The 72,089-nt window shown below is 33.8% G+C and overlaps 1 protein-coding gene across 2 annotated transcripts; it reads left to right on the top strand.

Moving 5' to 3' along the window:
• The first annotated feature begins 43,594 nt into the window (after positions 1-43,594).
• Positions 43,595-46,548, top strand: LOC149538552 (RNA-binding protein csdA-like). 2 transcript variants are annotated; one of them, XM_089799859.1, is made up of 4 exons: positions 43,595-44,163; positions 45,348-45,850; positions 45,964-46,034; positions 46,322-46,548. In XM_089799859.1, the coding sequence occupies exons 2-4, from the start codon at positions 45,390-45,392 to the stop codon at positions 46,333-46,335; spliced, it is 546 nt and encodes a 181-aa protein (XP_089655985.1). In that variant the 5' UTR covers positions 43,595-44,163; positions 45,348-45,389; the 3' UTR covers positions 46,336-46,548. The 2 variants fall into 2 exon arrangements, with proteins under 2 accessions (XP_089655985.1, XP_089655984.1); XM_089799858.1 differs by having other exon boundaries at positions 43,790-44,163; positions 46,299-46,548.
• The last annotated feature ends 25,541 nt before the right edge of the window (positions 46,549-72,089 follow it).

The following is a 72,089-nucleotide window of genomic DNA, read 5'->3' as shown; positions in this document are numbered from 1 at the left end:
ACAAGCTAGGTAGCATGCTTATATAGGCTAGGAAGAGGGAGGAGGTGGCAACACCAACCAATGAGGAGCAACCATCTATCGGACTAAAGATAGAAAAGTATCTTCCCAAGATAGCTATGGATGCTCACATGTAGGAAGGTGACACCTCACAACCATTCACCTAATAAGACATACTTTATTAACCTAAGCGAGATTATTAAAAGTGTAAGAAAAACCTAGCAAAATAGAAAAATGAAAAACTACACTAACACCCCCCCATAAGCGAAGCTTAGGTGCATGTAGAAATGGGTCCCGGCAAGTCAAGCCTGGTGAGGTACCCATGTACATAAAATTCCCCCAAAAGAGAGAGAAAAGAGACTCCCCAAAGAAAATAATTACTCGAACACCCCCCTTAAGTGAAGCTTGGGAGGAAGCTAACCTAGCAAAGCTATGAAAGCAGGAAAATGGGTCCTGGCAACAAGGCCTGATTAGGTACCCAATACAAGAAAAAGAACTAGATGAAGGAAACAAAGCCTCCAATCTAGGAAATGTCCCAAAGAAAGGAACAAGAAAGAGCATGAAGCATCTTTGAAGCATGAAGCTACAAACACTGTCAGAAGAAACTGTTGGAACCCCCACTAAAATAGTGCATGACCAAGTAGAGAAGACAAAGTCTAAAGAGCTGATCAATCAAAGAGGTGACCTCCAAAAGTAGGAATGAATGAGTGTCTATATAGTAGATGAACCATCTCACCGAAATGCATAGGTGTCTAGCCACTACATCCACCTAGTACATAGGAACAAGCACAAAATACATAGATCACTCAACCGAACCAAGGAAGCAATAGAGCCAACAGGTGAACCCCCCCATAATGCTGAATAGGAAGAGGGGTAACAGAAAAACTGAAATGCAATGCCAAAAACATCTGCAAGAAGAAGAATCAGGGACACCAACAGTGCAATAGAAGTACAAGCACAGGATAAAGGGTGGTGTCATCGACACACTGCATGGGCTAATGTCGTGGAAGAAAAATTCAATTGACAAAGGTGGATGAGCACAAAATGGAAAAACATCATGACCCCCCATGGAACTTTATAACTGAGTGTGAGTACAAACAAACACAAGGTGTACAAGATCCCAGATATGCAAAAGCAGGCACTTTATCTCAGTGCATTTATAGAAAAAGGAATGCAACAAAATAGAAGCATACAATGCTCAGAAGTCAGAAAGAAGAGTGAGCCAAAAGAATAGAAGAAGAGATTCCAGGACCTGTAGAATCCAAGTAATCTACTAGAGTGTGAAAGTGCAAAACTCAAAGGAGAAAGAACCTGGAGCAAAATTTGGATAAAATACCTCTGCAACTGAATAACTCATAGAACCAGCTTTCCAACGATATCTGGAAAGCCTAGAAAAGAGTCCAAATGAGCGAGATATGGCTCCCGGAAGGCAAAATAGAACATCTGGCTTTGACTACCAAAATAGGCAACTAGACTGTAGCAAAAATCAAAAAAACTTGTACCATCATCTCCATCTCAAAACCATCTTTCCAATGCATTTTTCAGATTGAAAAAATACATCTATATGCTCAAGTTACGAAACAAAAATTGACAGGGCCTCCTCATGAAGAGCATATGCTAAAAGTGTAACTTGGGCACAATAATCAAGGAAAAAAATAGCACCACTACGATCTACTCAAAAAATCATGCACTTTCAAAAAAAGAATCGCCTCGATACGAGGTTGTATGAGAAAGTTATGATCCTCTGAAGTTTCCAAAATGAGAACTGTGCACAGTCACAGCTGAGAATCTGCAATTTCTGAAGAATTCATGCATGAAAATCAAAAGACAACTCCACTAGTGGATAGAGCACAAAAAAATAGCCAAGTTCATAATAAGAATCATCAAAATTGGAGTCCGTATGAGCAAGAACGAGACATTTGAAAACTGCGTTCAAATCTACGACTGCCAATGGAGAGGGGTATGGCTGTAGCTTTGCATGCTTGATTCTGAAAAATATACAGCTTGCATGCAAAATCTAAAAGATACCTAGATGGTTTTTCGGGGCTGCGAACAAAACCCAGAAAGCATTTTTCTTTTTGATGTACAAAACATGCTGCTATAGTGTAAATTGGATGCTTTAAACAGTAAAAAATGGCTCCAAAAATTTAAAAACGACCCCAGCAACCAAAATATGACATGAAAATGTTGGATCAGCTTCCTAAGTCCATCAATGGTATGCTGGAACCTGCAATACTGATTGAAAACTCCAAGTATGCAATTTGGTTGTCAGATTTGAGATTGAAACTCTAGATAAAAATCATTTTTGTCAAAACTTTTTTGATTCTCAGGATCATCCAAAGATGCAAGAGAAGAGCATACTTTTTTTTTCAAAAAATTACAATAAATTTTATTAGCCCCACTCGAATCTCTCAAATAAGGAAACTAAAATCTACTCTTACACATAGAAAAGCTCTGATACCATGTTAGAATCTGATAAGATTAATAACCCAGAAAACTAGTGCAAAGAATAAATATCTAAATTATGCATTCAAATGATACAAAATCAAAATAGCATCATAGAGTTAGTCTCCAAGAGAGTAATGCAAATGCTGGAAGCAAAATAGCATTAAGAGGGTGCAAAAACAAGAGATGCAAATATAAGCCAGGTAGCATGCTTATATAGGCTAAGAAGAGGGAGGAGGTGGCAACACCAACCAATGAGGAGCAACCATCTATCAGACTAAAGATAGAAAAGTATCTTCCCAAGATAGCTATGGATGCTCACATGTAGGAAGGTGACACCTCACAACCATTCACCTAATAAGACATACTTTATTAACCTAAGCGAGATTATTAAAAGTGTAAATTTCTATACACACAATATTATGATGAGTAAGCTTAGCCATGACATCCTCAACATGTCATCGTCATGTCCTCAATCTCGACCATCAAGATATTAGCTCTGCTAAGAGATATAATAAGTTTACCAAAACATGCCTCTATAAACTCTATCTCAGAACAGTCATCACCAAAACTTACATAGCTTCTTCTAGACTTTTCCTTTCTACTTATGAAGTTAAATACATATAACAGATACTCAAAAGTATCTCTAATAACCTTGGGTGGTTATCATGCTCAACTAGCCATCTGTACCAACTTAATCTTTCAGCTATTCTTCTATTAGATACCATAGAAGACATCAAACATGCTACGTTAACATCAATGAAAAACTCAATCATGAATGTAACATATCATCATCAAACCAATCTCTCCAATCTTTCCAATCTTCCAACAATATCCCCCTTTGGCATTGATGGCAACATAGATGAAAAACATCTAGTTCCAAGAATACCAACAAAAGATAAACATTCTTCAAATCCTCTTCATCAATTATACTCCCCCATTGATATACCTCAATGTACTTTATACCAAATTGTTATTACAAATTCAAGCTAAAATCTTCCATATACTTAGCATAATGTTTTTGATGCCAATCTCTTCCCCATAGTGTTATGTTTTTCATGCCAAATTCTCCCCCATTGACATCAATGTCAAAGGTTTCTACAACCAACATCTATGCATCAAACTCTGCAACAACCAGTACTTGCTCAACTCAAGTGTCAAAAGGCACTATTCAAAACAACATCAACAACATCAATAAGAGTCTTGAGTAGCTATCCATCACAGATACTCCCCCATATAAGAAGCATCAGCATCCAATCCAAACAAAAAATGGTGCTCTATTACCCCAAACTGATGCACTCTTGCATCTTCTTACTCTGATGTAGGAAGGGTCATAACCCCAAGCATATCTCGCAAATACTCAAAAGTCTCTTTGGGAAGAGGGTTAGTGAATATATCTACAACCTACTCTTTAGTGTTCACATACTCCAATCTAATTTCCTTTTCTACAACTTTTTCTCTCAACATATGATACTTAATAGAAATGTGCTTAGTCTTCGAATGCAATAATGGATTCTTAGACATATTTACTATGTGTGTATTGTCACAATGTATAATAATAGGTTCATTGATTTTTATCCTTATATCTTTTAGCATCTACTTCATCTAGATTACTTGATTGCAATTATTTGCTGCTACAACATACTCTACTTCTACTATACTTTAAGATGTACAATCCTGCTTCTTTCTTAACCAAGAAACCAATTTTCTTCCAAGAAAGAAAGCTCCTCCATGGGTGTTCTTTCTGTCAACCATATCGCCTACCCAATTTGCATTAGTATAAGCACTTAGAGTAAAATCATTAGATCTGTCATACCATAATCCAAATTTTGAAGTTCCTTTCAGATATTTGAATATCCTTTTCACTACTGCATAATGCGCTTCTTTGGGATCAGCCTAGAATCTTGCAACAATTCCAACTGCATTTGCTATATCTGGCCTTGTGTGAGTCATATATTGAAAACCTCTAATCATAGATTTGTACTTCTTCTGCTCAATAGTAGGTGTCTCATCCTTTGTAGATAACTTGTGTCCAGTTACCATAGGTGTTCCAATAGGTTTATATGTTTCCAAACCAAAACTTTTTAGTAAATCATTCAAGTACTTAGTCTAAGAAATAAAGATTCCTTCTTTATTCTATACTATCTACAATCCTAAGAAATATTTCATCTCTCCTATCATACTGATTTTAAATTCTTTCTTCATTTCTTTAGAAAATTTCTTACTTTCTTCATCATTTCCTCCAAATATGATATCACTAACAAATATTACCAAAATCATCAAACCATTATCAGTTTCTTTCCAATATAGATTGCTATTTTCCATACCTTTGCTATATATGAGCTTTATCAAATGCTTATCCAACCTTTCATACCAAGTTCTGGATGCTTGCTTCAATCCATACAATACTTTCCTTAGTTTGCATACTATGTCCTTGTCATCTATCAAAGGACATCCTTCAGGTTGCTCAATGTATATCTCTTCTTCAAGTTCTCCATTTAGAAATGCTGACTTGACATTCATCTGATATACTTTGGATTTCTTCTCTACTGCATAGGCTAAGAATAATCTTATGACTTCTATTCTAGCCACTGGAGCATAAATCTCCTCATAATATATTCCTTCTTATAGTGACTAACCTTTACATACCAATCTTTCTTTGTTTCTTACAACTTCTTGCTCATTCATCTTTTTCCTGAATACCCATTTGATTCCTATCACATTCTTATTTTTTGGTCTAGGGACCAATTCCCATGTCTCTTTCTTTACTATCTAATCCAATTCCTCTTTCATGGATTGTTTCCAATAATCATCTTTACATGCTTCATCTACATTCTTCAGTTTAACTTGAGATATCAAGCATAGTTCTTCATTAATTTGCTTTCTTGTCATCACACCTTTGTCTTTACTTTTGATGATCTATTCGAATGGGTGATTCTTTATCATGTTCTTTCCTAAAGTAGGAGTTGTTATCTCAACTCTTAGCTCTACTAAAGGTTCTAAGCTTTGTTCTTGCCTTTTCTATCCTTCATTCTACAAATCATTTTTAGTCTCAAGAAATACCTCATCATTCCTTGGTTTAGTAACAACATCATCATCTGAATTGTAATCAATTATTCTTTCTTGTACTCTAAACTTCTCATAAATTCTTACATTAGCACTTTCCATAATAGTCTTAGCTCTCTGATTATAACATCTATAAGCCTTTCTTTTCAATGAATAACCAAGAAACATATCTTCATCACTTCTAGCATCAAACTTACCAATGTCATCATCTCTCTTAATGTAACATTGACTTCCAAATAACTGAAATAATTAACTATAGGTGAATAACAAAACTATAGTTTGTAAGGTATCTTGTTTGTATCCTTCTTGAATTGGACTCTATTCATAGTTTAGACTGCTATATTTACTGCTTCTCTCCAAATGTCTTGGATACATCATTTTCTACTAACATAGCTCTAGCTACTTTTTTTATAGACTTGTTTCTTCTCTCTACAATGCCATTCTATTCAGGGGTTCTTTGATTTTATAGCTATCTTTTAATTCCATTTTCCTCACAAAACATGTTAAAACTCATTTGAAGTAAATTCTCCTCTCTATCTAATCTTAAACATTTAATCTTTGCACCAAATTCATTCTCAACTTTATTCTTGAATATCTTAAACTTGTCAAATTCCTCAAATTTCTCTTTAAGAAATGCAATCCACATCATTCTAGAAAAATCATCAACAAGAATCATAAAATACCTTTCACCATAGAATCCTCTTGTCTTTGTAGGACCACTAAGATCCATGTGTACAATCTCTAACTTCACTATAGCAGTAAACTTCTTGCTAGGAAAAGAAGTTCTATTATGCTTTGCCAAAACACACTCCTTGTAAATTGTGTTAGGAGGCTTTACAATCTTTGGCAAATCTCTAACAGCAAACATTTTACTAGTCCTCACAATACTATCAAAGTTTATATGACAAAATCTCTTATGCCATAACCAACTGTCATCTACCTTTGCAACCAAACATATCATTTCAGTAGGATTCAACTGAAATACATTACCTCTAGATCTGGTTCCTATTCCAATTACATTTCCATATTTATCTTTGATCATGCATGTTTTTCTATGAACTACAATTGATAACCTTTGTCTACTAATTGTCCAACACTAAAAAGATTGTGTTTTAAACCATCAACAAAGTATACATCCTCAATATTAGTTTTACCATCAAGATTAATAGATCCAATACCTTTTACTTGGCATGCTACATTGTTTCCCACTCTAACAATTCCTCCATTCTGACTTTTGAAATCAACAAAATTGTTCATATCACTAGTCATATGATGTGACTACGATCAATTATCCAATTAAATTTCTTCTCAACCTATGATACCAAACTATCTTCTCTGGAATTTCCTCTTTAACTTTCACAAATCTAATTTTATCATCACTAGCACTTAATGCTTGATCATTAGAATCATTATCTTCATTTGCATACAAACAATCTTTATCTTTTCTAGGCTTATGACTTCCCTTGTACTTTTTCTCCCTTTTAGGACACTCAGATGCATAATGACCATATTCATTGCAATTCCAACACTTAAAGATTTTCTTACCTCCCTTTTTCTCTTCTTACTAGAAGGGCTATTGATTCATCAATCTTTCTTTTTTCTTCAGATCTGCTGCTGCTAGTGAAATCTCCTCTAGCAGTTGTGCTCCTTGATAGGTTAGGTCAAATGTTCAAGGCACTAAATGTTTTCTCTATTCTGGTTAATTCTCTAGACTATCTAAGTTCATTCTCAACTACTTCAAGTCTTCCAAGTAATGTCTCCTTTGTGAAATCTTTGGTACATGATATCAACAACTATATCATTTGAATAGTTGGCTCAAATGGTGGTGTTAGAGTTTTCAATATCTTCCATATAACCTCATCATCTTCTTTGTTTCCTCCTTGAGCTTTAATACCTATAGTAATTTCTAGTATCCTACCTATATATGTTCTTATAGATTCATCTTCCATCATCTTAGCATCTTGAAATGCACAAATCCAACTTTATAGCCAAAACTTCTTAGAATGTGCATCACCTTCAAAACTATTTTCCAAAGATTTCCTAATCAAATGTAAAGTAGTAAGTGATTTTATCTAATTGTACTCAATTTCAGGAAGTGCGGTCAATAGTGCTTCTCTAGCTCTCATGTCACACATGAAAAGATCTCTTTATGTCTTGGTGCAAGTTTCCAAATCTTTTTCTTCAATGATTGTCTTTGTTGATTCTATCAAGATCCAATCTTGGACCCATATAAAACAAATGTATCTTCATATTTTCCTTTTATTTGTCATAGTTTGTTCCATCAAACATCAGATTATCTTTCCTAAACATGTTCTCCATGGGTCTCCCAAATCTGTTAAACTTTTTCTTCAAGGACTTGATGCTCTGATACCAATTGTTAGAAACAATAGTCCACCAAGATAACTGAGAGCAGGGGGGTGAATTAGTTATCTAGTAATTAAATCACTTATCTTCATTAAACAAACTTAACTATTCAATCAAAGTATACAAAAACCATACAAAGATGCACATAAACAATTACATTAATTATGTTGACTAGGGAAACTCTTGATCAAAGGGAAAACCCCAATGGATATGATGCCCACAAGATGATGTACTAATATAAATATTCCTTGTTAGAGGATAGACCCTATTAGGACTCTGTTACAACATTTAGTACTATAAGTCCCTACTAGGAGACTTTGAATCCTTGTTAGGATATTCCAACCCTATTAGGAGTTGTGGTATAATGTATGCAAGAAGAGCCCACTGCCCAAACATGCAATTTCAACTACAAGAAGAGCTCACTACGCAAACAAGTAATTTACTGGTATCTTCTTCTCTCCTCTATAATTTCCTCTATCCTATCAACTAGACCAATCACTATTAGACCTTTTAAACTAGTTCAAAAACCTTGGATCACTCATAAAAGCCCTCAAATTACTCAGAAAAACCTCAGCAATGAAGTTTACTTCACTTCTACACTCCTTTGCTCAACCTCCACTCAACTTTGCATCCTATGTTGCTTTCCAAACATTTAAAATTCACATATCCTCATATCCACACATGTCATGATAAAGGAAAATTTCCTTCCTTTATACTGAGTCCATAAAACAATTCCTAAGTCAACTATTACTCCTTCTCAACTAATTATTATAGGACCTCATTAAGAACACATTACACTTAGCGATAACACAAATCTTCTACCTTGCAACTTGAATAACTTACCATACATGCAGTATTATGACTAGTGAGCTTAGCCACAACATCCTCAACATGTCATCTTCATGTCCTCAACCTTGATCATCAAGATATCAACTCTACTAAGAGATATAACAAGTTTACCAAAACATGCCTCTGTAAACTCTATCTTAGAACAAACATCACCAAAACTTACATAGCTTCTTCTAGACTTGTCCTTTCTACTTCTGACATTAATTTCATAGACTAGATACTCAGAAGCATCTCTTATAACCTTGGGTGGTTATCGTGCTCAACTAGCCATCCATACCAACTTAATCTTTCTATTGTTCTTCTGTCAGATACCATAGAAGATATCAAACATGCTATGTTGACATCAATGAAAAACTTAGTCATGAATGTAAATATCATCATCAAACCAATCTTTCCAATCTTCCAACACTTAAATCCATTGTTAGAAATAGGGATTACTAAGAGGGGAAGTGAATCAGTAATCTACAAACTTTAGTCGCCAAATGGATATTATTTTTTACTTTAAACCATGCATAATAAAGGAATAAAGTAATTCTAAATAGTAAGAGTAACAATGCACAAAAATAGCTCATAATACCATATTTTGTTAGCTAGGGAAATACTATCCAAGGGAAAGCCCTAGTGGGGATGATACCCAATAGATAATATACTAATATGTAAGTTCCCTATTAGAGGATGGACCCTATTAGGAGTCAATGACCAAATTCAATATAAGGAGTCCCTATTAGGAGACTTTGAATCCCTATTAGGAGATTCCAACCCTATTAGGAGTTGTAGTATATTAGATGCATGATGAGCCCGCTACCCAAACATGTACTTCCAATTACAAGAAGAGCTCACTACCCAAACAAGTAATCAAACTTTTGGAATATAGGTACTGTAACTTCTTTCTTGATTGATCTCTGATCTTGAGCTCAATCTTAGATCACAAAATAGCTTTCACAAAGTTTTGCATATATCTCTTTCATAGTAAGTTTGCATTTTACAATACTCGCACAACTTGCATATTTCATCGCAAAATATCCTTTGCATAAATACCATGCTTTTATACAAATTGTTGCTAGGTCGACTAAGACTAATATCATACATTTTTCCAACTTACAGTAAACATCTTGGATGTCAGCCCTAACTAGACAAGTAATTATTTTGTAAACAAAATAATCCTTTCCTTCAATTTTGTTGTCCTATTTCATTAAAACATGAATATCTTTGTTCTGTATAGTTTGTACTAACTTATGAGGTTATACACATCATCACCAACATGTATACTATCTCCATCTAACTTTGATAGTCATAATATGACAGCAGTGACAAGTTATAAACAAAATAATATGTCGTTGTATACCAAATTCTATACTTAGACAATTTTTTGATTACCAAAAGCTAAGTATCTTTATTTCTTAGGTTTTCGGTAAGCATGTACATCATGTGTTGCCATAACTAACAAAAATTACATATCTCCTTTAGCCAATTGTCAAAAAATTTCCCCCTTTGATATTGATGGCAACAAAATAGGGAAAATTGGCTAAGTAACAAAAAAAATTTAAAATACATCTATTGCAAATTGTCCATCTTTACATATGCTCCCCCTTGCAATATACTTTACAATCCTTTTTACCTATTGTATCTCTCCCTTAAAAAAACTTCTCCCCTTAACAATATTGTATCTCTTCCTTACATGTACTTCTCCTCTTAACAATTTTCATGTGTACTTCTCCCCCTTTGACATCAATGACAAAGGTCAAAATGTCAAAATCTATCCAAAAACTGTCAAAAATGTTGTCATTTTGCCTTAAGCTGGTAGAATCTTCATGCAATGATCAAAATTTTCCTTAAGACTATCCATACCTTTAGTCCATGTCTCCTTGGTTGATTCAATAGAGGTGAAAATTGTACATAAAGCATATGATACAATCTCAACTACATTTGAATACAAAAAGTTAGAATATACAAAAAATTAGAATAAGTGTCCTTGGCCTTGACACATTTCTACAACTATTTCTCAACAAAAGAATTTTTTAGAGCAATAGACTCTCTAAAATTTGATATCCTCTTCAAAATTAGTTCCATTTGAAGTTCTAGTTTTCTGATATCATCGTGAATACTGACCACTTATACTTCAAAATCATCAACTTTACAAGATGGATGTTGAATTTGGCTAGATAGAGCCTCTAGCTCACTCATATTTTCTTCTATCTAACTTTCAATTTCCTTAGTCATTTTATAAGATAGGCTACACTTAATGTACAATATCTTACCATCATGTTGACACTTTTGAAGTTCTTTGATACAAGTATCAAGACTTATTAAATCATTCTTAATATTTTGACAAATGGTTCTAAACAAGTTAGTATCATGTGATTTTTGTGTCTTTTCTTTTGCAACATTCAACAAGTTAGTAAATTCTTCATCAAATGACTTTAGCACTGCATGTGACCTCTATTATGGATCTACTTCTATGTGACATACTACCAGAGTACTATGTAGTCTATTAGTAACCTCCATCAAGGTCTTCTGAAGGCTTTTCACTATTCTATTCTTCTAAAAAAGCTTTTATATGGATGAGATAAAATCATTTTGATCATCATCATCACTTGATAAGTTGGCAAGTGAAAGCAGATTATATGAACTAGAAGGTTTAGTGTCATCCTCCCTTTTCTTCTTGGCTGCCTCTTTTACTCTTCTCTCTTCTTCTTCTTTCTTTTCTTTTTCTTTTCTTTCATTTTCTCTCTTTTCTTCCTCTATTTTCTTTATTATTTCTTCTTCTTCTATTCATTTTGTTTCCTCCTCTTCCTTCCTTTTCTTCTTGTCCTCAAGCAATTTCTTCTTGGCCTCTTCTACTTTCTTCTTTTATTCTTCAAGTAACCTCTTTTCTTCTTCAATTAGTCTCAGTTCGTCTTTAATATCCTCGGTATTAGTTTCATTAAGTTCAAAACCTTCAAATGGATTAGTATCATCAATGTTAATGGTAACATTGGTCTGATCCATTTGTATAGTGTCACCACTCACTAACACTTTCGAGGTTCTGGGTGTTGGAGGAGATGCTTCCTTAGATTCTATCAACATCTGACTTATAGCTACTGTAGTCTCACTTCTTAATTTATCTTTCTCACCTACCATAAACAAAAATTGTCTTACTTTATTTCTCAAGTAAGGTACAAGATTATTCAACAATTTTTTAATCTCATCTTTGTCATCAGTCTTACAAATAGTTCTTAGCATAGACTTTCGAAGTTCTAAGTCTTCTTCTCTTGAAAGTGCCTTCTTTTCAATAAGTCTATCATAGACTTTCTAGTTTACTATTCCCTCAATATCCTTCAAATTAGATTGTTTTCTATAATGTATCTCATAGTAGAGATATCAATCTAATATTTTTCAAAATTGTTATACAAATCATTAAAAAAATTCATATGAACAAAGTTACCTTCATTAGCAATAGTTGTGTTAATATTTTCTATCTTTGGCTTCTAGGGTTGTTGAGCTTTTCCTATTGATTGATTTGTTACTTTCTCTACTTGTTTGACTTCTTTTTCTTCTTCATCATCATCACTAGATTCAACAAATTTCAACAATGCCTTTTGCTTCTTGCCTAGCTCAAGGGCTTGTTCCTTGACCCTTTTTGTCTTTGTGGTCATTGCTTCCACTAATCTCTCAAATTTTCTCTTTGGCTCACTAAGTTGCACATCTAACACTACTACATATGAAATGCTCTGTTCCAAAGATGTCTCTATAATAGATACTGACAAAGGTTGCACATTTAGTATTCCTTATTTCATGGTTTTTCTAACTAGAGGTACAATTTTGAATCTGTATCTCATCTCATTCTAAGATGTCTTCATTATCAAGTTCCCACTATCTAATATATTGTCTACAAGATGTCTTTTGCATACTTTGTGATCTTCTTCATTGTACATCTATCACTACTCATTATCTATATGACTGATAAATGTTGAAATCTTTTAAGTACATGAAAGAATATGTGATTAATTAGTGACTAAAAACTAAACACACTAGTCTTAGTCCTCTTCATCTTTTCTAGGTTCTCAAGTAATTGCATTCTCAAAATTTCACTAAGTTTAACTTGTTCCTACTCTACACATGTCTTATATGCTACATAGATGAATACGACTAATAATTCATCAATCTTTGAGCTTGCACATACAGAGTAGGCAATGATTCTGCTTAGAAATCTTACATCATATTTCTTAATGGTGTTGATCACCATGGCCTTTCCATTATACACTACTTTGGTATAACTTTAAACTTTCTTCTTGATCATTTTCTTTCCTATAGGTACACTACATTGTTTACTAAGACTAGTTACCTTATGAATAAGGTCTGCAGAACTATCAATTACACTATCGTGTATCCATATTTTTCCATCATGTATCCTAATTAATATGATTTGTGTTCATTCATCTATGTCTAATTCACAACATAAATGATATTTAAATAGGTCTAGTTCCTTCAAATGTTCAAATTTGGGCTTCACATTCATGTCGTGATTGAAAACCAAGTCCATATCCTTGTTCATGTATTCACTCCCAATAGATTCAAATTTACTATTAAGATAACTTCCGACATCTTCCAAATATACTACATTGTTCAAAGTAATGGATAATGTTGAGTTAAGGTTTCCTTTAGTATGTTTCATGGAAACAACCTTCAACTTAGGTCTGTCCTTGTTCTCAATATTGTGCACTATTGACATATCCATGATTCTATCAAATATGAACTTTTACTGAATAAATTTGCAAAAAAATGATAAAATAACTCTTTCCAAAAATAGGCTTTTCTTTGAAATCACCTTGAGAGGTCACTTTTGAGTGCTCTTCACTTCAGATGTATTCATAATGAATTGAAAATCAATTATGTACTCCATTTATTCCATCAACTTGAACTTGTGTTAATTTCATACTTTGTAAACATGAAAAAGTTTTCAATTACATTTTGTAATGAAAAACCTGCTCAAGATCATCTATTTGATCAATAATATTCCACTTGATGTTTACTATAGCCTCCTTTCATCATGATAATGCTCCTCAAGACTTTTCTTCATAAAATTCTCTATAAAAACATAGTTTTCATCTTCTACTACAGAATTAACCTTTTTTGTAATACCAGTAACTCTTAATTCCTTCATAACTTGTTTAGATAAGCTCCAAATTACAAGTAAGCTTAGCTACCATCTGAACTTAATTGAATACACCATTTCCCAACTTTTCTACCTCTAATTCAATCTCTAAATGAAATTTTTCAATTTTGGTGTTGTAGACAGGCTTAATTCAACTTGGTTGAGTCAAACTCGATAACTGACTTTGATTTTCCTATAAAATCATCATCTAGCTTTTCTTTTGAGATATCTAATCCTTTTACAAATTCCTATTGACTTCTTCTCAAAGTTCACTAACTACATTTCGTTGTTCCTTATTGTCTTTGTTAGTTCCAAAGTTCCATTCATGATTCCTTCTATCATTTCTAATGTTATTTCCATCATTACTTTTGTTCCTAAAATTTCTTCCATTGTTCCTTCTATTTCCAAAGTTTATGTCCATTCTACAATACTTTTTTGTATGTTTGAATTTGTTACATAACTAACATACTGGTGATCTACTTCTACGATTCTGTTGATCATCAGGTGCATGACAATTCCAAGCAATGTATCCTAAGTTGTTACACTTATAATACATAATCTTTCCTCTATCTTCATAAGATCTTCCTTCTCTCAATTTCCTTTCATTATATCTTCTTCTATCTATAGGATTAGTATTTCTAGACATTCTACTATTCCTTCTATCATTATCATACTTAGGTTTCCTACAATCAATTGCTTTATGACCCATACCATGACAATTATGATAATAAAAGTCCTTAACATGATTAAATGACTTATTTGTACAATCTCTTTTCATATGACCTATTTCATTACATGAAAAACACTTACCTCTAAATTCATACCTGATTTCCTTAGGAGATTCCACTTGCTTTAGTTCATCCAAAATTTCAACTTCCTTGTCTTGTCTAACTTCTTTGGATTTATCAAAAGATTGATTGGATTCAATATTATCATCAAACTTTCCTTTTTCTTTCAATCCTGATCTAATCTCAGGTTTCTTCATAGACATGTTAATTAGATAACCAAGACCACTCTTATCATAAGTAGGTCTCTATATTGACATTGAATCGTCAAGCTTTTCTCTGCTAGAATAAAGCTTCTCAGGTTGTTGCTTGCACTAGGTTAATTCACCTTTCACAATAGTATTGTACTTATGAAGTTCTTCATGATCTTATTTCAATGTTTCAAACTCAGATGTTTTATTTGCCAAACTTGCTCTAAGATCTACATTCTTAGTCTTCAAATCAGATTGAACTTTGAGAGGATCATTTCTCAAAGTCAACTTTAGATTCATAATCTTCAATTCATGTTTCAAGATCTTATACCCTGTCTTTAGCTTCAAATAGTCATCATCACTAGTTCTAGATTTAGTAGATTCAAGCTTGGATCAGAGGTGTTCAATCTTTTCATCCAATTGTCCAATGTATACTTTGGAGTCTTCATATCTAACCTTCATCTTATCTCTTTCTTCAGTAAGGAGATCAATTTGTTCAGGAGCCTCTTCAAGGTTCTTCATCAATTGTTCCATATCCATAGGGATCTTACTCAAGTTGTTAAGCCTCTTCAAAGTAACTACACTCTGATACCAATTTTTAGAAATAGGGATTACTGAGAGGGGGGTGAATCAATAATCTACAAACTTTAGTCGCCAACTAGATATTATTTCTTACTTTAAACCATGCATAACAAAGTAATAAAGTAATGTTGAACAATAATAGTAACAATGCACAAAGATAACTCATAACACCATAGAGGTACTATAACTTCTTTCTTGATTGGTCTCTGATCTTTAGCTCAATCTCAGATCACAAAATAACTTTCACAAAACTTCACATATATCACTTTCATAGTAAGTTCACATTTTACAATACTCACACAACGTGCAGACTTCATCACAAAATGTCCTTTGCATAAATACCATTCTTTTACACAAATTGTTGCCAGGTCAGCTAAGACCATAATACATTTTTCCAACTTAGAGTAAACATCTAAGATGTCGGTCATAATTGGACAAGTAATTATTTTGTAAACAAAATAATCCTTTCCTTTAATTTCGTTGTCTTGTTTCATTAAAATAGGAATATCTTTGTTGTGTATAGTCCATACTGACTTCTGAGGTTATACACATCATCACCAACATGTATACTATCTCCATCTAACTTTGCTAGTCATAATATGACATCAGCAACAAGTTATAAACAAAACAATACACTAGTGTATACCAAATTCTATACTTAGACAATTTTCTGATTACCTAAAGCTAAGTATCTTTATTTCTGAGGTTTTTGGTAACCATGTACATTATGTGTTGCCATAAATAACAAAAATTGCATATCTCCTTTAGCCAATTTTCAAGATCCATTACTAAAGAAATGCACTCTAAAACATCCAATGAAAACTCTAAATCTATATGGATTCCCAAGTATCTATATTGAAGATACTTCAAGGTTGACATTCAAGCTTCCAAAAGCTTTGACTTCATCTTCTTCTAAACATGTTCATAACAATCTTTTGAAGCCTTCCATTCCATCTTCCTCCAAAATTACTCCACTACCTCATACATCTATACCTCAAGCAATTTCATCCATAATTCGTCCATCATTACATAACCCTTCAAGGTGTGTGTCAATGTTGATCTTGCCTAGTTTTTCACCTATCCTCATGAAATCCTCCAAAAGTTACACTTACTTTTTATCCATACTCCTACAATTCTTTCAAGACATAAATTCTTATCCTCCATATACTTATCCTACTATCATCTCTCTTCTGTCACCCTATCAACATCTTTGAGTATACTTATCTATGGTCTTGCCTTACCATGACTGATATTTCCTACAAGAGCACTATCTAACTTGAAAAGGCTTGACCTATTTCTAAAAATCTAAAAAGCAAAAAATAGAAAAATGAAAAAATAAAAAATGTACCTTGGTGAAAACCACTTCTTGTGGCAGCTTGGTAGAAAAAGTAAAGAGAAATAAAATTCATCCTATGGTGAAAACTGTAGACACCTAAAAATTCTTTAGAAAATAAAGTATTTTTATTTTTTGAAAATGTTCCTGATGACATCATCATTTATTAATTAATTATTTATTTATTTTATTTATTTATTTTTATGCCATTAAATCCCTTTATCTTAATTAAAAATATTTAATTAAGGAATCCCTCCCAAAAATGTTTAAATCTTATTTAAACATTATTTCCTTATTTATTAATTATTTAATTAATAAATTGACCAAAAATCCCAAAATAAATCATTTATTTATTTTTTGCCCAAAACTTGGCCAATTTCCTTAAGACCACTAACCTCTTCCAAAATCTTCTAATCCTTCTTTAATTTCGATTAAAGGCTAATCCCATCATTTCCTACCCCTAATCCCAACTCAAAATATTTAATTAAGATTAAATATTAATCCTCATGTTTATTAAAAATATTTTAATAAATATCTCCTCAACCCAAACCCTTGAAATAAATAAAACTTTATTTATTTCCTAAAAACCTTATTAATCCTCATCCTAGGAAGTTCTAGACTCTTCTAGAAAGTCTTCATCCTCATCCAAAGCCTAGACTCTTCTAGAAGATGTCAATCCTTATCTTTGACCCTAATCCTAATCCCCCCCCCAACCTTGTCACATTCCCTAAACATGGGTTAAGACTTGCTAACCCAAGCCAAAGCCAACAAATATCTCCTCCTTCACCCACCCTCATTAAATGCCATCCACTTGTCCATCTCTAAAAAGACTAATCTAATCTTAACCCAAGCCTAATCCAAGCCTTATTCATTTGCACATTCCTAAGTCAAGCTTAAGACTTTCTTAATCCAACCCAATTCAAAATATCTCAACTCTCTCACAAATATCCCAACCATAAAACTTTATGAATCCTACAAAGCCATAAATGACTCTTACAAGCCATTATGAGGGTCTTTATGAGCTTTGAGCCTCCTTTGTTGACCCCTCTTGCTCTAACCAATGACCTTGTGACATGTGTCACTCCTTGATTGGTTATAAGAAAGCACAATCCATGTGCTCTCTTCTCATTCAATCTAAACCTTCCATAAGCTTTATCCCATCCTTGCATCCTAGCCCTTGATACCTCAAGCCCTTTGCCTATTTAAGGAATCCTCTCCCAAGCCATTTTAACACAATCACCCATAGTAACAAAGTAATGCCATTTTGATCATGAAGTAAAGCCATAATGCCATTTTTGAGAAGCCATTTTACATCAAATCCATTCACCCAAGCCAAAATCCATCAAGAACACCATTGAAGCCTTTGGAGAATTGAGCATACATCCTATCTAATTAGACAAAGCTACTCAACAAGAGAGCTTCTCATTGAGAGAGTCCATTAATGCCTCATATTCTCAATTGAGAGCTCATCTTAGTCTATCTTGAAGTTACGTTTATTTATTTTTTTGAATACTTTTGATTTGATATTTAGTGTTCTTTGCATTACTAATCCTTGTATACAAAAACTACTTCTTGTGGCACCTTGGATAGGTACCATGATGAAAACTTAGCAAATAGGTGTCATGCATAATTCTTTCATAATCTATCCATTCCCTCTTCCTCTTTGATCTTGACATTGTTGAGCTATCAAAGCACATTGGCTATCTTATCCACTAGCTTCCCTATTGTGCTTTCTCATTCATTCATAGCCTTCCTTTCTAGCTTCATTCTTATTACTCTATCCTATTTCTATCCTATCTAGTAGACCCATTGGTCTTGATCACAATAAATAAAAACATGATTTTTAGGCATCTTGATATGGCTACTCTTTTAAACTAATTTCTTTCATGATATCTTGCTTATTATCTTCCACTACTTATTCCGTATGCTATCTCACTTGTTGGCTTCACTACTTATCCTACATGCTATCCTGCTTATTGCATCCATTGCTTATTCAAAACATGCTTCATATGGCTATCTTTCCCTAGCTTGGGTACTCTTGAGGAGTGAGTCCTTGAGGATCACTTTCACTTGCTTCATACTCCTTGCTTATCTATCTCTACTTATCTATCATCTCACTGCTCCATCATGTCCTATACCTTGCTAGACATTGGGAGAAAATGAAGTGATTTTTCTTGAGAACTAGTGATCTCTAAATCATTCTAAAAAATCCTAAAAAATATAAAATGTCCTGAAAAAAATGAACATCTTAGTCAAAGCTTATTCTTAAATACTTTGATGTCTCACCAAAAACAACATAATTAGCTCTATATTTTTTAGGCTTGTTGCATGCTCATTTCCCATCCACTTTACTATTCTATCTTACCTTGCCTAGCTTGGAATTAACTCTTGTCATAGTCTAGGGGGCATAGTTTGTCTACCTTATCAAGGATCTTCTTGCACAAGAAGATTTTTTCTTTGGTAGCATCTTACAAAATAGTGTTTCTCAACACTACCTCCTTTGACATCAAGTGTTTCTCAACACTTTTCAAATAGTTTGCCTACAGTCTTGGATGTCGTGATATTTCTCACTATCAAAATCAAGTCTTGAAGAAATGGCCAAGTGACTTATACACACACACTTAAACATTTAAATGACTGAGCTATGATGAAATTTATCTTCTTTGTGTGTTTTCTATGATGATTTCTTTGCTATGTGTTCCCTCCCTAATAATCTTTCAAGAATGTCATAGACTAGAAGATTAGGGGTATGGGGCATGTTTTACTTGCTTTTTTATTGTGGTTATACTTTGTTCTTCTACAATGTTTAGAGCATTCATGCTTGTCCTATTTGACACTTTGACTTACAAATGTATCATCCTTGATTGATTTTGCAAGACCACACTTGAGGGATATCCTAGCACTTATGCCTTAATACAAGTTTAATCTTGATATATCAAACCTAGGGAATCTAATTGCGTAGTTATTTTGACTTACGTGTCTTTGATGCTTAGGTTGGATTTCCACATTCCTATCTAATATTGATCATATTCATATCCTCATAGTTATACCAATGATGGTTGTATGATCTCATGATGTCGCTAATAAATGCTCAATGATGAAATTAGAGCCTAAATGTTATGCATTTCTTTCTAGTAAACCACTTTGCATATTATTTTGCATTTTAGTTTCATTTTCTAGCTTAGTCTTCTATTCCTGCATATGGGGAGAGCTCTCTTCATCTTTTTTGGATAGGTTAGCTAACTACTTTCGTATCTTCTTCACTTTTTTCTTTATCATGTCTTTCCATCTTCTTGATTTTTTGCTTTGTATCTTTGCTAGCCTATCATCACATCTATATAACCTTTTGACCCCTAGCTAATTGCAATGTCTTGGATCCATTTTCGCAATCAAAATCAAAATCTAAGTTCATCTTGATAGTCAAAATCACATTTTCAAGTTCTACCTTTTTCTATGTGGTTAGCTAACCTTTGGAGGTTTAATCTTCAAATCTTCACTAGGGAATCTCCATGTCTTCACCATTTCCATGCTTCATGTCTACTTCAATTCATAACTTTCATCTCTAAATTTTTTTTCTTGATTTGACCTAATTTTCATACTTTATCATTTGTGGTCAAGTCTGTTCAAACTAGTGTTGGAATTCTTTAGAATAACTAAGAGGGGGGGGGGGGGGGAATTAGTTATCCAAGGCCCAGATGTATAAATAAAACTTTTCACAGCTTAGTGAACCCATAAAACATTTATCATCATGCATGCATCTATAAGATTATGCAATCACTTAAAACTTGTAGGTTATTGTCAAATCAATTTGTAGAAATGTAAAAATGAAACATAACATATTCAGCAACACATTTGAGACAATGATTTACATGAAAATAAAATTTAGGAAAAACCACCAGTAACATGCTATTCTTTTTCACTCTTCTGAAGTGATGCCCTATGAAAGGCCAGCTCTATTAAAGGTTATAGTACACACTATTAAATGTGGCCCTGTTAAAGGATATCAATCACCCTATTAGGAGTGAGCCTTGTTAGAGGACTTTAGACCATTCACTTGGAATGTCACCTAGTTAAAAGATTTACAAATGACTATTAGGTCAACCTTAATCCAAAAGATTTACCCTAGACTGATACAATTATTAGAGAGTAACAATAAGGCTTGATCTGATAACAACTTACAACTCCATTTGTAGATTACAAATCTATGTTTCAGTCCTCCGTTTTGGTTGGATTTCACACATTTTAGCTATGATAACTTGTTCACCCTTCAAGAATTCATACCCTTAAGCCTTCTTTCTAAACATGCCAATGTAGACTCTTCACTTAGGTCACTTAATGAAGCAATACCCTTATCTCCTTGTCTTCCTTAGGTTCTTGCACATGACAACCCTTGCTTCTGACTAGCCATCCCTATAAATAGAGAATTAAGATATTTTATCATTCTTTCTTCATAGTCCAATTTAGGGTTAGGAAAGATTAGGTAGGATTCAATGAATCTACCCCTCATTCCATATCACTTCTAGAAACTTCTCCTTCAATCCTCTTTGAATTTTCCTTGAAATGGTTTACCATGAATTTTGTGCCACTAGCTCATCAATCTTATCTTCCACCTAGTTCACACAATCTAAAAAAAAAATTGGTCAGCTCAGATCCATCAAATTCATGATCTTTCTAATAATGCTAACACTCGGCATTAACTTTCTTCTTATGCTTGACACATACTGCATTGCTTGGCATCCTCTAAAAAATCACTTGGCACAAACTAAAGTTTATTGGTGCTCGACATCAACTAAACTTTACTTGGCATCCACTACTTTTCTTAGCATACACTAAAATGAACTTTTACTTGGCTCCAACTGATTTTCTGCTCGGCTTGCATTGACTTTGCTTAGCACCTACTATCTATTCGGTCAAGATTGGTAGACAAAATTTGTGTAACTTGTTCTTCTAAACTTGCTTAGTGTAACCAACCTTTGCAACCTTAAGTAGATTATCAATGCACTATGATATCATTGTCTTAGCTAATTCTTGTACTCCCTTTTATATCATAAGAAAAACTTTCCTCTAGGTGCTATTGTTACATCTTTTGATCAAATCCCCTTCATCAATCAAATAGGTAATAGTACTTAAATCATATAAGTAGTTGTCTTACTAGAAAAAATTAGGTTTGACATCAATGACAAAATAATGATTGAAACACATTTATCATACTTGTATCAATCTATTTTCAATAATCTCCTTCTTCAACAATCTCCCTCTTTGGAATTGATGGCAAACCAAATCTATCAATGAAACTGACTTGTTAAAAATAGTAAGAACAAAAAAATACCAAAAAGAAAATAATTCCTTGTATTGAAATCTCTCCCTCTATTAGCAACTTTCATCTTCTGAATAGGTTTCAAAATTCCTTTGTGTCATCCTTACAACTCCCTCTAAATTACTGCATATATCTCCCTTCTATAGTAGCTCCCTCTTACTAGGTAGATGTTATGTCATCAGTAGAGTTCTCTCTCATACTGTGTATTAGGATTTCTCCCTCTTTGTTCAATCTTCAATTTCTTGTATTTCCTATGATCAGTAACTATCTCCCTCTTTGACAACAATACCGAAGACTTGTCATCTTAATATGTAGATATGAACTTGTTTAATCTCTCCTATGTCGCCTTGCTTGTGACTAATTTGTAGTTTTAGCTCCTTGATTACTTTAGGTAGTTCCTAAAGTAAGAGCCACTACATCAATTAGTAACATATGTCAATCAGCTTTTTTGATGTAGGGCACTCCTTTTATTTCTTAAGTAGCCTTTGTTAGGGGTATCACCCCTAGTTTACCTCTTAGATACTCACGAGAATCCTTAAGTAATGCTTTTGTGAAGATATTAACAATTTTCTCTTTTGTGTTAACATATTCCATCTTCACCTCTTTATCTTGAACTAATTCTCTCAAGTAATGATACTTGGTTCCAATATGCTTAGTCTTTGTTTTCATCACATGATTCTTTGATATATTTATAGCACTTCTATTATCACAATAAAGTATCATTGGTTCAGTGATCTCTTCCTTCATATGTTTGAGTAGTTTTTTGATCCATACAATGTTTATACAATTTATAGCAATAGCAACATATTCAACTTCAATAGTAGATTGTGAAGTGCAATTTTATTTCTTGCTAGTCTATGTAACTAGTCTCTTGCCTAAGAAAAATGGTTCTCCACTAGTTCTCTTTCTATCATCAATGTTTCCAACCCAATTAACATCAGTATAGGCTCTTAATTTAAATTTTTCATTTTTCTTATATTATAAACCATATTCCTTTGTTCCTTTCAGATATCTCATTATTCTCTTTACAACCATCAAATGATTCTCCCTAGGATTAGCAGAGAATCTTGCAACTATACCTATGAATAATGTAATATCAGGTCTTTTATGTACTACATATTGTAATTTACTAATCATAGACTTATATAATGTTTAATTCACCTCAATTGAATCATCATTTTTTGACAATTTATGTCATGTCACCATAGGTGTACTTACTAGTTTGGAATCCTCTAATCCAAAAGTTTTTAGTATCTCCTTGACATTCTTTGACTGAGTGATGTATGTACCATATTTTATTTGATGTACTTGCAAACCCACAAAGAACTTGATTTCTCCAAATATAGAAATTTCAAATTCTTGCTTTATTTCATTTGCAAAAGCCTTACATAAAGTTTCTTGATCTCCAAATATGATATCATCAACAAAAATTTTAGATAACAAAATACCTTTACCTTTCTCTGTCTTCATGTACAGATTTTTGTTATCATCAGTCCTTTCAAATCCAATCTTCACAAGATAATGATGAAGTCTCTCATACCATGCTCTCGGTGCTTGTTTCAAACCATATAGAGATTTGTGTAGTCTACATACCATGTTCTTATTGTTAACATCAACAAATCCTTCCAGTTGTTCTATGTAAACTTCTTCCTCTAATATGCCATTCAAAAATGAAGATTTAACATCCATTTGATAAACTTTGAAACCTTTGTATGCATAATAAATAAGCAAATTTATCACTCCTTTTCTCCATAGTCAATTACTTCTTCTTGTGCATATCCTTTGTAGGCTAATTTTGCCTTGTTTCTTGTGACTTCACCATTTTTATCTAGCTTATTTTTGAATACCCACTTGGTGCCAACCACATTTTTGTCTTCTAGTCTAGAAACTAGAGTCCACGTCTTGTTTTTCTTAATTTTTTCAATCTCTTCTTCAATGACTTTACTTTAGTTCACATCTTATAAGACATCTTTCACTATTTTAGGTTCTTTCATGCTCAACAAGCATGTATCATTTCTCATTATTTTCCTTGTCATTGGTCTATCATCTTTATCTCCAATGATTTGTGTAGTAGGATGATGTCTCTTGACATATTTGGACAATCTTGGTTCAACTATGGTTTCTTCATTTTATCTATCTTCTTCAGAGTCACTACGTACATCTCTATCAAGTAGTTGAACATCTCTTTCATGTACACTAATCTTAGAATCAGAATGTGCCTTGACTTCATTCTATAACTCAATATCTAAATGTACTTTAGTTCCTTAATGCAACTCAGCATTTATAATATGTGACTCAGTAGTAATTAAAACTTGTTGTTGGTTTGTAGCTTGATTTGTAACATCTTCTTCAACATGCATTCCTTCGTAATAGTATACAAATGATTTGTATTATTCTGGTTCTTTCATAGGTTCAGCCTCATATACTTCTGTATATTCATCAAATTTCATTTTTGCACTTTTCACAACTTTGTTAGTGTTAGCATTTAAATACTTATAAGCTTTACTTCTTGTGGAATAACCTAGGAATATAACTTATTCACTTTTTGAATCTAGTTTACCATTCCTGAAATCTTTGAGAATAAAGCATTTGCTTCCAAATACCTTAAAATATTTTACATTATGTGAGTATCCATACCATAGTTCAAAAGGTGTTGAGTGAGTACCTTTCTTGACTTGTGCATGGTTCAAGGTATAGACAGCTATACTTATAGCTTCCCTCCAATATTTTAAAGCAAAAAAATTCTTCATCATGAGTGTCCTAGCACAGTCCATTACAGACATGTTCCTCCTTTCAGTAATTCAATTTTGTGGAGGGGTTCTAGGAGAAAATGCCTATCTTTTGATACCTCTATCATTACAAAACATCTCAAACTCATTTGATGTAAATTCTCCTCCTCTGTCAGATCTCAAACATTTTAGACTTTTACCTATTTCCTTCTCAACTCTTGCTAAGTACCACTTAAACATTTGGAAAGCATCAAATTTTTGTTTCAGAAGCATAACTATTATCATTCTAGAATTATCATCAACAAGTAGCATAATGTGCTTATCTCCTTTTTAGTTCTGCACTTCAATTGGTCCACACAAGTTAGTATGAACAAACTTTAGTATTCCTTTAGAGGTATATGTTTTACTCTTAAAAACTGACTTTGTCATTTTTCCTCACTAACTTGTTTGCACATTATATTATCAGCCTTCTTCAACTTAGGCAAACCTCTAACTTTTCTCATGTTACTAATACTAACTGAGTTATCATAATTAACATAAGATAACCTTTTGTGTCATAGCCACACATCATCAAATTTTACAATTAGACATGTAGCATCCTCTATATCAAGGTAGAATAGATTACTCATAGTTTGATCACCCTTTCCAATTAGTTTTCCATCAGTATCATATATCTTAGCAATTTTATTTTTAAACTCAATAGATTATAATTAAATCCTTAACAAAATATGTATTGTCACATAAAAAAATTTCTATCAGTTTGATAGAACCTTTTTCGTTTATCAAGCATGGTGCATCATTACCAAATCTTACACTATTTCCATCATAATAATTCAAGGTAATGAACATACTTTTATCTCTAGTCATGTGATGTGAACATCCACTATCAATGATCCACCTATCATTCTTGTTCATACAAGACACAAGTGTTGTTGCCTCATCTTCATTAGATTTTTCTTTCATTGCAAGATACACCACTTCATCATCATGTTCATTAGATTCATCTTTTGTTTCCTCTTCAGAAATGTAGCATGACTTCTTTCCTTTGTCTTTGTAATCCTTGTTGTCTTCATCTCTTCTACTTTTGTACTTGTCACCACTTATGTAGTTCTTCTTCTCTAGACATCTAGTAGCAATATGACCAACTTCATTGCAATTGAAACAAATGATAGGTAATTTACCTTTAAACTTGTCTTTACCTCTATGAAATCTCCTTGCCAATAGTGATTCAAGTTGTTGTACATCTTTCTCATCTGTATCACTGTCACTAGACACATATTTTGTCCTGTTCTTCTTCTTCTCATTAATTTACTTCAATGATAGCTTAGCTTTGAAAGTAAATTCAATATTTTTAGGTTTGTAATTATCAAAGTTAGATAGCTCAAAAGTAGTGAGTCTACCTACCAGACCTTCAAGAGATAGAGTATTCCTTGGTATACATCTCAATTCTTAGATTGCAAAAACTCTAATAGCATATATAGGCAATAGTGTTCTTAAAACTTTACTTAGTACAACATCATCATCTATTGTACTAGTAGATCCTCTTATTTCATTAACAACATCTTTTATTAATGATAAATATTGAGAAATATTTCTACCTTCTTGCATTCTCATATCATCAAACTTAACTCTAAGACTTTCATCTTTGGCTCTTAGAACATTCTTGTCTCCTCCATAGATGGTGGTTAAAGCATCCCACATTTTCTTTGCACCATCAAGACTTTTGATATCATCAAATTCAACATAGCTTAGGGCAGAGGCAATCTCCAACATTGCCTAGTTGTATTCTTTCTTATTTTTCATATCCTCGTTAGTTAGGGCTCTAGCAGGATCAACATGCTTAGTAGTAATGGTAGATTGTCCATGATCTCCAAGTCCTCCAAGGTGTAGCTTCATCAAACTTTTTCATGCATGAAAGCTATCTCTATTAAGATTGGGTACATCTATTTTTGACTTCTTTATCTTTGTGCTTCTAGTACCTTCAAACTAGTCTTCTTAAGTAGATGGCTCTAATACCAATTATTGGAATTGCTTTGAATAAATGAGAGGGGGAAAAATTAGTCATCTAAGGTCCAGATGTATAGATAAAAAATTTCATAGCTTAGTGAACCCATAAAAAATTTATCATCATGCATGCATCCATAATATTATGCAATCACTTAAAACTTGTAGGTTACTATCAAATCAATTTTCAAAAATGTAAACATGAAACATAATAGATTTAGCAATATATTTGACACAATGATTTACACAGAAACTCAATTTGGGAAAAACCACTAGTAACATGCTACTATTTTTCACTCTTCTAAAGTGATGCCCTATGAAAGGCCAACCCTGTTAAAGGTTACAATGCACATTGTTAAATGTGACCTTATTAAAAGATTTCAATCACCCTATTAGGAGTAAGCCTTGTTAGAGAACTTTAGACCATTCACTTGGAATTTCACCCAATTAAAGGATTTATAAATGATTTTTAGGTCAACCTTAATCCAAAGGATTTACCCTAGACTGATGCAATTATTAGAGAGTAACAATAAGGCTTGATTTGACAACAACTTACAATTCCATTTATAGATTACAAATCTCTATTTTAGTCCTCCATTCTACTTGGCTTTCACACATTTCAGCTTTGATAGCTTGTTCACCCTTTAAGCATTCATGCCCTTAAGCCTTCTTGCTTAACATGCCTATGCAGACTCTTCACTTAGATCACTTGATGAAGCAATACCCTTGACTCCTTGTCGTCCTTAGGTTCTCACACATGACAACCCTTTCTTCTAACCAACCATCGCTATAAATAGAGAATTAGGATCTTTTGTCTTTCATTCTCCATCGTGCAATTTAGGGTTAGGAAATATTAAATAGGATTCAATGAATCTATCCCTCATTCCATATCACTTCTAGAAGCTTCTCCTTCAATCCTCTTTAAATTCACCTAAAAATGGTTTACCATGAATTCTGTGCCACTAACTCATCAATCTTATCTTCCACCTGGTTAACACAATCCAAGAACACAAACTTGTTAGCTTAGATCCATCGAATTCATGATCTTTCTAATAATGATGATACTCAGTATTAACTTGCTTTTGATGCTCAGCACATACTGCATTGTTCAACATCCTCTAAAAAAACACTCAGCATGAACTAAATTTTATTGGTGCTCAAAATCAACTATACTTTACTCGGCATCCACTATTTTTCTTAGCATACACTAAAATGAAATTTTACTTGGCTCCAACTAATTTTATGCTTAGCTTCACTAACTTTTTTTGACACATACTATCCATTCTATCAAGCTTGGCAAACAAAATTTGTTTAACTTGTTCTTCTAAACTTTCTTAGTGTAACCAACCTTTGCAACCTTAAGTGGATTATCAATACACTATGATATCATTGTCTTAGTTGATTCTTGTACTCCCTTTTATATCATAAGTCAACCTGTCCTCTAGGTGCTATTGTTACATATTTTGATCAAATCCTCTTCATCAATCAAATAGGTAATAGTACTTAAATCATATAAATAGTTGTCTTACCAACAAAAAATAGGTTTGACGTCAGTGACAAAACAATTATTGAAACACATTTATCATACTTGTATCAATTTGTTTTTAACAATCTCCTTCTTCAACAACTGGGGCATTCTATCATTTTTGTATGGTCACTTTTTGGTTCTAATCATCTATCTATCATCATGGACTTTTCTATATCTCAATTTTCTCATATCTATTTTGTTTCTACATCTCCCTTACCTCATTTTGATTTTGATCCTGAGGGGGCAGAAATACCCTATCATCACTCGCTACAACTATCTTTTTCTTAGGAGCATATGTTTGATGTTTTCATTTTCTCTTGATCTATCTGCTTTGCTAAGTATTAATATTCTTCTTGAATTTTGACATCCTCTCTTACCTATTGTTCAGTACTATCACTATCAAGTTGTACATTTAGGATCAGCTATCTCTTTCTGCATTTCATTCTTCAGAATTAGATATATATATCTATTGGTGCCTACTTGGCTTCTATTTTCTTTGACATAATGTGGTCCCAAATTGATCACACATTAGTCAAAGAGGAGAAAATGTAATCACCTAAAAATGGTCACCTAGACTATTGGCTTCCTCCTTAAAATTTTGGCTAAATTAATTCACCATTTGCCTAGACTAAATTGCTAAATTCTATTAATTTGATTATAACCTATAGTTTGGCTATACTATTCTAAGTCTATTATTTGACTAAAAGAAAATGTGCCCTTTTAATTAAATAAAATATCCCATTCTTCTAACCCACTTAATGTGCACGCATAAAGTCCTTTTTCTATTTTTTAAATTAAAAGAAAAGGCTTTCTGACTTTTGTCTTATATGGGAAGTCAACTTCTATTTTATTGGTTGATTTGTGTGTGCACATGGATCACTCCTATTTTCAAACTCCACCCTTGATCCTCCATCATCTTGATCTTGATCTCTACTGTCCATATGGATTTAAAAGAAAGAGCTCTCCCCTTATCAAAGGATCCACACTCTTGAGTATTGTTATGTTGTAGGTTTATCATTTGAATGCTTGAAGAGCTATTATGGAGAACTTCAACTTCTCATCTCATTCTCTCATCCATCACATGCTAGTTTAGAATCATATTGCATAGTAGTTTAGTTTCTTTGTAATGGCTTAAATCACATAGTAATTAGCTTGGTTTGTAACACTTTCATTCTTGTTAGCATAGCTGCATTTTGCATGTTTATATAGTTTAATCTAAATTTGCATTGCATCCTTGAGGAACTCCTTGTGGACATTTACATTCTTGCATCTCATCTTTGGAACCTCCGATTGCATGGTTTACTAGAAAGAAGGGTCTCTAAGGCTCAGTTGAGAGCCTTCATTCTTGAATCATACTCTCTTGCACTTTGTGGACAGGGAACTCTAACCCAGCATCCAAGCATTCTTAACTCATGGAATCACTTGGATAGAAGGGTTTAGAGTGTGACACAAATTGAGTGTATAGAGGTGAGAAAAGATTTAAAGCTAGGTTATTTGTAAAAAGATTTGCACAGAAAAAGGGCATTGATTTTGATAAGATATTTTCTCTTGTTGTTAAAATGACTTCTATTCATATTGTTTTAAGTATTGTGGCTATTGAAGATTTGCATTTGGAGAAGCTTGATGTTAAAAAAACCTTTCTTCACGGTGATTTGGATGAAGAGATATATATGGCACAACCACAAGGATTTAAGGTCAAAGATAAGGAGAACTTAGTGTGCAGATTGCAGAAAAGTTTACATGGCTTGAAGCAAGCACCTTGGCAATGGTATCTAAAATTTGATAGTTTTATGCATGAGCATGGATACAGTAGGTGTCATTCATATCATTGTGTAGGTTAGATGATTATAGGTGCATTATTTTATGTTTAAATGTTGATGATATGCTTGAAGTTGGGTCTAATATGGATCATACTAAGGGGTTAAAAGAACAATCAACACATTCGTTTTCTATGAAGGATTTGGGGGCAACAAAGAAAATCCTTGGTATGAAAATTTGGAGAAATAGGAAAAATAGAAAATTGGCATTATCTCAGGCTGATTATATTACAAAGGTGTTTCAACATTTCTCTATGTAGAATGCTAAAGGTGTATGCGCACCTTTACCTAGTCATTTGAAGTCGATTAAGGAGATTTGTCTAAAGACACAAGAAGAGGGGGATAAGATGTCCAAGGTACCTAATGTTTCAGTTGTAGGAAGCTTAATATATGCTATGGTATGTACTAGGCCAGGTATTGCATATGTACTAGGAATTGTTAGGAGATATATGAGTCATCAAGGGCTTGAGCATTGGAATTTAATTAAATAGATTCTTAGATATTTGAGAAGAACATCCAATAATTGTTTGCATTTTGGGGGCTCTACTGCTAATTTATGGGGCTCTATTGATTCATATTTCGCAGAGGATATTGATACTAGGCAGAGTACTATATGTTATGTATTTACTATTAGTGGGGCAATAGTGAACTGGGTTTCTTGGTTATAGAAAGCTACTGATTTATACACTACATATGTAGAGTATGTTGTTGCTATAGAGGTAGCCAAGGAGATGATATGGCTTCAATTCTTCATGGAAGAATTGGGACATCCAGAAAGGGATATTTATTTGTTCATAGATAGCCAAAGTGTCATTTATCTTGCAAAGAATTTTTCTCTACATTCAAAGAAAAACCACATACAATTATGGTACTATTTTATTCGATCAGTTTTGGATAATGGATAGTTAAAGTTGGAGAAGATACATACAGATGATAATCCACTAGATATGTTTACCAAGGTAGTAATAAGGGAGAAGTTGAACTCCTCTTCAACTTTAGTTGGTCTTCTAGACTTAACACAATAGAAGAACAATAGAGTCTAGGGTGGTTTGATATTCTAGTGGGAGCGATAGGTTTAGCAGTGATATGATTAGTCTCTAAGTGGGAGGTTATTATCGTGAAGTTTAATCAGTCTCCAAGTAGGAGATTGTTGTGATGTGGAGCCTAATTAGACTCAAAGGTTTATTCAACATGGTTTCTCCCCATATTATTTCTATGGGGATTTGGGGGCATCGCCCCCAAGATGAGGTCAAGGGGCAACACCCCAGGTGTACTCCTTGTTGTAGTATAGGGTGGGGTCGAGGGGCAACACCCCCATGGTGGTTTTTAGGGTTAGCGCCCCCAAAGCCAAAAATGACCTTATATTTTAAAAGACGTCAGTTGTTATTTTTCTATTAGATGACTTATTCTAGCCCCAATTTTGTAAGTAGTAAAAAACTTGTATAAAAAGGCTTAGGGTTAGGGATTTCATGATGAATTGTAATATTGTAGTTTCTTGATGTGGTATTGAGTTGTAAGGGATTATGGATTATAATTATTGGATAATAATATTATTGGACTTGTTGTTGGTGGACATAGCCCTAGGATTGGGTGAATCATGTTGAATATGTGTGTCTTGTGTTCTCTTCTATGTGATTAATTATTTTTTGATATTGGTTATATTTTCATGTAACTATTATTTATGTTTTTAGTTAATCCTAACATAGAATAAGGACATGTGCAAGCAGATAAGGGTAAGTCTAGGGTCTAACCATGCAATCTAGAGGTCAAAATGCAACATTCTGGTAAACAAGTGTGCCCAAAAAATACTAAGTGCACCCAAATAGTGCCAACTACACCTTTGGTGGAGTTGGGACCCAGAAGGGTGCAGTTAGTAAAGAGATATTGAAACTTGGGGATATTGGAGTTAATGGCTTTCAAATTGCTACGCTAGAAAGTGTTAGAATCTGAAAAGATTGATAACCCAGAAAACTAGTGCAAAGAATAGATAGCTAAACTATGAATGGAAAGGATAAAAAATCAAAATAGCAACATAGAGTTACTCTCCAAGAGAGTAATGCAAATGCTAGAAGAAAAATAGCATTAAGAAGATGCAAAAGAAATCGATCCCAAATACAAGCTAGGTAGCATGCTTATATAGACTAGGAAGAGGGAGGAGGTGGCACCACCAACCAACGAGGAGCAACCATCTATTAGACTAAAGATAGAAAAGTATCTTCCTAAGATAGCTAATGGATGCTCACATGTAGGAAGGTGACACCTCACAACCACTTTCTAAATAAGACATGCTTTATTCACCTAAGAAAGATTATTAAAAGTGTAGGTAAAACCTAGCAATATAGGGAAAAATAAATAACCCACTAGGACATTAAATAACTACACTAACACCCCCCCCAATAAGCGAAACTTAGGTGGATGGAGAAATGGGTCCCAACAAGTCAAGCCTGATGAGGTACCAATGTACACAAAATTTCCCCAAAAGAGAGAGAAGAGACCTCCAAAAATAATCAGGACTCTGAGTGAGAGGAAGAGGCCCTCACAAAAGATGAAGCATCTCACACCCCCAGCAAAGCTCACAAATGAAGGAACTTGCTCTTAGTGAAGGGTTTGGTGAAGATATCAACAACCTACTCAGAAGTCAAACAATAGTGAAGGTCCATGACCATGGATCAGCTCCCAGATGTAGTGCATGTGGATCTCGATGTGTTTGGTTTGCTAATGATGGACTAGATTCCATGAGATTTGAATGGCACTTTGGTTGTCACAAAATATGACTGATGGCCATTTGATTTGGATATAAAACTCAGTGAGAAGATGTTGAAGCCAAATGGCCTTAGTGGTAGCATTCATAGACCCTTGATACTCAACCTCAGTAGAAGATAAAGCAATAGCAGACTACTTCTTGCTCGACCAACAAATAGGATCGGAACCAAGTGAGAAGCTATAACTTGAAGTAGACTTGTGATCCTGAGAATCACCTGCCCAATCTGAATCTGTGTAGCCCACCAAATCAACCTCAATACTTGTTGCATAGCGAATTCCATAACTGTGAGAACCTTGAATGTAGTGAAGGATCCACTTGCCAGTGCAGCTCATGAGGCTCCTGCATGAATCGAGAGACCACACCTACAACATATGAAATGTCAGTTCATGTATGAGTCATATAAATGAGACTCCCAACAAGTTGGTAATACAAGGTGCCATCAACAAGTGGAGAAGAACACTAAGCCTCAAGTTTGACTCTAGAAAGGAAGGGAGTCGGAGATGGCTTATAGTTAGCCATATGAAACCATGAGAGAAAATATAGAACATACTTGGAATGTGTGATGGTGATCTCAGAAGGAGACTAAAAGATCTCAATCTTGAGAAAGTAATGCAACAACCCCAAGTCATTCGTCAAGAAATTGTCCTGAAGGGAAACTTTGATAACCTTAATGGTGGGTGAAGAACTTCTTGTGATCAACAAGTCATCAACATACAAAACCAAAAATAAGAGTGAATCACCCTATTGTAGAATGTAGACATTAGGATCAGAATGGCACTGAGTGAACCCAACTAATAGAAGATAGGAGTCCATCTTGGCATACCAAGCCCGAGGAGCCTATTTGAGGCCATAGAGAGACTTTCAAAGATGACACACAAGTGAAGAATCCTAAAGGAAACCCTATGGTTACTCCATGTAGATATCCTCATGAAGGTCATCGTGAAGAAAATCACTCTTCACATCCATCTAATGAACTTCCCAACAATTAGCTGTAGCAATAGCAAGAACAAGTCGAATGGAATTCATTCAGGCAACTGGCACAAAAGTCTCAGAGTAGTCAATCCTAGGAACCTAGGAGAATCCTTTGGCAAACAATTGAGCCTTTTTTTTGTCAATTGACCCATCTACTATAAATTTTGTTTGATAGATCCACTTACATCGAACAAGTTTTCTTCCCTTAGGAAGAGGGACAAGATCCCAAGTGTGGTTCCTCATCAAGGAACTATACTCTTATTGCATAGCTGTATCCCACATAGGAATACCATAAGCCTCATGAAAGGATTGTGGATATGAGGTAGTAGCAATGAAGACATGTGGAGTATCTTGGAATTATGAATGAGTTTGCCTGGTGTTTGATGGATCCCCAACCCAATCACCTACAGGCTGCAAGGTCTATCTAGCCCAAAGTGGATTGGAAGATGGAGAATCTAAAGGAGAATCATTAGCCTATGAATGATGACTAGGAGAGGAAGGAGGTGAGTCCTCTGAATAACTCTCTACATCAAGAGTGGAGGTAGAAGACTACTTAGGTGAATCTGACTCATCAGAAGATCTGTCATGTATTCCAAGTGACTCTAATGTCAAAGTAGAAGGAGTTGGAGAAGTGATAGAAAGGGAGCTTGAAGGTCCCTCCTCAAATTTAACACTCCTCTCAATGAACAACTCATGTATAGTAGGGTGGAACAACTAATAACCCTTCACACCATTAGGATAACCTACAAATATGCAAGGTCTGCTCGACAAATCCAAGGCCTTGCATTTCTCTACAAGAATGTGGGCCAATGCAAGAGAGCCAAAAACTCAAAAGTTCTTAACTGATGGTTTTCGACCATTCCAAGCTTCAAAAGGAGTAACTCCCTTCAAGACTCAGTGAGGAACACAATTCTAGATATAACAAGCACAACTAATGGCCTCTACCCAATACTGTGGTGCAAGAGATCTAGAGTGAATCATACAATTTTCCATTTCATTCAAGGATCTATTCTTTCATTTTGAAACATTGTTCTGATGAGGATTGTATGGAACTAAATATTGTAAATCAATCCCCTCTTAAGTGCAAAATATTTCAAACCGATGGTTGACATACTCACCACCATTGTTTGTGTGCAAAACTTTGATGGCTTTCTTGGATTGCTTCTCTACAAAAGTTTTGAAATCCTAAAAATGATCAAATGCCTCTGACTTATGTTTGAGAAAGTACACCCAAGTATATCAAAAAAAGTCATCAATGAATGTGAGGAAATATCGAGCCCTGTTGAAAGAAGGATGTTGAAATGGACCAGCCAAATCACTGTGAACTAACTCGAGTATCTATGAAGCTCTCCATGCCTTACATTTGTCAAAAATTTCCTTAGGATGCTTACCAAGAATGCAACCTTGGCAAACATCGCCTGAGAACTAAACTAAAGGCAACCCTGTGACTATGCTCTTCTTGTTGACTTGATGCAAGTAGTGAAAGTTAAGATGGCCAAACCACTCATGCCAGAATTTACTCACATCATTAGAGTGAGTGAGAAAAATAGTCAAAGGAGGATCAAGAACAAAGTGAGAAAATAGATAGAGTCGTGACTGATGATCTACTCTCCCAACTACAACTATAGAATCATTGTGCAATTTACGTATCTCCACTGAATCAGGAGTGAACTCAACCCGCTTGCTTGAACCTGTGTGAGTGATTTGGTATACCAATAGGAGATTAGGGTACATAAAGAACATCATGAAATGTGTCATCCCCCACATCAATAGAGCCTCTCCCACACACCTCAACAAGAGTGTCATCACCCATCAAAATAGAAGGCATAGTGCATGGCTCCAAGGATGCAAGTTCTTCCTTAGATGAAGCCATGTGGTGTGAAGCACCTGAATCAAGAACCCAAGTGGATGGTGAGGATGCAACTGCAACAAGGGCCTTGCCCTTTCCTTTCCCCTTGCTATTTTCTTTTGCCTTGTTAGACCCTTCATTCGAACTTTTTTTGATAGACTTAGGAACACTAATATTATTCTTCTCAAGAATGTGTGTCAAGTGATCAATTTGTTTCATCAAACATTTATGTTCATCATGACCAGGTCTTTTACAATAGGCACATTGGACCTTATTCTTTCTTAGGCTTATCACCCTTGGAGGATGGTATATCAATAGTTTCTTTTGAAGCAACTAGTATATGATCCTTCTTCTCCTTGCTATACTTTTGTTTCTTATCCTTACTATTGTTGGTACTACTTTGTCCTTTTTGTTCTTTTGTGCCTTGGTTGGTAGCCAAGGCATGTGACTTAGAGGACTTAAGAGTGCCCATCTAGATTAGCTTGTCCTGTTCTCGAGTGAGATTGACAGCAAAATCATCTAAAGATGACATGGTGAATTGAGTACCAAGTGCACCCTTAGTAGCATAGAAGGTAAAGACAAACACATAATATTCTAAACTCAGCTTAGAGAGTATACTAAGAATCAATTGTTCATCTTGCTTTTCAGTTCCACATTGTTTTAACTATAGCCTTAGTGACTTCAATTTAGTGAAGAAATCTTGGATTGTGTTGAAATTTCTTGGACTTAAACTAATTAGTTCATTTTCCAACATATGACCCCTCATTGAATCTTGTGTGACAAATAGTGTTTCTAGCTTTGTCCATATTTCATTTGGTGTATCAAAAGATTTAATGTGAAATAGCAAATTAGGAGAAACATACAAACACAATGTTCTATATGCCTCATCTCATTTGTTAAACCACTTAGGCTTATCTTCATCTTTACTTGGTTTAGCTTCAAGTCCCATAGTTATCCTATTTAATCCAGCTTTCCTTAAGTGAATTGTCATGCATGATTTTCACTCAAAGTAATTGTATGGAGTTAGGATGGGCATATTTGTTTGATCCATGATGAAGAAATATAGAGAAGAAATGCCAAAAAAAATAGCCACGACAATGCCCCCCCTTTTTACTTAATCAAATAACCCGCCCTCAAAAAAATATTATTTGGCACTTTATTTTAGTGCGTTTACAACTACCACTAGCGAGAGATACTATGTGGTCTTGATTTCAATGCATTACAAAACCCTCATGAATAGCATATGTTGAAAGTGAAACTTGGGCACAATAATCAAGGAAAAAAATAGTACCATTGTGATGTACTCAAAAAATATGCACTTTTAAAAAAAGAATCGCCTCAATATGAGGTCACATGAGAAAGTTATGATCCTTCAAAGTTTTCAAAATGAGAACCGTGCATGGTCACGGCTGAGAATCTACAATTTCTGAAGAATTTATGCATGAAAATCAAAAAAAATGTCACTAGTAGATAGAGCACAAAAAAATAGTCAAGGTGATAACAAGGATCATCAAAATCAAAGTGCATATGAGCAAGAACAAGGCATTTGAAAACTGCGTTCAAATCTGCGACTGCCAATGAAGAAGGTTATGGTTGTAGCTTTCTGTGCTCTATTCTGCAAAATATACAGCTTGCATGGAAAACTTAAAAGATACCCAAATAGTTTTTTGGTGCTATGAATAAAACCCAAAAAGCATTTTTCTTGTTGATGTATAGAAGATGTAGCTGTAGTGTAAATCAAATGCCTTTAACAATAAAAAAAAATGGCTCCAAAAACCAAGAAATGACCCCAACAACCAAAAGATGACATGCAAATGTTGAATCAGCTTCCTAAGTCCATCAATGGCATCCTGGAACCTGCAATACTGATTGAAAACTTCAAATATGAACGTTGGTTGTTAGATTTGAGATTGAAACCCCAGAGATTAAAAATGTTTTTGTCAAAACTTTTATGATTCTCAAGATCATCCAAATATGCAAGAGAAGAGCATACTTCATTTTTCAAAAAACTACAATAAGATTTATTAGTGCCCCCCCAAATCTCCCAAATAAGGAAACTAAAATCTACTCTTGCACATAAAAAAGCTCTGATACCATGTTAGAATCTGAAAAGATTGATAACCCAGAAAACTAATGCAAAGAATATATATCTAAACTATGAATGAAAATGATACAAAATCAAAATAGCAACTTAGAGTTAGTCTCCAAGAGAGTAATACAAATGATAGAAGCAAAATAACATTAAGAGGATGCAAAAGAAATTGATCCCAAATACAAGCCAGGTAGCATGCTTATATAGACTAGGAAGAGAGAGGACGTGGCAATAGTGACCAGTGAGGAGTAACCATCTATCGGACTAAAGATAACAAAGTATCTTCCTAAGATAGCTAATGGATGCTCACATGTAGGAAGGTGAAACCTCGCAACCACTTTCTAAATAAGACATTCTTTATTAACCTAAGCAAGATTATTAAAAGTGTAGGAAAAACCTAGCAATATAGGGAAAAATAAATAACCCACTAGGAAATTTAAAAACTACACTAATAGAAAGTGGCTTGATTGAGGATGTTGTTATGATCAAAATGAGAATTGTAGAAAGTCAAAAATGAGGACTAGGACATAAGAAACAAGAACTAGGGTATGAAAAATAAGGGCTAGGGTAGGAAAGCATGCAAGTTAGGGGATGCATGATGAAGATTAGGAGATGCAAGGTGAAGACTAAGGGACATGATATGAAGCCTAAAGAATGTTATATGAGGACCAAGGGATGCAAAATGAGGACTAAAAGATGCAAGTATGAGGATCAAAAGATGGAAAATGCAAGAGTGTGCTATGCAAAGATGAACTCTATATCATGTCAAGGACTCTTAATGCTATAAGTTTTCATGTTTACAATTTTCTCAAGGTTTTAACAAAAAAAAAATTCAATGTTTTGACAATGTGTGTGTTTGAAATGTCAAAGGTTCAAATGTTCTTGGTGAGAGTTTGTAAGTTTGGTAATTATCTTGATTAATGTTATGCACACACACAAGACACAATAGACGAAAAATAGTTGTTGTTAAACTTTAAAAACACATCACAACCTAGGATTTAAGATTGTATCCATTGAATTATGACTTGAACTGAAGTTTAGTTCTGCTTATCCAGAGTAAACAACCTAGAATCTTGGCACCACAGACTCCCCTTTATAGAGCACTCACTTCTCAGGGCTATCAAGATTTTCTTCCCAGGGGTCATCACTTCCCAAGGAACTATTGTCTCTACTAAGGACCACAAGACTGTGGGATGTCTTCACGGGCATTTATGACCTAGTGAGCCAGTGGGTAGAGAGGATTTTGGCCACTAAGACATGGTGTTTAGATCTAGCACTCCCTTCAACAAGTGGATAATAAACTTCCTTAGAAGGTGTCCCAGCCCCAAGAACTGGGGTTTGACACACCACAAGGGTACTGGAGGAGAGCTACACAGGTAATAGAGGAGAGCTATCACCAATCAATACCATTGATAGAGAATTAATCGTATCAAGTTTGTTATAGCAACTAGAGTGTAGACCTAGTGTTGGCCTGTTACCTCTTTGAGGTCGTCCCCTAAGACCCACCAAGTGGGGAGTCTTGGTTCCAAGGAAGGCCTCTCTAAAATAAATTACACAGATTTCTCTTACAGCCAAGATCCACTAATGATGAGGGGAGAGAATATGTCCATGCAACTCTTATTATAAAAAATGTAGAGACTTAATCAGAAAATAAAGTTCATTTTAAAGTACCAAACCAAGTGTTTTCTAATCTAAATAAAACCACACACATAGTTTTGACAAACACACAAGTCTTTGTCAACATCCTGCACCAAACACATTAGTAGTTTTCAAAGAATTAGTGTTGTCCTAATGAATGCCACATGTTGTAAACAAATCTTCACTAACACCAAAACCTCTATTCTATGTTTTGAAATCAAAATGAAACCCTAAACACAGATTGAGACTCAAACTTGACCTTTTTGTGAACCGACTACATAATGATAGTACAACTATGCTAGGGAGGGATAGAAACTTCTCAAAAGGCTCCCAAGTGTGCCTAGAGAATACCAAGTGTGTGCAGTTGGGGCCGAGAAGGGTGTAGTTGGTTACCTAGGTTCTAGAAAACTAAAAGGTAGACAACTTGATTGGGCTCAAGAAAAGCATCTAGGAACCTAGACATGCAAAGACATGGGGTTACTTCCCAAGTGTGCCTTGGTGTACTTGGGGTTCACAAGGGTGCAATTGGTAGTTTAGGGGTGCAGTTGGGGACCTAGGAACCGGATAGGGTGTTAGAGAGTCAAAATGGCACTTATAAGAAGCAAAATTCAAGATAGGGTTACCAAGTGCTCTCTAACAATATCAACTATGCCCATGGTGGAGTTGGGGCCAAAAAGGGCATAGTTGGTCAGATTAGAGAAACAAATAGGGAAAATTCTAGGTCGTAAGCACCTAAAGAAACTTCTTAAGGTACCCAAGTGTGCATTGATAGTACCAAGTGAACACTTGTGACATAGAGCTATTAAAATACATAACCAATAGATAAAATGTTGTTACTGGACCTCCTAATTAGATTAGGTGTGATCACAATGAACAAACAAATGATAGACTCCTTTGAATGAGCTCTCTCCTTGCACCTATAAGCACAAAAAAAGAAAACCAAGTTAGTAAGCATGTTTCACATTAGGTTCACCAATTGTAGGACTCATAAATAGGTTACCTAGAATACTATGAGAAACCAAAAACTCAAATACATATACTAATCTATTCTAATCTACCATTAAAATCAGTGAAAATAAGGAGATTGAAAACAACAAAAACCCTTTTTCCTTCTCCATTATTGATGTAGCTCCAATTGCTTGTAGTGTACACAAAATTGAAAGAAAAAGGCTAATGAAAAAGTGATGTTATGAGTGCTATTGAGAATATTAGAAGTGTGGTTCAAGCTTAATGGGTTCTAAGGAGAAAATGACTGAAAGATGGCTCAATTTATAGCGAAAATGCAAGAGGTTAGAAATGAATGAGGAGATGGACATTTTCCAGTTCAAGTGTGAAACTTGGTACAATATTCCTTGGAAGATCTATGAAAAATATGATGCAATATACCAAATGTAGGATTCTATGACACATATAAGTCAACATCGCTAAAAGTGGAAGAGAATCTATGACAATCTTATGGCACATCATAGCCAAGTGTAGACAAGAATCTATGACAAATGTGGTTTGTTATCATCATGGGTAAGGAATAATATATGTCAAATATGACACATATTAGCCAAGTGTCGAGAGAGAATATACAATGTATTATGGCCACATGTCAAGACTAGGTGGAATTTTGAATTAAAAATTCATAATTCCACACAAATATAAATTAGTAAATTAGAAATGGGAAAATAGGACTTAGGAAATTGAGAATTTCCATAATTCACAAAGATGGATCAATTAATTAATATATACTAATTAATTGAGAAAGTTGGAATATAAGAATAATTAATAAAGTGGGAAGAACAAAGTGATTAAAATGACATAGGAATAGATTATGGGTTATCTCATCCTATAGGAAAAATTAGTAAATGATAGGCCAATTTGATGAAATAAATGCACGATTAACCTTTTGATAAAATGTGATGATTATGCAGATCGACTAGGATGATGGTGGGTGGATCAAAGCCATGATCAAATTGATTGGAACTAGGATTAATAACATGTCCAGAACATATGACATGGATTAAGGACATATGACATTTAATGGACATTGAAAATGCCACAAGATTGAAGTTGATTGATAATATTGATCATAATAACATCAATAGACACTTTCAATGTTATTAAATTGATTGGATAAAGCCATGATTTGACACTGAGGGACTTGATAATGTTGATGATTGGATGATAAAATGACACCTAGCACTGAGGGACATTGCAGTGCCAAGGTAGGATTTGATAGATTTGATAGATTGACAAGGCACTGAGGGACACAACAATGCCTAAGACTAGATAATGTTGATTGATTAGGGATGTTTGACATGTCTCACATTGATTAGGGTTGATTCAAAATAGTTTAGGGTTGATTCAGGATGGTTTTGGGTTGATTTGGTATGGTTTTGGGTTAATTAGAAAGTATTCTTATGATATTGAAATGGTTTAGGGTTGATCCGACAAGATTGGATGTTGAAATGATTTAGAGTAGGTTCTAAAAAGTTCAGATATGATAGGAACTAATTCTAAAATGATCTGTAGTTGATTTGAAAGGGGATGTGAATGATGAAGAACGTGTCAAAATATGTTTGAATGATGATCAAGTTTGGCCAAAAGATTAGAATTAGTGAAATGAGGAAATGGGTCGTGTTAGCATGAAAATATGATGAAACCATAGATGCGAATAATTTTTGAGCATTTACAAGATCATTGAGTCATGGTGTGTGATGAAGGTTAAAATGTCCCAATGGATAAGGCATTGGTTATCATATCATTGTCAAGCAACTGTTGACTCATATTACAGTCCTAAAAATCAAATTCAAGTCATCTTTGTTTCATTCAAAGTTGTAGATTTGAAGTGTTAACCCTCACTTTTCTTATGGGTGGATAAACAATTTGATTAGCTCTTACATTTTGTGTTATCTTGCTTAAGTGTACAAGATTTTGGGTTTAGTATTTGCTTAGTTGAGGATTAGAATAAAGCATTGTTACAAAAAAAATTGATCTAATCCTAGTTGTACTTGCTTGAATTTTGCAAAGTTTAGAGTGTAGAAAGATGAGTAGCTTTGTTAGTTTGTCCTTATTCCTGTATGGATGTGTTGATCATGGGAATTAGCTATTTCCTAGGTGCATTTTACAATTTATAAGGTAGTTTAATTTTTGTCCAATCAGAAGCCGATAGGGGTTACCCCCAAATCAGATTGAAACTTTTGGAGAGACTGATTTTGAAAGATAAGATTATGTAATGGACTTTCAGATTGTTCCCTTTAGAACCTTTTACTTGATAGTTGATATTGTGGTTAGGTTTAGGTCTTTCTACTTTGTACTTGAGGTCTCTTCTTGAATTAATTTTTACCCCTTTTTTCAAAAGAAAAAAGGAAAACACTAATGACCTTTAAGCATTGAGAGAACAATATTAAAATGAAAAGATGATCTTTTTTCATATTTGTCTTAAGCATGCAATTAAAAAGTTTTACCATAAGAGTTCACAAAATGCCCACTTGTAATTGAGTTATGTTAGGCGTGGAATTGACTTTGAAATTTTAGAATGTAGGTCAATTCTACAAATGTGATCTTGAATTTGATAGTAAACATAATAGTTTTAAGGATTAAAAATTATTGGAGCAGAGTTAAACAATGTTTTTGAAAGCTAGTTTTATCTTTTTTCAATCATGAAAAGTGTTAAATTAGCCAAACTCATAGTATGCATAAATGATTTCTATGAAATGAAAGATAAAAACAACAAACCTATAAGATATGTCGTTTTCACATTTTTTTTTTTTTTTGTTATCCTAATTACTTAAGGGACAATGCTCTTTTATACATGTCTTAAGCACACGATCTAAAAGTTTTGGTCTATGTGTAATTTTGAATTTGCCAAGAGAAATAATCTAATAAGAATTAAGAATTGTTTGAATATGAGTTAACTTATAATAAAAATCAATTCATTTATCTTGACCATTAAAAACATTAAAATAATCAAAATCACATTCTCAATTTGCAACTTTTATGAAAGGATGTTAAATTCACAATAGATACAATAAACCCACAAAACGTGTACTTTTTACCTTCGTAATTATAAACATCTTAATGAAAAATAAGCCAAGGACCCAAAATTTAATAATTTATAAATAGAGGACACTGAGTTACTAAGATCCATGCAATAAAAATAGTACTTGGAAACACAAGAAAAAGCAAAAATTGAAAGGTGAGGGGATGGGGTTCATTTGTGAAATGTAGGCTACATGGGGAAACAGCTTTTCAATGGTCGGTGCAACTGACATGTTTAGTAACACCTTTTGAATCCCTTGAATAAATTTGTATTTACCATCATCTGCTTTGACCAGCCATGTTGAGATTCGGCGTATCTAATTGAATGGACTTCAAAATTATTTTACTCCAATTGAGGGGTAAAATACACAGAGCAGCTCAGGAGAATCAATTAAAGTTCAGCACAAATACTATTCCTTCATGCAAATCCAGAAACCCAAAAAGGTTTCGGCCGGGATCACGGAATACGGTCGCCGGGAAATCAATCGACGATCTTCATGGCGCTGCCGACAACTATAAATTCATGAATCCGGTTGTTCTAGACACACAAGACAAGGTCTCATATAAACAATTGGACTCATTTCAAGGCTGTCAAGGCTCCTTACAGTTTGTTTTTCGCTTCTCTTGTGTTGTTGCTTGTAGAATCGAAGAAGCCTCTGTTTTTCAACTGATTTCACTGTAAGTCGGGGTTTTCTTGTTCTTTTCTGAGCTAAAAATGTGTGCTTATTCTTTGATGAAGCTAAATATTTTGGTTTTCCAGCCATTTTAGACATGTAAATCATTTCTCTGCGAAAAATTAGATTTTGAATTTAGTCTCTTGCTAGCGATGTAAATTCCGGTGCTATTTTTGTATTTCGGTCAATTTTTGGCTGAAATTGTGTTGAATTCGAATGTATGGTTGTATTTGAGAGTAGAATTATGTAACTTCGTTCTTGTGTGGATTAACTAGGTTTCTTTCTGTGATTTCGTTATGTGCGTAAGGTTTGTGGCTTTGTTCTGCGATTGGAACTTTTGTGCGCAAAATTCTTTTGCGCGAGTTTTGAATTTCTTGGCTTAGATTGCCCTAGGCTCTTCAATCTCTTTGTTTGCGGAGGAACATGTTTTGTTAGGGTTGAAAATTTGGACTAGGGGTTTTCGGAGTTTAATCTTCTGTTTAGCTCTAGGACGACAGCTGTTATGTCTTGCCATTCGCCAGATGCGGTTTATTCAAGAATGCAGATTCCGTTTTTCTCTTTAATTGAAGCTATTCATTATCCTAGTCTGTTTACTTTGTTCGATGGTGCGGAATTGCACTTCTACATTGAGAAAGACGTTTCTGGAAATGTTTTCCTTCACATGAATTAAATTGTGCTTAATTTGCTATCTTGTTCGCGGTAGTTAACTGATGATTTGCGTTGCTGATGTCTTAAAATCGGAATCGGCGGTTTTCTTTTAACACAATTGATTAGCTTTGGCTGTTCTCCCTAAAGCGCATATTTTTTGTCGTCAGTTATAACGGCTTCTGCAGAACAGCGGAAAATGTGAAAATTTAAAGCATCTCGAGGTTTTGTTCGATCTTTGCTCCCAATCAGTAGTTAATTTAAATTTCTTGTCTGATTTTCCCTTTCTTTCGACTTTTTTCCTGCAAAGGTCGAATTCTTCTGGTCTAATTTCACCCTTCTTCCGACTTATTTTCAGTGTGGCTTGTAAATTTGCCCTTAATTGGCAGTGCATTTTGATAATTCCGTGTCTAAATTATGGAGGCAGCTTTCTTTTAGACGACTATTTGAAAAAAATCACAGGGCGCTTGGAATTTTAGGTTGATTATAATAAATAGTGAATGTAAAGGCATTGTTCCTGCTTTAATGTCTATTGTGACGCAGAGCGCTTGAGCATTCTACGGAGCGAGTCAAGTTCGAAAAAAAATGAATCGTAAGCCGGGTGACTGGAACTGTTCTTCATGCCAGCATCTTAACTTCAGCAGGAGGGATTCGTGCCAGAAGTGTGCAGATCCAAGGCCCGGAGGGTCCCGTGGAGATGAAAGGAGCGAATATGGAAGCTTCAGCAGGGGAGGAGGAGGAGGAGGAGCAGGAGGTTACGGCTATGGAGGAGGTGGTAGTGGGGGTTACGGAGGGGGCTCTGATGTGAGGCCAGGGGACTGGTATTGTTCCGCTGGAGGCTGTGGCGCACACAATTTCGCCAGCCGTTCAAGCTGCTTCAAATGTGGATCTGGTAAGGATGAATCTGGCGGTGGTGGAGGTAGCGGGTTCGAATCCTCTGGAGGACGAGGAGGATCCAGAGGAGGCGGTTTTGGCTTCGGCTCTTCCTACAACGCTGGATCTGGTGGACGCTCTGGATGGAAGTCTGGTGACTGGATTTGTGGCAGGTCAAATCAAATTGCTCCGTGATTCACACCAAAGTGAAATAATTTAGTAATTGAAAATATCTATGAAAATGTGCATCTTGTTGCTCATAGGTGTCCTTTTTTCTGAATGGCAGGTCTGGATGTAACGAGCACAACTTTGCCAGCAGGATGGAATGCTTCAGGTGCAACGCTCCAAGAGAGTCTGGTAAGATTCATCTAAAATCCCAATTTAATGGCATCATCTTGTCCTTCTAACATCAAATTATGTGATGATTTATTGGGATTCAACTGCGTAGTCGATCTTCATCCATGAATTCCCGGTGGTTCAACAATCACAGATGTAATCTTCTGTGAACTGGATAGATGGGTTTTCATGAAACGCAGTTGAATTCAAACAAATAATCACATCCCATTGTTTATTCTTTTGAAATTTGATTTTCCACCATGGTGGACAAACTATTCATTCCAGGCACTGCTGTATAATTCTGCCAGGGGTTGAACGGTAGCATGAAGGTGGAAGTGAAGCTTGGCTGAAGATGGGTGTCTGCTACAGGTGGGGGGGGTCGTTTTGTTAGGTTTTGTTTAGTAAATTATGGGAAAACCCTAAAAAGGGCTTTGGACAGTATATGTTCCTGTGTACGTTCAGTGTTATTTTCTTTTTGGAAGTTCATGTGATGTATTTCGGTTGAATGATAATTCAATGCGATCATCTTTGTTAACCTCTCTCAAATCTACATTTACGGTTAAATTTTTCATATCTGCGCATAAACAAGCGTCCTAAATGATAAGGGCCCCTGTAAAAAACACTTAATAGTTCTGTTTATGGTGTCAACGAAGTTATTAGAAACAAGGAACCGACAGATCCAAACACGTGGGTATGACAAAGCGAATTGATTAAACTTGGGTTGCTTTCATTCGGAAAATAATGTGTGGGCTAATCAAGTAAATACATTTGTGGATAAGCGAGGTCCACACTGAATATTAAAACTTTTGAAACACGTTTAACTTGTATTAAGTGAAATATATTTATATTTATAGATGTGGATATGAAGTTAAATATATATTTGTAGGTGTGGATATATCATATGGTCCTGGTGTATACCGTCGGAGTATATGTGTCGGACGTATCTAATATTTGACCACATCCAGTCTAATATCGTGGGTGAAAAGTGGGACCCATCGCTCATCACCTGACTTTGTCGTATGTCTGGGGTTAAACGGATTTTGCTGCAAGCTTAGATAACTTAAATTATAATTAGTTCCGTATATCTTAATGGTAGATTTGACGTTTGACATTTGAGATCTATCTGTTGCTTAAAAAAATCTCAAATAATGCGTAATATAATCTTTGAAATACTTGCATTATTTTGGTTCTGAGTATCATTATCTTTATTATAATTTAATTATATATTTTTTTATTGACAATATATTTTTATTTGACATTTCTTGTTCTCTTCAGCCTGGTGATGGATCACTTGGTGTGATTAAAAACGTTGATGGTAAAAAATCTTTACACAATCGAATCCAGAAATATATCATGATGATGGACCACTTGGTGTGATTCGAAACATTGATGGTAAAAAATCTTTACACAATCGAATCCAGAAATATATCAGTTTATTTTTGCTATGGATTGTGGAAATTTGATCTCTTTAATAAAATTTTAAGATTGAGGAGAGAATGAGTCAAGTCTATAATAATTTGTTTAGTTGTTTTTAATATAAAATTTGAATTGAATGCAATTTAGAATTAATATTTTGTTGATTGTTTTAATAAACTTTCTTTTAATTATATTAATTATCATGGATGATAAAATAAGATAAATGTATTAATTTCTAATTGGAGACCAACAAGGGTTTATGGGACAGAACAAGAAGCAAGAAGCAAAATTTGTATCTTTAGTCCTACTAATTGATTTAGCAATTATAAGGGGTGATATGTTATATTTATTTAATAACATTATCTTATCTATTAGTTCTTAAGATTCATTCTATAATGAATGTTATATTTATTTAATGATATTATCTTATCTATTAGTTCTTCTTAAGACACTTTTTATAATAATTTGAATTAATTTAAAGTTGTTTGGCTTGATAGATCCAATGGGAACTTATTTAACTATTGAATTAGGTGAAGACAAATTAACTTGATTATTTTATAATAATCACAAATAAATCTAATGTTTCAAATCTATAATCTAATTCATTTGGGTTTATTTAGTAGTTTTAAACACCTATATCAGTCTAAAATAAAATGTACACATGATCTAATATCAAACATAAGAATTAAATTAAAATGAGAACTCCTAGGGATGAGAACATTACAACATAAATTATATGAAAATAAAAAAACAAATAAGTAATGAATTCAATTCAATCACTCCATATTATTATAATTTTTTCTTATAGAAAATTATAAATTAGGTTAATAGATCAATTTGGAACTTCTAGATATTTAACTATTGAAGTAGGTGAAGAGAAGTTAATTTGATTATTTTATAATGATCACAACAAATATAATGTTTAAAGTCTATAATCTAATTCTATTAAGTTTCACTTGTAGTTTTAAGCACCTATATTGATGTACTAGATATGGAAAACAATTCAACTTGTTAATTACTCTCTCTCTCTCTCTCTCTCTCTCTCTCTCTCTCTCTCTATATATATATATATATATATATATATATGAGTTGATGCACAAATAAATTAATGTTATTATGAAATATATAATGTGGGGCATTTGCATTTATCTACCAAGTTAAAGACTTGTATTAGTGTTGACTTTAATCTCTATGCTCTAGGGCCCATGAAGAATGTTATATAAGTAAGTTGCGAAAGTTGAATTTGATAGGTATAATGGTGAACAACTAATGTTCAACTTATCAACTAAAAGTTTTTATGCTTTAGGGCCCATGAAGAACTTTCTATTGGAAAAGAGAAGCTGATTTGATGATTTTTTAATAATCACAAACAAATCTAAAGTTTAAAATCAATTATCTTATTCACTAAGGTTTTGTATAAGTGTTGACTTTAGTCTTTATGTTCCAGGGCCTATGAAGATAGTTCTATAGGTAAGTCAATTAGAAGAGCATAATGTGAAAGTTGAATTTGATTGGTGAACAACTAATGTTCAACTTATCAACTAAAAGTTCTTTATGCTCTAGGGCCCATGAAGAACATTCTATTGGTAAGTCATTGTTAGAGCACAACTTGCATACGAATTTTGATAGGTATAATAGTGCAAAGCTTACATTTAACTTGTTGGTTAGCCAATAGTCTATATTATAAAAATTGACATACAACAAGCCTAACTTATAAATATTTCAAACAATGTAATTTTGGGCTACTCTCTACATCTTAAGACTCTTCATGATGGACTAAACAAAAGAAGATTATATTGTAAGGCCCATAAAGAACATCCTATTGGTAAGTTAATAATGAGAGCACAAATTGAAGGTTGAGTTTGATTGTTGTAATTGTGAGAAGCTTTATGTCATTCACAAAAATATTGATGATGATAAACTTTCCCCTTTTTACCTAGTGGTAAAAATTAACTTAGTTAATTCTTGCTACCATATAAAAGTTCTTTTTAGTGAAGACAAATCAATTCACCACTATTTGGCACAAAAGATTTTCTCGCAAAAGATTGGGTTATATTCTTTCCTTAGAGTATGTTAAGCATGGTGTATGGGAAGGTTATGTTCTTTCCTTGAGTGATTAAAACATGGCGTATGGAATCTCCCCATGAAGAAAATAATTCTTTTATCCAATTATTTTCTCCTCTTTTTTTAGAAACAAGTGCTTCTATTCCCTTAGGATTAGTGTACAATAATTCATGGCATTCAATTGTAATAATTCTTAGTCATTTAAACCTTTATCTAGATGATTATAGAAGAGAAATATGTATGTTTAATTATAGACAAAAATAACATTTAATTATATTTTTTTTAAACGACCCCTTTTAATAGGCTATTTGATCACATCAAAAGATTGTCACCTCAAATAAGGTGAGGATTCACTAGCAAAAGTAAAGAAAATCTCTGCCTCTCTAATTTGAAAAAGAATTTTGATGCTTGTAGCCTATAAATGATTTTTCTTATTCTTTTAGAAATATTCCTATATTTTACTTGTGTAAATTTACATATTTTTTATGGTTTATGTTTCAAGTTCAAGAAAAAATTGTGTGCATGTTTGACAACCAATTATTTAATTCTATGATCTTGTTGATTTTAATACTCTAAAAATACATCAAGGCAATAACAGTAAATTGTGAGTCTCATCTACACAAGCTTAACACATAATAATAATTAATCTCAATAAATAAATAAACTAGGCTTTAACTGATTATCGATCAATAATAATAATAATAATCTAAACAAATATCAATATTGCACCATTCTTTCATGTCAAAGTTATTTTTACAAATTGACCAATAATTTGTCTAAAGATAACACTTTGGATATAGATGTATAAGATTTTTTGGTGAAGTGCACACAATTTTCTTTCTAAATACTTAGAAGCTTAGGAGAGTTTCTTACTTGAACCTTGAAGCTTTTGAATACTATTTAAATATAGTTAAAAGAATTACAATATTTGATGTTAAGAATGATTTATTGGTGAATTATTATAAATTTCTAATGACTTGATTATTGTTTATGCTTAGAAACTATAAATTATGAATTTATCTAAAAATCTTGAAAGAGTACAAACCTTTGCATATTGCAAACCCTAAACAATGGTCAATTCCTATAGTGCCACATTTTAACATCTCTATGCCACTCTCTAACATGCTTGTGTCATTCTCTAATGATTATTTGTCATTGTTTAACATGTTGGTGGTAATCTTTAATGACTTTTTTCCACTTCTTGGTGTTTGTGCCACTTTCTAATTGTCCCTCTATGGCGTGTGTTTGATTTCCATTATTTTTCATATAGTACCATTTATTAATTATTTAAATAATGATAATTATTTAGTTAATTACTAATTTCATTATATTGTATCCTCTATAACATGTTTAATTTAATAAATATGTCTATCCTAGAGGAAAAAATATTTATTTTATTCCTTATCCTAATGTCAACCCATTATTAAATAAATATATTTTTTTATTTCCTCCCTTTATCATCTTTATAATTTAGTTTATTTAATTACCTAATGTCTTAACATGTGAGTAGATTAATATTTTTAGTGAAGAAAATTAATTTATTTTATCCCTTATCATAACGCCAACACTTTATTTAATAAATATATTTTATATTTCCTCCCTTTTATCATCTATATAATTCAACTTATTTAATTACCAAATGTCTTAACATGTGAGTAGATTAACATTTTTAATTATAATTTACTCTAGTTGTGATTTGATGTCACTAATTTCTGTTCCATTTTTTCCTACACATTTAACTCTCCTCCACTCTTACATCTTCATCCTTTATGTCTACTTATAGACCTTCCATTTTTTGTCCCACTAAGAAATAATAATTTTTTTTTTCTCTCCACTTAACTCATCATCGCATTTGATCATGATCATTGATGACCTTCTATTATGTTTGTCTACTCAAATCTAAAACTATATAAATTAGCCTCTTTCTCCTCTTCTTTCCAACCATGATCTTTTGAGTATTTTTTCTCTTATGCTTTAAAATTATTCATTTATCCTTGTATTGTCATTTTGCACACTCAATCTATTTGTGAAACCAATTAAATTAGAGAAGAAAATAAAATGATAGATTAAAATGAAGGGTTTGTATAATGTTAGGATTGAATTTATTATTTTTCTCAATTTCATCTTTGTAGATTCATTGATGGATTAGGATAGTTCACATGATTTTATTACTTTCATGCTTGGATTTTGTCATGATTTTGTACAATAGGAAATGTGAATCAAGGGGGACCAATTCTCACTCCCTAAGACACATTGGAATAACACACCACATTGAGATGAATATGATTGACCAAATATAAATAAAAGAGATTAAATACAATATCTATGCTTTTGGGGCTTCTTTCCATTTGCTACTTAGAAAGAAGAATAGGAATGGCAAAGTTTCTAGAAAAATTACTAAATCTAGAGATAAATAACCTTACTAAAATTGTAAATAAAGTTTAAGATAATATGAGATAACTCATGTGCATGTGTGATCCAAATAGGAATGAATTGAAATAGATCTAATTTTTTTACTTCTAGAACTGGGCAGACAAGTAAGCTTCTAAGTTTGAACTCTCACCATGGGCACATGTGTCTAGATTGAATTTGAATACATTTAGGGAGAGTAGGGGAACCCAAGGAAAACACTTCCTAGGAAGAGGGATCTTAGAGAATCCTCTTCCCTACAATTGGGACTAAAATAACAAATTTTAAAATGCCATTAAGTAGAGAGCTTATTTTTGTTACTAGTACTTGTTTCTAACTTTGTTTGCAATTGTAAAAATAAGATTCTATGTGTGTGGCAATTTTTGGAATAAGTATATGGGAAACAAGATTCTGAGAGGGGGTAGAGGGGGGGTGGGGTGAATCAGGATCTTAATCTTTAGCTTCAAAACCAATAAAATAAATTCAAAACTAATTCATCTCATAGATCTACCATTAAAAATGAAATATTGAAACATAAATGAAATACATCACACCCATAAATAATTCAACACATAACACAATGATTTGGTAACCCAGAAACACTTCAAGATGAAGGTAAATCTAGGGCGGGGATGAAATTTACAAATCTACACTGTTGCAACAATAAAGTTAACCTATCAGGTTACAATCTTTGATCATAAAATATGGTCTACCATGTGAGGGGTCTGGCCTGTTAAAAGCTTAATAGACTATTAGGTCTCACCTTGTTAAACAATTTACACTCACAATGAAGTAATGACTCTATTAGGAGATTTACATAATAGGCCTGATAGGTCCAATCTATTAAGAGATTTACTTTACTTCAATTAACAATAATTGATTCAATACCTGACCCTCAATATGCTTTGCAAGCTAATATTGGTCTCCTCCTTGTTGTATCACTAATCTGATTCTCCTAATATGATAACTCTTTTCAGTCCTTCACTGCTCCAATTTCTCTCTATCTGCTTTGCTCTTAAACTTATCCTTCTTCATACGCTCACAATATTTCTCTCATACTCCTTATAATTATAGGGTTAGAATCCTCTTTAATTAGATGATTTGTGAAGGTTCTAGATCTTGATCGATGGTTTACACTTCACCATCTTTGGTCGTTTACATCCCTTTTTCTAATTGGTTGAATCACTCACCTATGGATCATTACCTTCTACAATGATGTGTAATAAACATCTTAGCTAGCTCTTCAAATATTAAATATCATAGAAAAGTCAACCAAAATGGTATACATATGAATTTGTGCCATTATAGACTCTCATACCAAAATTGAACTACTTGACTCTTCAATACATTGACGATCAGTCATGCATAAGCCTTTGTGCTATTACTTGACTTCTATATAACTTATTAGTATGCTTGGTCTTCATTATATTTCTTGTCTCATTCTATATTTCTTGGCTCATATCTCTTCTTGATCTCTACTAATTGCTCGGTAATTACTCTTCTGCTCGGAATAAGTGTTGTATACTCAACCATTGCTAGATAACTCAGTCACAATGATAACCTTGTAATATTTCCTAGTAAATGACTTGCAAATGACTAAGTGTTTGGACACTAATAAACAACATAGGCTTAGAGATCAACACCCCCACTTTGACATTAGTGGCAAAAACGTTGTGTCATGAAATCATTTCATTCCAAAAATGTATACTCCCCTTGAGACCATAATGCACTCCTGTAAAATCTGATATCTAATCTTTGATCTACACATTTGTTCATTACCTTAAGCTTCTCCTTTATTTCTTATCTCCCCCTATTTGATTATTGCGTTCCCCTTTCTTATCCTTATCCCTTTGTTTTTGTCACTAATAGAACATGGGGTTGTTGGGGTTAGTTGATACTTATCAAAGAATAGTTGATGACTTGCCACAATATTAGCATAGCCTTGGTTTGATCTTTCCTGTACCTATTCCAAAATATGAAATTAAATTTCTAGCTCAACAGTTAGATCAATGAATCCAGTAATATTGGAAAAATGTCTCTTTCTTCAAAATATCTCTAAAAATAGAGATTACCTTCTGAATTATCTCTATGTGCAGCAATAAGTGAAGTTGAATCAATGCCAAATTATTCCTTATCTCTATACCTTTAGCCATGAGCTTGGCTAACCTCTTGTGATTTGAATGTTAGTTTTCTGTAAGAGGATGAGCTTGAACTTGCATAGTTTTCTGTAAGAGGATGAGCTTGAACTTGCATAGTTTTCTGTAAGAGGATGAGCTTGAACTTGCGTTCTTGCCCAACATAATAACATTATCTCCTATGCTCGCATGAAATATCTCTAATGGGTGTGTAGTATCTATTGTAAAGAAATTTATGTCACATAATTTTAAATATAAAGAATTGATGGTCTTCAAAATTGTTTCCAACTATGTAATAGATGTAGAAATCTTGGCTTGTCTCTGTACAAGTTCATGTGAAACTTTCTACAACACTTTATGCTCCAGTTTTATTTCAAACCATTGTAATAACTTCTCATTTGTCTCTATATCATCTGTTTAAATTCTATCAACTACATACACTAGTTGATCCAAAATTGTATGTTGATTATTTACATATGAGATTTTGAATGCATCTATAAAAATATCTTCAACAGTATGAAGTACTTGTCTTCTCTTTTTCTCCCTTCTAAGTTGTTCTTGTTTTACCTTATGACTTAACAAGATTTGCAATTCTTGCATTTTCTCTAGCATAAGATTATTCAAATCATATGTCGGTAATGTAATTACCTCATTAAGGTTCACTAACTCATCGCCTTTCTCATCTACATGAGTGACATCATAAGGTCTAAAGGTTGTATCACTTAGTAGTGATAGTTGCAATTTCTTCCCCTTGGCACTTGATCTCTCCTTTGGCTACTTGATGCAATGGAGCCCAATGGGACTGATCAATAGGATGATCAACTGGTCCAAAAACCCTCTTCACTGAAGTCCTTCAACCAAATCTCTTGGTAAAGATGATCAAATGTGAAAGCATCAATCATAAGTGCTACAAAGATGATAATAGGTTATAAAAACCCTACACCTAAACAAGGAAAACCCTAATCACTAGGGAACCCTACGAACAAGACAACTTATCACAAGTTGTTCACAATGCACAAATTGACCAATTTTTTGGAAAACAACCTTAAAGTTCTTCAAATGACCAAGGAAGAATCCAACACATTGGAATAGTCTATTTAGGTCACCAATGACATGAAACAATGGTTAAAACCAAACTATGTAAGTTTTTCCACATAGTTGCTTTGTTAAATCATCCAAAAAAGACTAGTAGCCCTTTTTGATGAAAATCAAATTTTAAAGGAAATATCTCCACACAACCCAGAGAAACAAATTCATTTTTGGACACCCTTTTGGGAATTACAAAACATATTAAGGCACTAGGGTTTGATAACACAAACAAATGGGTTTTTTTTCACTTTCTTGCTTAGGCAACTAGGGTAATTAGGCCTCCATTTACAAAGGAATCACATGTTCTAGGACTCCATAATACAAAAAAAATTGTGGAAAAATGTGAGGATAACCCTAGAAAAGTTACAAACTTGATTCCAAGCCTTGATGCCAAGTCTGGTTGGAGTTGTGGGAGATGTTGCATCCTTTTCCTAGCATGCACATGGGAAATGCATGCCTAGGGCATCAAATTTCTCAATGATCCTTGCAAGTAAAAACTTAAATTCACTTGCATCTTAATATACATATCCAATAATAGGATTTCATCGAAAGTTGTTAAATTCCCATGGTGAAATCCTCCTCTATGCTTGAAAATGCTTCAAAACCCCAGGTTAGCAAGAAATTTGAACCTACTTACACAAAAATGTGAATATCTTGAGTTAGGGAATAGATGGAGACTTAAAACTAGAAGCATTAGAAAGTTACTTCATCCACCTATCCGTAAATGTAGGTCTTAAACTTTGGAAGGGCCCGTACAAATCTATATGACATAGAATAACATGTTGTTACAGTAAAATAAGGTATTTTATTGATTTGAAAATTGAAAGTACATTGTTTATGCCTATCACCCGCATAAAAGGGCTTATTATAGGCCTTTCAATGGTCATGACAACATTTCAAACTTTTTATGGCCACTGGGGAAGTTTTTTCTTTGAATTACAAAAAGTTGCTTAACAACTTTTCAAGCAATTTTGCATTTTTTGCACTTTTTGCACTTTACAAACAAATGTTATGAAAACTTACATCTAATGACCCAAATAGTTCCTAAACATGATAAAACCTGAAATAATCCAAAATCCTAATATTCTAGGCCTTTTGACTATCTTTGACCATAGTTGACCAAGGTCTTATAATAGTGCTAATCTTGGAGCTAGGACATACAATTTTGGCGTAGATGCCTATTGATTAATCTTTCCAACATTTTATATTAAGATTTGAGGTTTTATATGTGGATCTAAGGTTTGATATTGATTTATTGTGGGTGATCCTGCACCATACTCCCCTTGTGCTTGAAAATTCATCTTCCTACTTGAGGGTAATTGCTCCATAGAAGTACCATGTTGTTTGATATGGTCTTCTATCTTCCAATTTGCATCAATATTTGGGAGCCCTTTCCACTTGACTAAGCACTACATGTACTTCTTGGTTCTAGTTTTTTTTAGCAACTTGGTGTCCAAAATTTCTTCTTTGGTTTGCTTTGAGGGAGATTAGCTACATAGTCTTCACTATGGATGTCTGCTTGCTCACTTTGTTCACTTACTGAACTTGCTACGCTTTTGTATGGGGTGAGGTCTACAAAATTGAAGACTGGAGAAATTTTCAAGGGAGCAGGAAGGGAGATCTCATATGTATTTTCACCCATCTTGTTGAGTATACTGCATGGTCCAAATTTTTTCATCTGAAGTTTGGAATATCTACCTTTAGGTAGTCTCTCTTTTCTCAAATATGCCCAAAACTTGTCTCCAGCTTTAAAGTGGATTTCCCTTCTTTTCTTATTAGTGTGTTCCTTGTATTTCAGTGTTGATCTTTGTAATGCTTCCTTGAACTCATGTTGGACGTTTGTAATGAGTTCTTCTAATTCTTCTCCTTGAGCACTAATTTTGAAATCAAATGGTAGTTCTACCAAGTCCAACAGTCCCTTGGGATGAAGACCATACACTTCTTGGAAGGGAGTCTTACTTGTTGATCTATTTATGGAGTCGTTAAATGAAAATTTTTCTTGGGGCAAGAGTAGATCCTAAATCTAAGCATACTACTTTGTGAGGCATCTTAGGAGATTTCTTAAAGATGCATTTACCACCTTAGTCTGCCCATCAGTTTGTGGATGGTAGGCACAACTGTAGGTTAGGTTCGTACCAAGTTTCTTAAAAATATTTCTCCAAAAATAGCCTTGAAATTTTACATCCCTATTTGATACAATAGTTTGTGGTAAACCATGTATCCTAACTACTTCCTTAAAGAAAAGATGTGCAATATGAGAAACATCATTTGTGCTTTTACATGGTATAATGTGGACCACCACAAAAACACTATCAAAACCTTGCTTAATTCTAGGTAGCCCCATGACAAAATCCATTGAGATTGATTCCCAAGGTCTTGTGTGGATTGATAAGGGTTGATATAATCTGTAATTTGTTGAAACACCTTTGGCTTGTTGACAAATGGTACAAGTTTCAATGAACTTCTTTACCTCATTGTTCATCTTTGGTCAGTAATAACTTCTTTTCACCATGTATGTTGTATTGTCAATGCCAAAATGCCCTCCTAGACCACCACAATGTTTCTCCCTGATGATATTTGTCCTCATTAGGCATTTGGGAATGAATAAGTGAGCTCCTTTCAATAGGAGTCCATTCTAAATCAGATATTCAGAGAAATCTATATGGTATCTTCCAACCATCTCTATGCAGACTTGAAAAATCTTTGCAAAATTAGGATCAATAGCATATAAGTGCTTGAGGGAATCAATTCCCACACTTTGTAGTTTTACTTCTTCAACTAGACCAACCCTTGTACTAAGGGCATCAACAACTTTGTTTCCAATACCTTTCTTATGTTTGATGTTGAAAGTATAAGCCTACAACCACTCCATCCATTTCAAATGTCTGATAGAGAGCTTTTCTTGAGAATTGAAGAAACTCAAAGCATGGTTGTCAATGTATACTACAAACTCTTTTGGAATTAGACAGTGCCTCCATTTCTTGAGGGCTTGCACTTAATACAAACTCCTTTGGAATTAGATAGTGCCTCCATTTCTTGAGGGCTTGTACGATAGCATACAGCTCCAAGTCATAAGCTGAAAACTTTTTCTTTAGTTTCTCATAAAATAAATCTACTACCTTACCTTCTCGACTTAGGACTGCACCTATGGCCAAATTGCTTGCATTGTTTACCATAGTGAAAACCTTATTGAAATTAGGAAGAACCAAGATTGGGTACTGAGAGACTCTATTCTTCAAGTATTGAAATGCATCATTGGCTTCCTTTGTCCAAGAAAATTTAGTCTTCTTTCCTCCTTTGATGGTGTCAAGTATGGGTGCACACACATGACTAAAGTTTTTGATAAACTTCCTATAGAAGGTGGCAAGCCCATGGAAGCTTCTTACATCACCTTGGTTCTTTGGTGGGGACTAGTTGATGATTGCTTCAACCTTCTCAGGGTCCATCTTGAGGGTACCTTGTGAGATCACAAATCCTTGGAACACAAGTTCCTTCTTCATAAACATGCACTTTTCCAAGTTGATCACCGACTTGTGCTAATGCAGCCTCCTTAGTACCTATTCTACATGATCAAGATGTTCCTCCTTGCTATGATTGAATATTAGTATGCCATCAAGGTAAATAATAACATATTTTCTAATAAAATATATGAATATCTCATTTATAAGCCTCATAAAAGTGCTAGGGGCATTGCTTAACCCAAAGGGCATTACTAACCATTCAAACAAACCTTCAGTAGTTTTCAATGTTGTCTTCCATTCATCACCTAGTTTTATTCTGATTTTATGGTAGCCAAACTTCAAGTCTATCTTGGTGAAATAGAAAGCTCCTCCTAGTTGATCCAATAGATCCTCAATTCTGGGCATGGGGAATCTATACCTTATGGTTGTATGCACCCAAAAATGGTCGCCTAGACTATGGGCCCCCATTATTCAATTTATCAATTTATCAAATTTTCTGAATCAATGGTTTGTAATATTTTATTAAATCAATTCAAATCAATTTCCTTGATCAAATTCGATTTATTTCATTTCTAAGATTGATCATCTTATTCCAAGTCTTATTTAATTAAAAGAAAATCTTCTCTTTTAATTAAATAAAATAAAATCCCCATTTAATTAAAAGAAAACCTCTCTTTTAATTAAACAGTTCATCCACATTTAATTAATTAAGAGAAAAACCTCTCTTTTAATTTAATTAAATATATTCTATTTAATTAAAAAGAACTTGCTCCCTTTTAATTAAATAAAAATTCCACTTAAATATCTCTTTTGATGAAAAAAAAGAAATAAAATAAATTCTTTTTATTTAATTTCTTTTCACTTAAAAAAATGATTTAAGTGGGATTCATCTTTCCACTTTCTCCTCAACCACTTCTCTTTTCTAATTGGTGGAATCTTGTGTCACATGGATCACCACTTTCTTCTCAACCACTCCTCTTTTCTCATTGGTGGAATTTTGTCTCATGGGGATCAAGCTCTATTATCCCATATTGGTTGTGAGAAGCCTCTCACCTCCATAATTTCCTTTATAAGGGAGAGCCCTCTCCTCATGTTAGAGACCCATGATTATGCTATCGTTATGCTGCAGGTTTGAAGACCAATTTTTGAAGGAGTTTGAATACAAAAGCTTTTTGTGGAGAACTTCTATTTTCTTGTCTTTTTCTCTCTTGCACCCATCATGGGCTTTTAGCTTAGATCTTGCATTTATAGATTAGATTTTGATTTCATAGATTAGATTTTATTTTCATGCATATTTGAAGATCATGGAGACTAGCATTTTTTCTTTTCCTCTTTGAATCTCTCATCTCATGGTGTACTTGCATGGGCACAAAAAATAGGTCAAACTGAGGGCCTCCATTGCAAACCCTTGCACTCTATGAGTAGAGAGCTATGGATCGATTTGTGAGGGCTCATTCTTGAGTTTCCTTACATGTAATGATTCATAGAAGTGTGACAACATTTTAGCACACATTTTTGGCGCCCACCGTATCTTCAAAAAAATTATATATTCCAAAAATACAAAAAAAATAAAATTCAAAAATTCAAAAAAATAAAATAAAAATAAAAAATAAAAAAAAGTCCTGAAAAAAAAATAAAAAAAATCCAAGTGGTGAAAACTTGGAAACGGGTGCTACTTGAGGCCTTTGCACCCCTGTTTCTTAGCACATGTCCTCGACACTTAGCCTTTCTCCATCATGCCTTGTCCTTGTTGCCTTGGTTTGGAATTGGTCTATCTTGGGGGCATAACTATGTTAGCTTTGGTCTCTTGGATGCGTTAGTCTTTAGGACACCTCACAAATGGTGTTTTTCAACACCCATTGACATCGAGTGTTTTTCAACACTTATTGGTTTGGTCTTACCCAGTATCATCATGTGATCTTACCTTCCTGCAAGCATTTGATCCTTGTCTTCAGAACTCAGTATCAGTTAACACACTTAAATTTTTAAACACAACACTTAATGCTTGACTTATGTCATGATTTTTTTTTTCTTTGTGTACTAACTGTTATTGATTTTTGTTGAGTGTCTTTGTCTGATAAGTCTCTCCATGATGCATCGCTAGAAGACTTGGGGCATGAGACATGTTTTTATTTATTTATTTTTTCTTGTGGGCATGGTCTTGAAACTCTAGAGTGTCTCTTGTTGTCCCCTTGAAACACTTAGGAGATTTGAGACATCATCCTTGATTGTTTTTGCACAACCATTCTTATAGTCATCTTGGCATTTATGCCTTGATGCGAGCATAGTTTTTCTATATTAAATTGGGTAAGCTAACATCGAAGTCATCTTGACCTTTATGTCTTTGATGCTTATGTTAGAATCTTTCCACATTTCAATCCAATATAAATCGCATTCATATCTTCATAGTTGCATTTGTAACTAGTGATGATTGTGTGATTTTTTGATGTCCGTTAATAATCGCCCAATGATGAAAATAAGTTCTTTTACATTCTCTAATGAATGATGAACACAAAATCCTATGTTACAATTTCTCTTTTGCAAGTACACCATTGCATTTCATGTAGGTTGCATTATTAGACTTCATGTTAGTTTGCATTTTTAGGCTGCATTATGAGTTTGAGAGAGTTCTCCTTTCATCTCTATTATGGACATATAATCAATTGTGGTCACATTTTGATCTTCATTTCCTTATTTTCTTTCGTGATCTCAATTGAAATTTCTATCTTAAACAGTTGATTGATTTTTGGAGCATTTTCTTTTCTTATTTCTATTTCTTTCCATATCTTTCAAACTTCTATCTTCCATTTTCTTTTTCCCCACTTCTTTTCTTCTAAGTCACCTTTGGGGCATAATATTTCATGCTTGATGATCTACCTTGGTTCTATGATTCTTAAATCTTTCATCTTACATCAAGAACCTTATCTTTTGTTCAATTTGATCAAATTTATCAATTTGTTGTTTCTCCTCTATCTCATTTCGATTTCGATCACGAGGGGGCAGTAATTATCAATTTCAATCCTTGATTCAGTTTTATCAATTTTATCCTTGACTTTTTCAAGTTAAGATTTATTTGTATTCTTTGTCCTGATGTGTTCCCGAGTCGACCACACATCTGGGTTGTTTTGTGATCCCAAATTGACCTCACACTTCAATTTCTTTCTTTGACTACATGTGTTCCCGAATCGATCACACATTAGTCAAAGAGGGGCAAATGTATGCACCCAAAAATGTTCGCCTAGACTATGGGCCCCCATTATTCAATTTATCAATTTATCAAATTTTTTGAATCAATGGTTTGTAATATTTTATTAAATCAATTCAAATCAATTTCCTTGATCAAATTCGATTTATTTCATTTCTAAGATTGATCATCTTATTCCAAGTCTTATTTAATTAAAAGAAAATCTTCTCTTTTAATTAAATAAAATAAAATCCCCATTTAATTAAAAGAAAACCTCTCTTTTAATTAAACAGTTCATCCACATTTAATTAATTAAGAGAAAAACCTCTCTTTTAATTTAATTAAATATCTTCTATTTAATTAAAAAGAACTTGCTCCCTTTTAATTAAATAAAAATTCCACTTAAATATCTCTTTTGATGAAAAAAAAGAAATAAAATAAATTCTTTTTATTTAATTTCTTTTCACTTAAAAAAGTGATCTAAGTGGGATTTATCTTTCCACTTTCTCCTCAACCACTTCTCTTTTCTAATTGGTGGAATCTTGTGTCACATGGATCACCACTTTCTTCTCAACCACTCGTCTTTTCTCATTGGTGGAATTTTGTCTCATGGGGATCAAGCTCTATTATCCCATATTGGTTGTGAGAAGCCTCTCACCTCCATAATTTCCTTTATAAGGGAGAGCCCTCTCCTCATGTTAGAGACCCATGATTATGCTATCGTTATGCTGCAGGTTTGAAGACCAATTTTTGAAGGAGTTTGAATACAAAAGCTTTTTGTGGAGAACTTCTATTTTCTTGTCTTTTTCTCTCTTGCACCCATCATGGGCTTTTAGCTTAGATCTTGCATTTATAGATTAGATTTTGATTTCATAGATTATATCTTATTTTCATGCATATTTGAAGATCATGGAGACTAGCATTCTTGCTTTTCCTCTTTGAATCTCTCATCTCATGGTGTACTTGCATGGGCACAAAAAATAGGTCAAACTGAGGGCCTCCATTGCAAACCCTTGCACTCTATGAGTAGAGAGCTATGGATCGATTTGTGAGGGCTCATTCTTGAGTTTCCTTACATGTAATGATTCATAGAAGTGTGACAACATTTTAGCACACAATGGTAATATTGTTGATAGGCCCACTATTAGTACACAACCTCCATTTTCCATCCTTTTTAGAAGAAAGAATAGATGAAACAAAATAAGGACTTAAACTCCTTTATATTAGACCTTTTTATGACAAATCACTCACCTAATTGGCAATTTTAGCATGTTGAGTTGGTGTCATTTTATAGGGTGCCTTGTTAGGTAGGGATGATCTAGGCATCAAGTCAATTTGGTGACTGATATCTCTAATGGGAGGGAGGCTTGTGGGCACATCAGTAATAGTAACCCGACTGTAATTTTGCAATAGATCTTGTATTTCTTTAGAGATAGGATCCTTGTCTTTAGAAGTTATGTTTTTCTTTGGATTAGAGACCAAAATAAAACTTTGGGCATCAGGTTCCTTCAAGGCTTTAATCATTTCTTTCTGCCATATGGTTACAACAATAGGTTCGTCTTTAGGATTAGGCATGGGCTTCATGGTGAAAGTTACACCATTCCTAGTTATAGAATAAGTATTCTTCTTGTAATAGTGGATGAAATCAACCTAATATTGTCAGGGTCTTCTTAGAAGTATATGAGATGTAACCATTTCTACAACATCACAAAGTACCTTATCCTTGAAATCTGCTAGAGAAAATTCTACCCATGCTTGTTCTGTCACTAATGTTTGTTGACCTTTTGTTAGCCAAGAGATATGATATGGAAAGCAATGGAGTTTCTTAGGTATTTTAAGTTTTTCTACCATTTTAGAAGAAACTATATTTTTAGTAGAACCTGAATCAATCAATAAATTGCATACTTTGCCTTGGCACTTGATCCTTGTCCTGAAGTGGTTCTTTCTTTGGGGGTGGCTCTTGGGTGTGAGGGATTTGCAAAAAATCTTTCCTCATCATTAGACATGCTCCTTCCCTAGGTTCAATTTCTCTACAATCAAATTGGTCTTCCTCCACAATTTGTGCTCTTCTTTCCCCTTGATTATTGTTTCTCTTTTCAGGGAACTTTCTTGCATGGTGTCTTGTTTTATTACAATTGTAACATGTGAGAGGGTCATTGCCTCTTCCTCTACCTCTAAAATATTTTCCTCCTCTATAGCTTCCCTTAGAATTTTGTCCTCCTTGATCCTTATTTTGATCAGTAGGTTTGTTTCCACTATTCTACCCCTTGTTCCAAGAATTGTTCTTGGGATTGAAGTTCTTATTATTCTCCTTGCCTTTATTTTGATCTTGCTTCCTCTTCCATTTTCATTCCACCTTGAGTGCTAATTGATAGCACTTCTTCATAGAATTGGGGATGCGAAGGCTGAGTTCTTCTTGGATGGGTAATTTAAGGCCATTCATGTACCTTGCTAGTTTTTCTTCCTCATCCTCTATTGTGTTGGTCTTCATATACAATTTTAAGAACTCCTCTATATAGGAACTAACATCTAATCCTTTTTCTTCAGGGTTTTTTTTTCTCCTATGGAGTTGTACACCATAGTCTTTAGGCACATATGTCTCCTTGACTAGTTCCACCATTCTATCCCACAAAGAAATCATGTTTCTTCCTTTCTTCACCCTCTTTGTCTAGATGAAGTTCCACCAAGTTAGGGTTGCTCCCTTCAACTTAGACTTTTCCATATTTACTCTCTACTTCTCTAGGATGTCTTCATATTCAATGAAACTATTTAGGGCTTCTATCCAATCCAATGCTACGTCAACATTCATTTTTCCATTGAAGGTTGGCAATTCCAACTTCCCCTCCATGGTTCTTTTCTCCATGGATTTGAGAGCATTCAAGAGAGGTCTCTATTCAATAGGTACTTTTCCTTTTTCTTCAAGGTCATCAGCCTTAGCATCTTGATCTTCATCATCAAATCGTGCCTTTTTTTTTCCTTGTCTACCCTGCCTTCCAGTTCTCTCAACCTCTGTGTAAGAGAAGCATTGGTTGCTCTTTTTTCTCTCACTATTTTTTCTAGTTCAAAATTTTTTACCCTTGTAGGGATTTTTTCATCTTCTTCAATAAGAGCCATGGCTCTGATACCACTTGATGCAATGGAGCCTAGTGGGATTGATCAACTGGTTAAAAAACCCTCTTCACTAAAGTCCTTCAACCAAATCTCTTGGTAAAGATGATCAAATGTGCAAGCAAAAATTATAGGTGCTATAACGATGATACTAGGTTATCACAACCCTACACCCAAACAAGAAAAACCCTAATCACTAGGGAACCGTACAAACAAGGCAACTTATCACAAGTTGCTCACAATGCACAAATTAACCATTTTTTGGGAAAACAACCTTAAACTTCTTAAAATGACCAAGGAAGACTCCAACACATTGGAATATTCTATTTATGTCACCAATGACATGAAACAATGGTTAAAACCAAACTATGTAAGTTTTTACACATAGTTGCTTTTTTAAATCATCCAAAAAGACTAGTAGCCCTTTTTGATGAAAATTAGATTTTAAAGGAAATATCTCCACACAACCCAAGGAACAAAATTCAGTTTTTGAAACCTTTTTGGGACTTAAAAAATGTACTAAGGTACCAAGGTTTGACGATACAAACAAATGGGCTTTTGTTCACTTTCTCGCTTAGGCAACTAGGGCAATTAAGGTTCCATTTACAAAGGAAGTACATGTTATAGGACTTCACCCTACAAAAAAAATGATGGGAACATGTGAGGATAACCCTAGAAAAGTTACAAACTTTATTCCAAGCCTTGATACCATTACAAGCTAGAGTTGTCATTGCACCAAAAGATCAACCTATTAATGCTCGATACAACCACTAGACTTATAGAACACAAAAGGTGGTTAATCCATGTCACACATACCAAAGGATAATGTTGGTGGTTAGTCCAAAAATCCCCCCCATCAGCATTACCCAAGGAGATTCAAACCTATGACCAAGCTTCGATACCACTTGTTACAAGCTAGAGTTGTTGTTGCACCAAAAGGTTAACCCGTCAATGCTCAATAAAACCACTAGACTTATAGAACATAGGAGGCAGTTAAGCCATGTCAGAATCTCAAAGGGGAATTTTGGAAGTTAGTCCAACAGATTCCAAGTCTAGTTGGAGTTGTGGGAGATATTGCATCCTTTTCCTAGCTTGCACATGGGAAATGCATGCCCAGGCCATCAAATTTCTCAATGATCCCTGCAAGTACAAACTTAAATCCACTTGAATCTTAATAAACATATCCAATACTAGGATTTCACTGGAGGCCATTAAATTCCCATGGTGAAATCCTCCTCTATGTTTGAAAATGCTTCAAAACCCTAGGTTAGAGAGAAATCCATACCTACTTACACAAAAATGTGAATACCTACTTACACAATAATGTTAATATCTTGAGTTACAAAATAGATGGAGAATTCAAACTAGAAGCATTGGGAAGTTAATTCATCCACCTATCTAGAAATGTAGGTCTTAAACTTTAGAAGAGTTTGTATGAATCCATATGATAGCAAACAATAGGCTATTGTAGTAAAACAAGGTATTTTATTGATTTGAAAATTGAAAGTATAGTCTCTGCCTATCATCCACTTGAAAGGACTTATTATAGGCATTACAATGGTCAAAACACCATTTAAAACTTGTTATGACCATTGGGGAATTTTTTTGTTTCAAATACAAAAATTTGTTTAAAAGTTGCTTAACAACTTTTCAAGCAATTTTGCATTTTTTACACTTTTTGCACTTTGCAAGAAAATATTATGAAAACTTAAATCTAATGACCCAAATAGGTCCTAAAAAAGATAAAAAACTTAAGTATTCCAAAATCCTAAGATTCTAGGCCTTTTGATCATAGTTGACCAAGCGCTCATAAGAGTGCCAATCTTAGAACTAGGACATACAATTTTGGTCTAGATGCATATTGATTAATCTTTCCAAGGTTTTATATGTGGATTTGAGGTTTGATATTGATTTATTGTGGGTGCTCCTGCACCACTATTGCACTGGTGTGGATGTCACTTGTTGTATAGGTGTTGAATAAGAGTTTGAGTAGCCTCTTGCTCTTTCTATTTTATTTCATCTTCTATCGATTGAGTGCATAAATATTTATCAAAATTTGCAACCTTTTTAAAAATTGACATATATGTTGGTGGCGTATATATAATTAATGCCTTACCAAGTTGCTTGGCACTTGTACCCTCTATAACTTGTATAACTGTAACATCATCAGTCTTTTGGACTTCAAGCTTTGGATATTCAACTATCTATAGCAAAATTGGATTTGTACAAAGTTTTCTTAAGTCTGTCTTTAAAATTTGTATTTCCTCTTCAGTTAGTGTATCAGGATTACACAGAGGGGTGTCAGTGTCATCTTTAATTGTTACTATGTCTTTTTGTTCATATCCATTGACAAGTTGTTGAATTTTTTCTGTTAGTTTGGCAATTTCCTGCTTATATTCATCTTCAAATTAATATCATCTTAGCCTTTCCTCACCTCTACTATTGGAGTAAGCACTCAAAATTTTTTTTTGCAAACTCTTATACAGTCTTGCTCAACTTCATGAGGTTTATTCTTCAAAAATTTATGTGTCCTATCCCTCAAGATAAACTTCTTAACAAAATTTGTAAGGGCTATAGACATGTGTGTCTTCCCTAAATATGGCATAACTTGTGCCAATGTTATTTCTCTTATTTTATTTTTAGTGGATAGTGCCCATTTCCACTTAGCATCCACTCTTTTATACAATCCCATTGGAAATCTAGTTCCCAATTCTAGGGGTGTACGCCTGAACTTGATCATCATATTAATCATTTCCCATTCAAGCTTAACTTGATCATCATTGTTTAAAAAAGCATATTGAATGTCTTTGAATCCCATTATGCTCTTTGATTCTATCAGTTTTGTACATACCTAATCCATAGTCATTGGAGGGAGTTTGTTCACTATTAGAAGTTTGGTAGTCTCATCAAACTATATATTTTCTTCATCTTCCTCCTCCTCTTGTGCAATGATTGGCTTTTTCTTTAACTTTTCTTGAACTTCAGCCAATTTCCTCCTCTTTGATGGACTTCCTATGAGTAGCTTGACAAAAGATTGTGCTAACCTATTTTTGGTGATGATCACCTTTCCCTTTGGCCTCTATGGTGTCACTATTTCTTGTATATCTTTCTTCAGACCTTCCTATACCTTGGGTTCAATTATAACAATCTTCTTTTGTTTTTGGCCCTTGGATTGACAACTGCAAGCTCTTTTCCTTTTCCTTCCTTAGCCTCTGAGGGTTTTCTAGACCCTTTTATTGGAATAAGTATAAGGGAAACAAGATACTAAGAGGGGTGGGGGGTGAGTCAAGATCTTAAAATTTTATCATAAAAATAGTTCCTTTAATTCATATCCAAATTATTTCACTGATCTATCAATAAAACTATAACACTGAAACATAAGTGCAATATATCACATCCATAACAATTCAACACATAACACAATGATTTGGTTACTCACAAATACTTCAAGATGAAGGTAAAACTGGGGTGGGGATGAAACTCACAAATCTTCATTATTGCAATAATAACTTTAACTTGTTAAGTTTACAATGTTTGACCATACGATATGATCTACCCCATGAGGGGTATTCCCTTTTAAAAGCTTAAGAGACTATTAGGTCTCACCTTGTTAAATGATTTTACACTCACAATAGAGTAAGGACTCTGTTAAGAGATTTACATAGGCCTATTAGGACCACACTATTAAGAGATTTACCCTATACTCTCAATTATAAAATAACTAATTCAATACCTGACCCTTAGTTTTCTCTACAAGCTGATCTTGGGTCTCCTCTTTCCTTTTTCTCTAATCTGATTTTCTTAATTTGATAAATTTATTCTGTCCTTCACTGCTCTGATTGCTCTCTACTAGATCTACCTCTAAAACTTTGCTTCACTCCTTCACATGTGCATATCCCTTACACATAGTTATTATTTTTTATTCTAGGGTTAGATTCTTCCTTAAATAGACATCATGTGAAGTTTCTAGATCTTGATCAAAGCTTTAACTTTATCATCTTTTTTCATTTACATCCCTTTTTATAATTGGTTAAATTGTACACCTAGGGACCATTACCTTCTATAATGACACATAATCAATATAGACATGTTGGCCAAAATGGTTTATATATGATTTTGTGCCATTACAAACTTATATATCAAAATTGAATTACTCAAGATTTGAATGTTTTGATGCTCAGTCATGGATAAACCTTCATCTTGTTACTTAGCTTCTATATGTCTATTTTCTCGGCTCATACTATATTACTAGGCTCTCATATCTACTTTGTCTCTACTGAATGCTCAACAATCACTATCTCACTCGGTATAAGTATTGTATGCTCGACCATTACTAGATAACTTGGTCACAGTGATGAACTTGTAATATTTCCTAGGAAATGACTTGCCAATGACTAAGTGTTGGGACAATAATTGGTAACATAGGCTTAGAGATCAACAATCTCCCCATTTGAAATTAGTGGCAAAAAATCTTTGTCATGAAATCATTTCATTGAAAATGTATTCTCCTCTTTGAGACCAATTCTTTTATTATTATGTTCAATTTGTTCTTTGCTCCCCCTTTGTTCTTTCATCCTTTTTTCATCATTTCTCATCATTCCCTCTTGTTTTTGTCACTAATGGAACTTGTGGTTGTTGGGGTGAGCTAATATTTCTCGAAAAACACTATGTATGAATTGCAACAATATTGGCATAACCAGTATTCCATCTTTCTTGCACCTTTTTCAAAAGCTGAAATTGAATCTCTAGCTTGGCAACTAGGTCAATAAATCCTGCAATGTTTCAAAAAATTGTCTCTTTCTTCAAAATATCTCTAGCTACAAAGATTACATTCTGAATTATCTAAATATGTGGCAATAGTTGAAGTTGAATCAATGCCAACTTATGCTTTATCATTTCATCTTTAGCTATGAGATTGGCTAACCTTGTCTGATTGAATGTAAGTTCATTGTAAGAAATTGAGATTGAACTCACATTCTTTCCCAACAAATGAACATCGGCTTTCATGCTTTCATGCAATAGCTCTAATGAGCATGAAGTATATGATGCAAAGAAATCTATATCACACAATTTGACATATAAAGAAATGATAGTGCTCAAAATTATTTTGAACTATGTAATAGATGTAGAAAGCTTGGCTTGTCTCTATTTAAGTTCATGCGAGACTTTTTATAACATTGTATGCTCCATTCTCCTTTCATACCATTATAACAACTTCTCATTTGTCTCTATATCATCTATCTGAATTTTGTCAGCCATATATACTAGATGGTCCAAAATTGGATGCTGATTATTTACATCTATAATTATAAATGCATATCTAAAAATATCTTTGATAGTATGTAATACCTATCTTCTTTTCTGCTCTATTTTTAGTTGTTCTTGTTTTGCCTTACAACTCAACAAGACATGCAATTCTTGAATTTTTTCTAATGTAAGATTTCTCAAGTCATATTTAGGTAATCTAATTACCTCATAAAGATTTAGTAACTCATCATCATCCTTCTTTACATGAGTCACATCCTAAGATATGAAGGGTGTATCACTCGGCAATGATAGTTGAAATTATTTCCCCTTTTCACTTGATCTCTCCTTTGACTATTGCACTAGTGTAGATACCACCTATTGCATAGGCATCACATGTGTAGGTTTGACAACCTTTGCACTCTATAATTAAATAAGAGCTTGAGTGGCCTCTGTTAATCATAGATTGATTTTGACAAGTGCATGTCTATACACTTAAGTCATTTACTTAGTTTATGCCAAACAAAATAACATATGCCAAGAACAACATATAAGTAAGAGCATGTTGAGTAAAAAGTGAGTGCTGAGTCACTCAAGTGCAGAGTAGTTAGTATGTGCCAAGTGATTTAAGAGTAAGCAAGTAGTGCATGCTAAGTCATTCAGTTTTTGAGTGACATCATTGAAGTCATAGTTAGTGCTGAGAACAAGGGACTTCAGATGTCAAGTAACACAATTTTGTCATAGTTATTTGTATTGGCACAAAATACTATGTAAACCATTTTTGGGCCAACTTAAGGATTGAATTACGATATTTTGTTGATAGGGATGAATCTTAAATGGGAATCCCTATGTATTACATGCATCCAATTAGATAAAGGGAAGGTATAAGTGGCAATATGGATGAATCATATCCATTGATTCATACCTAACCCTAAGTCACCTAAGTCTTCTTAAGGAAGAAAAAACCCTAAATGTAAAATGTGAGAGAAGGAGAGTTTGCATGCGCAAACATGACATTCATGGTGACCAAGGCATTATGATCTGAATTGCATTTTAGAATCACTTAAAGGAGAACAAAGGAAGGAGACAATGGACAAAAGAGAAACATCTAATCAAGAAGGATCAAGTACACATTAGTATAGAGGTGATCTGACATCAAGCAATAAAGTACTAACCATAGGATCATTGCTGAGACATTCTAAGAGGTGAATCAGTTAAATCTCTTAACAGAGTAGTCTTGATAGGCTGTATTGAAATCCTCTAATAAGGTTCTTACTTAATTATGAGTTGAAATCTTTTAACCAGGCACACTTCTAATAGGGTGTTGAAATCCTTTAACAAGGTAAGACCTAACAATATTTGTAAGCCTTTAACAAGACATACCTTTCATAGAGTAGATCATGTTTCATGATCAAATATTGTAACCTTCATTGGGTACACTTTATTACTCCAATATTGAATATTTGTGGGTGTCATCCCCACACGATTTTACCTTCTTATTGGAGGGTTTTTGGGTAATCATATCTTGTGTCATATATGTGTGAATGCTTACTTGTTTACATACTTTATATGTAAATGCTTTACATGGTATTTCAATTTACTTATTGAATTGTGAGATGGATGTATGGTGAATGTTTTTACAGGTTAAAGTTTAAAGAATTGATTCAGCCCCCCCCTCTCAGAGTTTATCTTTCCTATTGTAATTCCAATAATTGTTATTAGAGCACATTTCTCTGAAAGTAAAGCTTTGCATCTTTAAGGAAAGATCTTGAAAATGAAAGTTTACAAGTTGGAAAAAGTTATTGAGAACCAAGTGATTTAAATACAACTCATTCTACATTAGTTGAATGAAGCAAGAGAAGATCTAAAGAAATCATTGAGAAGAAGGAAATAAATTTCTATTGAAGAGAATGACACACAATACCAAGAGATGGACACTACTAAGCTATTTGCAGATGGAAAGCCC

The sequence above is a fragment of the Cupressus sempervirens genome, chromosome 9 (genome assembly GCF_028749045.1).
Source record: "Cupressus sempervirens isolate cs-2001-9-10 chromosome 9, ASM2874904v1, whole genome shotgun sequence".
Classification (NCBI taxonomy): domain Eukaryota; kingdom Viridiplantae; phylum Streptophyta; class Pinopsida; order Cupressales; family Cupressaceae; genus Cupressus; species Cupressus sempervirens.
Note: the sequence above shows the minus strand (reverse complement) of the source record. Positions and strands in the feature narration are given on the sequence as shown.

Bases quoted from the DNA above. Each gene is read 5' to 3' on its own strand.
- LOC149538552 (XM_089799859.1), top strand. From the start codon at position 45,390: ATGAATCGTAAGCCGGGTGACTGGAACTGTTCTTCATGCCAGCATCTT. The intron at 45,851-45,963 runs GTCAAATCAAAT...TCTGAATGGCAG, and splicing joins GGTGACTGGATTTGTGGCAG to GTCTGGATGTAACGAGCACA.